The sequence below is a fragment of the Mytilus californianus genome, unplaced genomic scaffold (genome assembly GCF_021869535.1).
Source record: "Mytilus californianus isolate M0D057914Y unplaced genomic scaffold, xbMytCali1.0.p SCAF_4, whole genome shotgun sequence".
NCBI lineage: Eukaryota > Metazoa > Mollusca > Bivalvia > Mytilida > Mytilidae > Mytilus > Mytilus californianus.
In genome coordinates this window covers 91,863,106-91,935,194 of record NW_026262690.1, presented here as the reverse complement: position 1 = coordinate 91,935,194, position 72,089 = coordinate 91,863,106, and the positions used below count along the sequence as shown (strand labels likewise).

The 72,089-nt window shown below is 32.1% G+C and overlaps 1 protein-coding gene and 1 long non-coding RNA gene across 9 annotated transcripts; both read right to left on the bottom strand.

The window, feature by feature from the left end:
• Positions 1 to 12,449: 12,449 nt before the first annotated feature.
• LOC127738894 (fibrinogen-like protein A) lies at positions 12,450 to 65,817 on the bottom strand. 8 transcript variants are annotated; one of them, XM_052250374.1, is made up of 8 exons: positions 65,730 to 65,817; positions 62,356 to 62,430; positions 22,810 to 22,881; positions 16,722 to 16,781; positions 16,330 to 16,358; positions 15,248 to 15,344; positions 14,788 to 14,952; positions 12,450 to 12,728 (listed from the first exon to the last, which is right to left on the bottom strand). In XM_052250374.1, the coding sequence occupies exons 1-8, from the start codon at positions 65,758 to 65,760 to the stop codon at positions 12,475 to 12,477; spliced, it is 783 nt and encodes a 260-aa protein (XP_052106334.1). In that variant the 5' UTR covers positions 65,761 to 65,817; the 3' UTR covers positions 12,450 to 12,474. The 8 variants fall into 8 exon arrangements, with proteins under 8 accessions (XP_052106334.1, XP_052106335.1, XP_052106331.1 ...); XM_052250375.1 differs by lacking the exon at positions 22,810 to 22,881 and adding an exon at positions 19,283 to 19,354; XM_052250371.1 differs by lacking the exons at positions 16,330 to 16,358; positions 16,722 to 16,781; positions 62,356 to 62,430; positions 65,730 to 65,817 and adding exons at positions 19,856 to 19,884; positions 20,249 to 20,308; positions 22,999 to 23,073; positions 23,370 to 23,493.
• Positions 39,895 to 58,053, bottom strand: LOC127738900 (uncharacterized). The gene is made up of 4 exons (XR_008000211.1): positions 58,011 to 58,053; positions 54,487 to 54,583; positions 44,815 to 44,979; positions 39,895 to 39,916 (listed from the first exon to the last, which is right to left on the bottom strand). It is a non-coding gene; the product is annotated as an uncharacterized LOC127738900 (long non-coding RNA).
• Positions 65,818 to 72,089: the final 6,272 nt, after the last annotated feature.

Below are 72,089 nucleotides of genomic sequence, written 5' to 3'. Positions count from 1 at the left end.
GCTTACTTTTGGGTTATCGACAGGAAAAAAACACCCCACTAAAAATATTTAGGAAGGATCAATGAGTTGCAATTACTGCGAAGAGTAAATATAAGCACTTCTAAACAATTTAAATTACAAATAGGCATATATTATGAATTTATTTTGAATTCAGGGCTTTAAGTAAACCAAGCATACTGTAAACTGTGAATTTATGCTGAGTCATCATAGTTAAGGCCCAGGATTTTCTCAATCTTCATGAAATATTTATAAAACTTCATATTTGAGTTAAATTCTTTAAAATCTCTGAGATAAACCAGATTTTGTGAAATTCTGTATGTTCTATTTTTTAACCCTATATAGGTTGCAATTCTGTAAATACAGACAATGCAATTTCCCATAGGAACTCCCTTTGCGGCTAAAACTGTGACACTTTTACTATGAAGTTTCGTGAAAAATGATATTCCAGAACGGAAAGTTTATATGCACTACTATTTTATTCAAAGGTCAAAATATGGGGCTGTGCGGCATATTTTCAACATTTATATGCCCTGAACTTCTAAGAGTTTAAACTTATACTAAAATTCTATACTACCCTTACCTCCATTTTTGGACCTCCTTAGAATTAAAATTTAGCCGCTACCATGTTTTTCTATACTGGTTACATTCCCAAGTGATGTCTCTATGAGATGAAACACAGAGATCATCAATTGGAACCAGTACGTTAACAAGTTAACATACCTATGAATATTAAATATCTCCCCAAAAGAGGCGTGGTTTGAGAAACAGCTGTATTTACAAAGTGCAACCTATATAAACATTTATTCAAAAAGAAAACTCTCTAAAAACACTTTTTCTCACAACAAATACTTTTTTATCAGAATTATAGCCTTAAAGAAATCACTGCATATACTCTAAGTTTCCTTTTACAGTACATTTTATACCCCTACCCCTGTTTCAATTTTTAAAAGATTTTGAAAACAAGACTCTAATTATTGCCAGCTTACCCTATGTGCATGTTTTCTGACATGAACTGTCTAAAACCTGTGTGAAACTATTCTGATAACAAATTGAAAGCATTTTAGAATACTATAAATGTGTTGTTTAGTAGTTAAGCATTCCAACATTCAAGATTGTACAAAGTATCCAATCCTGCCTGTGTCTCCAGTCCACATCTTACTGTATGCCTATTTGTCAATGAAAGTTCACAATTTCTGCCTCAAATGGTCAGTTTAGAATTCTTGTCACAACAGTATCATCCCTAACCATATATCTAACATAAGTTAGTTAATATATGAACTAGAAGTTTAAACAAAGCCATATTTGCAAAAGTTGTATTTATGAAGATATCAGTCTGGTGCATAAATTCACTAAAAGTTTGATTGAAATGACTGCTATCATCTGATTTTTGCATAATTTTCTAGCACAGTTATTGTTGACTTTACAAAAGACCTTTAAATAAAAAAATCAGCATTTTCAAGTTAAATTATCTGTTTTATGACTCAGGGGTATGCATTTTTCTCTGTTTTTTGCCCCTGGGGCCTCATAATTCCAAAATTTTTCCCTGTTTCTAGCAATGTGGAATATTTACTACATATTTAGGATAGAACACACTATTGTAAGTTTTATTGAGGTCTTTTTGTAATTCTAGCTTGTACTTTTTTATGCCGCGGTCACAAAAAAGCACATTTAGGCGTTACAGCTTACTTTTGGGTTATCGACAGGAAAAAAACACCCCACTAAAAATATTTAGGAAGGATCAATGAGTTGCAATTACTGCGAAGAGTAAATATAAGCACTTCTAAACAATTTAAATTACAAATAGGCATATATTATGAATTTATTTTGAATTCAGGGCTTTAAGTAAACCAAGCATACTGTAAACTGTGAATTTATGCTGAGTCATCATAGTTAAGGCCCAGGATTTTCTCAATCTTCATGAAATATTTATAAAACTTCATATTTGAGTTAAATTCTTTAAAATCTCTGAGATAAACCAGATTTTGTGAAATTCTGTATGTTCTATTTTTTAACCCTATATAGGTTGCAATTCTGTAAATACAGACAATGCAATTTCCCATAGGAACTCCCTTTGCGGCTAAAACTGTGACACTTTTACTATGAAGTTTCGTGAAAAATGATATTTCAGAACGGAAAGTTTATATGCACTACTATTTTATTCAAAGGTCAAAATATGGGGCTGTGCGGCATATTTTCAACATTTATATGCCCTGAACTTCTAAGAGTTTAAACTTATACTAAAATTCTATACTACCCTTACCTCCATTTTTGGACCTCCTTAGAATTAAAATTTAGCCGCTACCATGTTTTTCTATACTGGTTACATTCCCAAGTGATGTCTCTATGAGATGAAACACAGAGATCATCAATTGGAACCAGTACGTTAACAAGTTAACATACCTATGAATATTAAATATCTCCCCAAAAGAGGCGTGGTTTGAGAAACAGCTGTATTTACAAAGTGCAACCTATATAAACATTTATTCAAAAAGAAAACTCTCTAAAAACACTTTTTCTCACAACAAATACTTTTTTATCAGAATTATAGCCTTAAAGAAATCACTGCATATACTCTAAGTTTCCTTTTACAGTACATTTTATACCCCTACCCCTGTTTCAATTTTTAAAAGATTTTGAAAACAAGACTCTAATTATTGCCAGCTTACCCTATGTGCATGTTTTCTGACATGAACTGTCTAAAACCTGTGTGAAACTATTCTGATAACAAATTGAAAGCATTTTAGAATACTATAAATGTGTTGTTTAGTAGTTAAGCATTCCAACATTCAAGATTGTACAAAGTATCCAATCCTGCCTGTGTCTCCAGTCCACATCTTACTGTATGCCTATTTGTCAATGAAAGTTCACAATTTCTGCCTCAAATGGTCAGTTTAGAATTCTTGTCACAACAGTATCATCCCTAACCATATATCTAACATAAGTTAGTTAATATATGAACTAGAAGTTTAAACAAAGCCATATTTGCAAAAGTTGTATTTATGAAGATATCAGTCTGGTGCATAAATTCACTAAAAGTTTGATTGAAATGACTGCTATCATCTGATTTTTGCATAATTTTCTAGCACAGTTATTGTTGACTTTACAAAAGACCTTTAAATAAAAAAATCAGCATTTTCAAGTTAAATTATCTGTTTTATGACTCAGGGGTATGCATTTTTCTCTGTTTTTTGCCCCTGGGGCCTCATAATTCCAAATTTTTTCCCTGTTTCTAGCAATGTGGAATATTTACTACATATTTAGGATAGAACACACTATTGTAAGTTTTATTGAGGTCTTTTTGTAATTCTAGCTTGTACTTTTTTATGCCGCGGTCACAAAAAAGCACATTTAGGCGTTACAGCTTACTTTTGGGTTATCGACAGGAAAAAAACACCCCACTAAAAATATTTAGGAAGGATCAATGAGTTGCAATTACTGCGAAGAGTAAATATAAGCACTTCTAAACAATTTAAATTACAAATAGGCATATATTATGAATTTATTTTGAATTCAGGGCTTTAAGTAAACCAAGCATACTGTAAACTGTGAATTTATGCTGAGTCATCATAGTTAAGGCCCAGGATTTTCTCAATCTTCATGAAATATTTATAAAACTTCATATTTGAGTTAAATTCTTTAAAATCTCTGAGATAAACCAGATTTTGTGAAATTCTGTATGTTCTATTTTTTAACCCTATATAGGTTGCAATTCTGTAAATACAGACAATGCAATTTCCCATAGGAACTCCCTTTGCGGCTAAAACTGTGACACTTTTACTATGAAGTTTCGTGAAAAATGATATTCCAGAACGGAAAGTTTATATGCACTACTATTTTATTCAAAGGTCAAAATATGGGGCTGTGCGGCATATTTTCAACATTTATATGCCCTGAACTTCTAAGAGTTTAAACTTATACTAAAATTCTATACTACCCTTACCTCCATTTTTGGACCTCCTTAGAATTAAAATTTAGCCGCTACCATGTTTTTCTATACTGGTTACATTCCCAAGTGATGTCTCTATGAGATGAAACACAGAGATCATCAATTGGAACCAGTACGTTAACAAGTTAACATACCTATGAATATTAAATATCTCCCCAAAAGAGGCGTGGTTTGAGAAACAGCTGTATTTACAAAGTGCAACCTATATAAACATTTATTCAAAAAGAAAACTCTCTAAAAACACTTTTTCTCACAACAAATACTTTTTTATCAGAATTATAGCCTTAAAGAAATCACTGCATATACTCTAAGTTTCCTTTTACAGTACATTTTATACCCCTACCCCTGTTTCAATTTTTAAAAGATTTTGAAAACAAGACTCTAATTATTGCCAGCTTACCCTATGTGCATGTTTTCTGACATGAACTGTCTAAAACCTGTGTGAAACTATTCTGATAACAAATTGAAAGCATTTTAGAATACTATAAATGTGTTGTTTAGTAGTTAAGCATTCCAACATTCAAGATTGTACAAAGTATCCAATCCTGCCTGTGTCTCCAGTCCACATCTTACTGTATGCCTATTTGTCAATGAAAGTTCACAATTTCTGCCTCAAATGGTCAGTTTAGAATTCTTGTCACAACAGTATCATCCCTAACCATATATCTAACATAAGTTAGTTAATATATGAACTAGAAGTTTAAACAAAGCCATATTTGCAAAAGTTGTATTTATGAAGATATCAGTCTGGTGCATAAATTCACTAAAAGTTTGATTGAAATGACTGCTATCATCTGATTTTTGCATAATTTTCTAGCACAGTTATTGTTGACTTTACAAAAGACCTTTAAATAAAAAAATCAGCATTTTCAAGTTAAATTATCTGTTTTATGACTCAGGGGTATGCATTTTTCTCTGTTTTTTGCCCCTGGGGCCTCATAATTCCAAAATTTTTCCCTGTTTCTAGCAATGTGGAATATTTACTACATATTTAGGATAGAACACACTATTGTAAGTTTTATTGAGGTCTTTTTGTAATTCTAGCTTGTACTTTTTTATGCCGCGGTCACAAAAAAGCACATTTAGGCGTTACAGCTTACTTTTGGGTTATCGACAGGAAAAAAACACCCCACTAAAAATATTTAGGAAGGATCAATGAGTTGCAATTACTGCGAAGAGTAAATATAAGCACTTCTAAACAATTTAAATTACAAATAGGCATATATTATGAATTTATTTTGAATTCAGGGCTTTAAGTAAACCAAGCATACTGTAAACTGTGAATTTATGCTGAGTCATCATAGTTAAGGCCCAGGATTTTCTCAATCTTCATGAAATATTTATAAAACTTCATATTTGAGTTAAATTCTTTAAAATCTCTGAGATAAACCAGATTTTGTGAAATTCTGTATGTTCTATTTTTTAACCCTATATAGGTTGCAATTCTGTAAATACAGACAATGCAATTTCCCATAGGAACTCCCTTTGCGGCTAAAACTGTGACACTTTTACTATGAAGTTTCGTGAAAAATGATATTTCAGAACGGAAAGTTTATATGCACTACTATTTTATTCAAAGGTCAAAATATGGGGCTGTGCGGCATATTTTCAACATTTATATGCCCTGAACTTCTAAGAGTTTAAACTTATACTAAAATTCTATACTACCCTTACCTCCATTTTTGGACCTCCTTAGAATTAAAATTTAGCCGCTACCATGTTTTTCTATACTGGTTACATTCCCAAGTGATGTCTCTATGAGATGAAACACAGAGATCATCAATTGGAACCAGTACGTTAACAAGTTAACATACCTATGAATATTAAATATCTCCCCAAAAGAGGCGTGGTTTGAGAAACAGCTGTATTTACAAAGTGCAACCTATATAAACATTTATTCAAAAAGAAAACTCTCTAAAAACACTTTTTCTCAAAACAAATACTTTTTTATCAGAATTATAGCCTTAAAGAAATCACTGCATATACTCTAAGTTTCCTTTTACAGTACATTTTATACCCCTACCCCTGTTTCAATTTTTAAAAGATTTTGAAAACAAGACTCTAATTATTGCCAGCTTACCCTATGTGCATGTTTTCTGACATGAACTGTCTAAAACCTGTGTGAAACTATTCTGATAACAAATTGAAAGCATTTTAGAATACTATAAATGTGTTGTTTAGTAGTTAAGCATTCCAACATTCAAGATTGTACAAAGTATCCAATCCTGCCTGTGTCTCCAGTCCACATCTTACTGTATGCCTATTTGTCAATGAAAGTTCACAATTTCTGCCTCAAATGGTCAGTTTAGAATTCTTGTCACAACAGTATCATCCCTAACCATATATCTAACATAAGTTAGTTAATATATGAACTAGAAGTTTAAACAAAGCCATATTTGCAAAAGTTGTATTTATGAAGATATCAGTCTGGTGCATAAATTCACTAAAAGTTTGATTGAAATGACTGCTAACATCTGATTTTTGCATAACTTTCTAGCACAGTTATTGTTTACTTTACAAAAGACCTTTAAATAAAAAAATCAGCATTTTCAAGTTAAATTATCTGTTTTATGACTCAGGGGTATGCATTTTTCTCTGTTTTTTTGCCCCTGGGGCCTCATAATTCCAAATTTTTTCCCTGTTTCTAGCAATGTGGAATATTTACTACATATTTAGGATAGAACACACTATTGTAAGTTTTATTGAGGTCTTTTTGTAATTCTAGCTTGTACTTTTTTATGCCGCGGTCACAAAAAAGCACATTTAGGCGTTACGGCTTACTTTTGGGTTATCGACAGGAAAAAAACACCCCACTAAAAATATTTAGGAAGGATCAATGAGTTGCAATTACTGCGAAGAGTAAATATAAGCACTTCTAAACAATTTAAATTACAAATAGGCATATATTATGAATTTATTTTGAATTCAGGGCTTTAAGTAAACCAAGCATACTGTAAACTGTGAATTTATGCTGAGTCATTATAGTTAAGGCCCAGGATTTTCTCAATCTTCATGAAATATTTATAAAACTTCATATTTGAGTAAAATTCTTTAAAATCTCTGAGATAAACCAGATTTTGTGAAATTCTGTATGTTCTATTTTTAACCCTATATAGGTTGCAATTCTGTAAATACAGACAATGCAATTTCCCATAGGAACTCCCTTTGCGGCTAAAACTGTGACACTTTTACTATGAAGTTTCGTGAAAAATGATATCCCAGAACGGAAAGTTTATATGCACTACTATTTTATTCAAAGGTCAAAATATAGGGCTGTGCGGCATATTTTCAACATTTATATGCCCTGAACTTCTAAGAGTTTTAACTTATACTAAAATTCTATACTACCCTTACCTCCATTTTTGGACCTCCTAAGAATTAAAATTTAGCCGCTACCATGTTTTTCTATACTGGTTACATTCCCAAGTGATGTCTCTATGAGATGAAACACAGAGATCATCAATTGGAACCAGTACGTTAACAAGTTAACATACCTATGAATATTAAATATCTCCCCAAAAGAGGCGTGGTTTGAGAAACAGCTGTATTTACAAAGTGCAACCTATACAGTATGACTTTTGCTCATAGTCAAGGACTTACGGTGACCTATTTATGATATCATCCCCGTCATTGTCAATCATACAACATCTTCTTGTTTGTATATTAACTACCGTCATTGGAAAGCATACGAATAAACACAATAAACCATTTACTCTATTTGTTTCACTCAAAAGGTTTAAATATGAATATCAAAAACTACTGGATTTGAAAGGTCAAATGATATACACAAATATTTCATCGTGTGAATCTAATAATATTGTATGTCCATTTGGTAATACTAAGTAGTGGTAAACATTTTAACTAAAGTTTAAAAGCGCACTATCATAAATAATTGACTGAGACATAAAAAGTAATATAGGAATCGAATTGACGTACATGAGGAGTAACTTAGATAAATATAGCCCCCCTTTTCTGCAGATAGAACACATCACTACAAACAGTGTTGTTTTTCGAAATTTATCCCTGTATTTCTATTGGAGATAGATCATGGATTTTTTAACTGTGTAATATCCCGAATTCTGGACTGCTTGATTTGCTAAGAATTGCTAGATTGAGTTCAAACCAGGTAAACAATTTAACATACTACTTATATAATTTTGATAACAATTATCTACAGAAAAAATACATGAAAAATAATAAAGATACAACACTATAAAATATTTTTATCTGATCTTAATAGATATCAAATATAAAGCTATCTCCATTTTCGATGACGGAAGCGTAACGATATATACAAAGAAGGAAATTATTATTATCCTTTCAGTTTTCCACCCTGTTTTTTTCAGAATTAATTCTGCGTCTAGCACAAAAGAAAAGTTCGTTCAAGGAGCAATTTTTCAAAAAACACTAGCTCAGTCTCTGCCACCTTCCTACCATGGCATTCCACGTAAAAACCACTTCCTGAGAATTTGATTTTCAGATTTCTTTTCTGAACTGGTCGGTTTCGTCAGATCCGAATTCTTGTGTGTAACTTCTTACACAAATGTTTTAACATGGTAACCGGTTATTACCTTTCTAGATATCTCCGGGATACATTTTATCAATTGGATTTATCTTGAGGACAAAGTTCTACGATAAAAATTCGTTCACTAGCAATATTCCGAAAGGATTAGCCAAAACTTATAGTAGATGAAAGATATTCGATTCAAGTTGTCAAATCAACGATGGAATCTGCAACATTCAGTACTAGATCTAATTCGTTCCAAATCCAAACTCAGACCATGCATCTGTTTAAAATCATGCACTACCACGCATGTCAAGGATGTAGACTGCTGTGTTTAGTGATAAATGGATGTTACAGGCCCTAACAAGATTGTCAAATGGGTGGTCCCCTTACTATGGGGCTTAGTAGTGGCATGCCTTATGAAGAGGGTCACATTCCCTCAAGGAGAAAAAGTAAGTAGACACAATGAATATTGTGATTGTATATTTTTCATCTATTGAAAATTTGAAATAGAATTTCTCGTAATGTTAAGAAATCATCTAATCCGCACTATCTTATTTTGGGAAGAAGAAATATTTTAATTATCTTTATCATTGGTATCCCTTTTTCAAAAGGATATAATCATGCTGTTTAAACTAAAGTCACCCAATTGGTCATGAAAGAGAATAAATCATATAGCTGAACGTTGAGTTCAAGAATAATACTGGCTCCATTGTATTCTTCATTAGAAGTTACAGTAGGAAGCTTGTATATAAGAAAAAGAAAAAAAAAAAAAGCAAAAAGAGGAACAATGTTGGTATCCAATATAAATAGGAAACAACAAGACCAAACCAACAGGACAGTTGCTATTTAAAATTTTTTACCTTACCTGGGGCCAATATCATGAAAACCTATCTTAAGTTTCATTTAAGATAAAACTTACAAACGCTTTACGAGAAAGTTACGATGGTGCTAAGAGCGTATCACCAATCCCCTCGTGGGTTACTCTTAATAATTTTACAGCTATCTTAGTATACACTTTCGACTGCGAGTTAAGATAGTACTTCCGAAGTGACCGCCTTTAATTTTTGAAGAGAATATAAGAATTCGAGGCAAAATCGATAGTAAAAGTAATCTGTGCGTTTAATAAAACGATCGAAAAATATACTTATTAAAATTCAATACTTGTTTTTATTGTTTGTTATGTTGTACTGTCACTGTCCAAGGTTAGGGGAGGTTAGCGCGTACAAACTTGTTTAATCCCGCCACATTCTATATAATCTTATATGTGCCTGTCAAAAGCTCGGTCCAGAGTCATTATTTGATTATTGAGCATTGAGTGTAATTGGGTGATTGTCGTTTTTTGCACACATGGTTGTCGTTGGTACATGTCTGTCATATATGTTTTTTCGTACCAGTAAATTGTTTCGTTATAAATTAGGCTGTTATTTTTCTCACTTGAATAGTATAATATTTTTCATGTCTATCCGATTTTTAGCCGACTATACGGTATGAGTTTTTCTCATTGTTGAAGACCCTATACGATTGCCCATATTTGCTTACATCCACTTCATTTGAATTTTGGTGAATAGTTGTCTCATTGGCAATCATACCATATCTCCTTATTTTTATATTAAAAAAAATATTTTCAAACATTGAATAAAAAAACAAAAAGGGCAGAAGGAGGTACCCAATGGTCCGAAGAAAACAAGGGTAGATTTTTCTTTCCCTATTGTTAATTTTCCCTTTTTTACGGTGATGTTCCTTTGGCACCGTCTTGCGGTGTTTATATTTTCCAACTCGTTCGCTATGTCCTTGTCTGTAGTGACGTTTTAGATTTTAATGAACGTAATCTAAGTTTTACTAGTAAATTATTAAGTCAAGGATTTCGTTACCACAAATTACTAAAAACCTTTACTAATTTTTTCCAAAGATACACAGATTCGGTTTGCGAGTTTGGCTATACCTGTAGTAAACTTTCAGACAAAATAGCATATCCTAATTTTACGGTGATGTTGTTTGAGGGTTGTAATGGGGGTACCTTCATGACGAATAACGGTAAAAAAATCTTGCCAAATGACGTTAACGGTAATTTTTAATGCATGACGATAAAATGTACATTTTCTTTATGACGATAAAAATGACTACTGACGTCTGACGGTAAAGGTCATTCCTACCCTCTTGTTTACCGAGCCTAAAAATTAAGATACGATCCGGGTAAACTTATCAGGACTTATCACTCCTTTAAAAAAAATTATTCTAAAAGGTTACCATTTCAACACTGTAATTATTATACCTTTAATATTTTTTTTGTTGGTATAAATATTGATTTTGTTATCAGTAAATTAAATTCATTGGACGTTGGATGTGTACTGACTAATATTTAAGTCTTAGAAGATGATTTTTTAATTAGTTGTTATTGGCTTTGAACTAGCTGTCAGTAACTGCGAGTACCCTCAGATCTGTACTTTCCGCTTTCGTTGTTCGGGATGTATACATACCCTGCAACGTCCGGTTTGTGTATTTGCTAGCTATTTTTCTGCTTTGTATCGATCTGATGAGTTAAGCCTTTTTCAGCTGATTTTCAGAGTGTGTTCTTGTGTTGTGCTGTAACTCCACTGTCCCAGGGTAGGGGAAGATTGAGCGCTCTCAAACATGTTTAACTCCGCCTCATTCTTTATGTGCCTGTCCCATGTCAGGAGCCTGAAGTTCAGTGGTTGACGTTGGTTCATCATGTTCATGTCTGTCCTATTTATTTTTCGTAAAATGATTTATTATAGATTAGGCCGTTGGTTTTCTCAATTTAATTGTTCACATTTTTTATGTCGATGACTTTAATAGCCGAATATATTGTATTGATTTGTTATTGCCGAAGGCCGCATGATTGCCTATAATTGCTTACACCCACTTCGTTCGAACCTTGTGAGATTAGTTGTCTCATTGGCAATCATACCACATCTTATTATTATAAGAAAAGTCAACTTTAACAAGAATGAATCGGAAACAATGTTGACAGTTATTCAGATGACATTTTCCGATTTTTTAATCACAGACAATCCTACTGTCGTCTAGGAATCCAATGGATTTGTTCGATCTCTGAATATCGTTATGGATATCCTATTTTGCTTTCTTGAACGAACAGGCAAGAACATTGCAAGCGCTATTTTATCAACTAAAAGAGAGAAAGGGTTGGTCCTAACCACTCTTAGAAATTTCTGTTAAGTTTTCAGTACAAAGACGATCTTAAGTTGATTATCGACGTTCGAGATACCCAGTCGTTAATATTAAAAGATAGAGAGCGTTCCGAGAAGTATAAAGAGTACTCCTAGGGTTGCGAGCGCAACATGAATTTTAAGGGCTGTCAATCATTCTAAGATTACTTCAAGATACACTCTTAGCAGATAATATGATCTTACGATGATCTTAAACACTAAGATTGCTTCATGATACTGGCCCCTGACTTACTGACAAGGGAAGTGGTCATTTAGGAAAGACAATTAAGATTTAGATATTACAAGCAACAGAGGCTGAATAAATCATTAACATGATGAGTAAGATTAAATTCATTTTAGTATGAGGTTTAGAACTTGATGTGTTAATATTTTTGAAAATTAAAAAAAAATATATAATAATTTGAACAATTTTTTAAAACATTGTCTGATGATACGTATTGATTGTATCCATTCATGTGTGATGTGTCGTTTTGCAATTTTACTGCTTTTTAACCGGATAACCCGTAAATCCCCTCAAGCAAAGTAAACTTTCGATTAATTTGGATATTCTTTTTATGTTCAATATGGTCATATAGCTCCAAACATTTCTATGTGTCTATAGATCCTTGGTTTTCAAATGTTTGGATTTAAGCGTTCCTGAATCAATGATGAAAGCGAATCCAGAAAAGCGCTTCTGATGCACTATATTTCATAAATCATTATATTTTCATCTACATCCTAATACCACACGTTTTTACCGATATGATGTAGAGAAATAAACAACACTAAAAATACATTATTTTGCTTGCATTTATTAATGGTAAGACTTGTAATTACACTTTTCGAATCTTCATTGTAGATTTTTTCTGAGTAAGTTCTCCAAGCGTTCGATATCTAATACCCTGTATAGAACTATTTCTACGGGTGTAATGTCCATTTAGCATGGCGCTAGTTCTTATCCAGCAGTTATTGTACCACCACCCACCTTTTAAGGAGGAATGATCAGCACAGTTCAAACTACTAACTTTGTCGTTATCTTGATCATATGTTGAGAACTTCATCCCATTAAAATAGCTCATTCCGTCACCTAAAAGAGAAAAAGAAAGCATTAAACTTCTAGGCCGTTTAAAGTATCACCTCTCAACAGCGGAAGAGACGAGATGAAGCTTCTTCTTGAATGTATGCAATATTAACCACGACATGTCATTATCCTGCTTCATTTGAACAGTACATATACTTGTTCGTGTTGCTCAGTCTTTTGTTTTCTATGTTCCGTTTTGGTTACTGTTGTTTGACTTTTGGTCGGTTTTGTTTTTTTTGTTATGGCATAATCAGTATGTTTTCGACTTTCCCTTTGGTATATTTCGCCTCTCAGTTTTGTATCAATGGACACGGCCGTAAATTGCTTATTCTTAATTTCGTTATTCGAAGTAACGTCATTTGATTTGGTTAGCCATGAGAAGCGTTTAAAGGCCGATTGTGTGAAATTTAATAATAGTAGGCGATAATGTTTCTTAATGATGTACTTAAGTGAAATTATAAAAATCAGAATTTGAAATTGATACTATAAGTCAGGAGAGAATTAGTTAAGGAACAAAATAAGCTAAAAATATTGATAGGTTATGGAACTCCTTTTTGAGATATTTGTTTAGTTTGGAATTGATTTTGATTAAAAAAAAAATAAAAAAAGCCCTGATATTTGAATTTGAATTTGAATGTTAGATAAGAGACTTTAAATGCAAAATGCCCAAAACATCAAAGTGTATTCAACTCCGCATTTTCTGTTGAATGATTTTTTGTTTAAATTTGATTCTTCGGCATAAAAGAACAGCCCAAACCAAAATTAAATTCTATTAAAGTACAGAATACTCAAGTGCCCTTTTGATTGGTTTTGAGTTTTTCTCTAATTATTGTAATAAACGCTTTAATTTTGTTCTCAATTTTATCAAATTATTCTAACGAGAAAATAAAGTACGGACAACTTTTGTACTTCTGCACTAGATATCACAATATTTTATAAATATCTAAAACATTTAAGATGTTTCAAAAACAAAGTCAGAATATACGCGTTTTTCATTTTGTCTTCATTTAAAGAAAACGTTATAAATCTGCCAAAATACTACATTAGCCTCATTAAGTATCTATGATTAAAATTGATAATGGAAATGGGGAATATATCAAAGAGACAACAACCCGACCAAAGAGCAGATAACAGCCGAAGTCCACCAATTGGTCTTCAACGCAGTGACAAAATCCTGACATGCCAGCTCCAGACCTTAATTAAACTGATTGAAAGATTATGTCTTCATCATATGAAAATCAAGCACAATCCATCCCGTTAGGGGTTTAGTATCATACCGTCATAAAAAATATGAGAAGAACATAACCCGTATCATGCCAACAACTGGTTTTAGAATAAATGTGTTTATTTCCGATGCAAAGACCCTATGAGTGAATCAATATTAATACCAACATATGCCATTCTTAATGACCTGACAACAGTATCGTAACTATATCCCTTCTGAATAAGTCTGTTAAAAGTTTTGGTTAGCTTTTGAGGTGAATGCCGACATTTTTGTGCTTTGTAAAGAATATTACCATAGAAGATTGGATGTGAAATACCTGAACGTATAAGATGTCTGCATGTTTTTTAGATATCGTACCCAAAGATTCTGATAGCAAAATTGACCAGAATTGGTCATCATATTCATTTATTACCAATTTAAACGCAATTTTATTGGGCAATGTTTTGTTTTTATAATTACACGGAAACACAGATATTCTTATAAAAATAGACCACTCTTTACCTAAAGTTATCAAAATTAATTTTAGGAGTCATCTTTACCATTGACTATTTATTTAATGCAATGATCAAGAACCCCAAAACACACATACAGCTTTAAAACTTTAAGTTTTAATGGTTTATGAACATGACTATCTCTATGACAAAATCGTTAAAACTGTAAAAATATGTTGATTGGGCATGTCCATTAAGTAGGCATCACAAAAAGTGCATTATGCATGTGAATAATCTTTCCATAACCCTTGACAAAAAAGTTTGAAATGTCAACATATGCAATGTTTTCTGGGGAAGGATAGACAGAACACTTCCTCTTTAGTACCACAACATATTTTATTATATTTACCTGCGTTTCCTGAGTATTTGCCGATGTTCAATCTGTATTTTGTAGATGCGTCGCCTATTGAGAAGTTTCTATAAACTGCATAACGGTTTTTGCCATCCCAATCCTCCACATCGATCCTAAGTTCATGATTTCCCTCTGATGTTAGTTGTGCTATATTCTTGTTGCCTGAAATGTTTCTGTGCATATTGATTAACACAACCAAACACAGCACGAATATTTTAAATAAAGGTCTGTATAATCCACAAAACAATGAAATAAATGAAAAAAAAAGTTTGATACACAAAATAGTGTCAGAATATGATGAACTCTGTGGGATATTTTTAAAAGCCTGCATTAAAATGTTTTGATTGACTTACAAAGTCTTTAAACAAGGATGTGCATTTATTGGTAAAACGTTATATTACAAACAACGATCTATCACACAGACTTTGAAATTTATATAAAATCATATCTGTCTTACCTAACCAGAACTCTCCATGTTTGTCTCCAAATCCATTTTCATAATCTTTCCAATTTCTGTGGAATTCAACACTACCATCATACCGTTTTTGAATAACCTAACACATACAACAAAAGAAAAACCGTTATTGCCCATATGAACCTACCCGATCATTTTGTTTCTGTTGTCAACATTTCTGAAATTGTAGCTGATGAATCTGAAATGTAACTAATTAATTTGAATATAATTTCCAAATTGTAGCTAAAGAATTTTAATATACATTTGTACTTTATTCACCACATATAAAACTCTCCCTTTCTAGTATAGTAAAACAACTATAAAACAGACTAAGTGATTGTAATATAACGAAGATAGACTTGGGCTCAGGAAACCACTCACAAAATATATAAGGAGTTCTGACAAACAGACAAACATTCAGTAATAGAAAAAACCACTTCTTGGAATACTTTCTACTATCTTGGTATACAACTTAAAATGGCGTCTTTTTTCAGCACAGAACTCTTTATTAATAAAGAGATAAAGCCTGATAATAGCAGTCACTTTCTTTGAATAATTCTGAATTTGATTGTCAAATCATACATTTTTCTAGTGATACCCATGATAACAGTTGAAAGATTCTTCCCATTATTGGTTCGTTTATATGTACATCAACGACTGGCTGAACTTAATTTTTCGTCATCATCAGAACATTATTACTAACAAAAGTTGACAGAACTCTTTTCTGAAAAAATGCATAATCCGTAAGATAATGAACTTAACGTTTTTTTTTTCATATTTAGGGTCTATACACAGTAACAAAATTTAATTGATTAGCACACAGCGATGATTCCGTATTACGCACTTTTAAATTTTGGCCCTTCAAATCGAGCCTTAATTCATGGTTTAATTGCCCCTGATACTACTTGAACAAATCAAATACTAATGATGATAAAACAAATTATTAATATAATAGCATAAAACATTCTTACCCTCATAACAAGGAAGGAAAGAAATAAAAAAAATAACTAAATAATTCAGCCACCACTACTTCTACTACATTTCTACTACTACTTTGACACACACACATTTTAGTCTATACTTACAGTCCATCCTCCTTCCTCATGTGGATTGCCTATATAAAACAAAGAAACTTTCTGAAAGGCTCTTCTCTAACAGTCAAATGTTTTAATTACTTTAACTTCAACTTGAAGATATTATTCGAAGATTTCAAAATATTATAGTTTTCTAGTCGTTATTAATAAAATTGGCGTTTTATTTTTATTTAAATAATTCAAATAATTTAAATTAAAAATCTCATAAATTTAGTTTTATTTCTGTTGTCATTTGAAAATGTTTAGCTTCCTTTTGGTGTCTATTAATTTTGTGAACAGTGAACAAATTCTATTTATAAATAAAATACTCTGTTTTGTAGAAGAAGAGGGCTGAAGATACCAAAGGGTATTATATTGGAAAACTGTGTGAATGGTTTACTCACATTTAATGTTACTGACTATGTTCTGTATTTTGTCAAGTTTTTCTTTGATCACATTCATGTCTACAAATTACATGAATACTCCCTGAGTAAAATAGAACAACATAATCTACCTCCAACCCCGTAAAAGTGTTTAATATTTATAGGAATTATGAACATTTGTAATTAATTATAGTTAAATGTTATTTTTTTTTATTTCCGTCGAATAATTTAAGATATTAAATTTCCGCTGAGGAAAGTTGACCAACGAAAACTACTGATACAAATATGAAATTATTAGCCACAATAACAAACAAAACAAAAAACGCCAATAACAACAAAAAGTAAAAATAAATGCAAAAAAATAGAGAAGAAACCCAAACCACAAACAAACAAAACTTTGGGTCCTGTTGATTTAATACATGTAGACATTTGATGTAGTAGCAAAATAGCTGATCTAAAAGGTATACCATCTACTTGCCACTATAAATCATGTACTGTGTTACAACCCTATATAAAGCCGACGAGGAAAGGCATTACATCGACCAACGAAAGCTATATTTTTATGTAGCCTAGGTGGTCGAGTGGTCTAGGGCGCTGGACACGGTGCAGGCGGTGTTGCCACGATGTCACAGACGTTAGGGTTCGAATCCCGCTGAAGGGAAGAACGCAAATTCTAAGATCTAACATTGTTGGGCTAAATTTGAGACGAATTATATATATTACTTATTGATGCACGCCCAAAATGTTTGGGCCGGAAACAACTTTTTTTTAAGACAGAGTATAAGAAAGGTAGAATGTGTTTGAAGGTCATGGATGCCACCACAAAACGTTTAAGAAACAAATTGTATTAGGCAACTATAAAACAAGTGAACGTGAACTTTCTTTAAAAAGAAAATCCTTTATATTATCAAAATCTTCATAAATGTACCCATATTGAATTATTGTCTTCCCAGACACTAATTCGCCTATATTTTCCCGTATGCAGTGACCTTAACTATGATACCTCTGGTTATAACTTCGGCAAACGCGCAGTGCAAGTGCGAGGGGGAAAACCGTGACGAAAGAATGTAAACAAACGTGCTCTGGAAGGTAAATAGTAATAACAGATTCTTAATTAACAAATCAATACAACAAACCATTTAACAACTGTTAAGGAAAAGTTTAATTAACAAATGAGAACGCATGGAAAATATGAAAACAAGTACCATGGCTTTTTCAATTCTCTTATTTGTCACGTTTTTCAATTGCTCTTTATTTATTGTTTATCAATGTCACGATCCGGTAAACTTCGACAACAAACTCGAAAGTTAATTAGGTTGCGATGAACAATCACTGAATGAAATATTATTTGTCGATAATACGTTATAGATTCGTAATAAAAATAAAAAATGTGCACACAAGACTTAGTTTAGTATATATGCATGGTTTGGTTCAATAATTTCGATAACATTAAAATTTCAAGAAACTCGTTTCATATGACTTTATATCCACTATGTATACCCGAATTTGACCTCTCTTTGTGTATTATAGTCCTAAGTATTGTAACATTTGCTTGCTTTGTTTAAGAGTGAATGTGAATACATTTTTTTTTCTTCTTTATTATTAACTAGGCACATACATGTCAAACTAGTTACAATGAATTACTGTATGTTTACTATATCATTATGTTCCCAATGCTTGTAGTTTAAAGGTTTGGTTGGCTTGCTTGCTTGTTTGTATAAATGTTTGCTTAAGCATTGTAATTATGATTGACATCTGCAATCAATAGATAGGCGGGGCTTCAGCTTTTATACATTATACTCCTCATTATACTCAACATCCAATGACATGTAAGTATAATGTATACAAGCTGAAGCTCCACCTATCTATTGATTGCAAAGTCAATCTTAATTACAATGCTTGAGCAAACATTTATACAAACAAAGCAAGCAAACCAACCAAACCTTTAAACTACAAGCATTGGAAAATAGCTCTAAGTGATGTATTTTTGCTGTGTTTCAGGTGTTAACATTATTTCTACATAACTTGTGAAATGAAGATATAAGTGTTTAATTTAGGATTGCAGGCTGTCAAAGTCTACAAGATTCACTTTCACATCAAGTCACGTGATAGTAGGTTATATTGTATCCGGGAAACACACTTTGACATAAGACTTAACCAGGTTCAAGTAAACATAATGAAAGACAAAGCAACTTATTCATAGGGTTGGACTGTTGTCTGAGTCCTCAAGATGTCAAACTCACACAAGGTAACATGATTGTAAACAACAGTGTATTTGATAAATAAACTTGACCAACATTTGTATAAACTTGACACTTAACCAAAGGTGTCAACCATTAAGTTTGGTTCATGTTAGTTGGTAACTGATGATCTACATACCAAGTCCTATGGATTTTTCTGTTCCTTGCGAACTTACTTCCAACATGAACTCAGATAGTATTTTATGTATATGAAATAGAATTAACATAAAAATAAACACTAATGTTTAAAGTCTAGCGCTTTCATCCTTCACGGGACATACCAATATATAAATATATTGTATAAAATGAAACACAGTGTTGATATAATTATGTAGTAAGTACCTATAGAGATATTCTGGACCTTTTCATCAATCTTCTTATAGCTGTTATGATCTTTGCTATTCACACACATACCTAAAGAATATAACATTAATTTTAGATGCAAACATTCTATAGTACAAATAAAACAACTTTTTGGGTGAACAAATATTCATTGATTAACAATACTCAGTAATAATACAATATACAAACCGTTCAGCATATTCTTAATTTCGGTGGCAAGTTTGACTGTTTTGCTGGTGTCCTTCGCAAAGTTTTTCATTGTACCTGTGTAAAAAATAGTGATATTAAAATGATGATTAGCACACAGCGATGATTCCGTATTACGCACTTTTAAATTTTGGCCCTTCAAATCGATCCTTAATTCATGGTTTAATTGCCCCTGATACTACTTGAACAAATCAAATACTAATGATGATAAAACAAATTATTAATATAATAGCATAAAACATTCTTACCCTCATAACAAGGAAGGAAAGAAATAAAAAAAATAACTAAATAATTCAGCCACCACTACTTCTACTACATTTATGTCTACTACTACTTTGACACACACACATTTTAGTCTATACTTACAGTCCATCCTCCTTCCTCATGTGGATTGCCTATATAAAACAAAGAAACTTTATGAAAGGCTCTTCTCTAACAGTCAAATGTTTTAATTACTTTAACTTCAACTTGAAGATATTATTCGAAGATTTCAAAATATTATAGTTTTCTAGTCGTTATTAATAAAATTGGCGTTTTATTTTTATTTAAATAATTCAAATAATTTAAATTAAAAATCTCATAAATTTAGTTTTATTTCTGTTGTCATTTGAAAATGTTTAGCTTCCTTTTGGTGTCTATTCAATTTTGTGAACAGTGAACAAATTCTATTTATAAATAAAATACTCTGTTTTGTAGAAGAAGAGGGCTGGAGATACCAAAGGGTATTATATTGGAAAACTGTGTGAATGGTTTACTCACATTTAATGTTACTGACTATGTTCTGTATTTTGTCAAGTTTTTCTTTGATCACATTCATGTCTACAAATTACATGAATACTCCCTGAGTAAAATAGAACAACATAATCTACCTCCAACCCCGTAAAAGTGTTTAATATTTATAGGAATTATGAACATTTGTAATTAATTATAGTTAAATGTTATTTTTTTTTATTTCCGTCGAATAATTTAAGATATTAAATTTCCGCTGAGGAAAGTTGACCAACGAAAACTACTGATACAAATATGAAATTATTAGCCACAATAACAAACAAAACAAAAAACGCCAATAACAACAAAAAGTAAAAATAAATGCAAAAAAATAGAGAAGAAACCCAAACCACAAACAAACAAAACTTTGGGTCCTGTTGATTTAATACATGTAGACATTTGATGTAGTAGCAAAATAGCTGATCTAAAAGGTATACCATCTACTTGCCACTATAAATCATGTACTGTGTTACAACCCTATATAAAGCCGACGAGGAAAGGCATTACATCGACCAACGAAAGCTATATTTTTATGTAGCCTAGGTGGTCGAGTGGTCTAGGGCGCTAGACACGGTGCAGGCGGTGTTGCCACGATGTCACAGACGTTAGGGTTCGAATCCCGCTGAAGGGAAGAACGCAAATTCTAAGATCTAACATTGTTGGGCTAAATTTGAGACGAATTATATATATTACTTATTGATGCACGCCCAAAATGTTTGGGCCGGAAACAACTTTTTTTTAAGACAGAGTATAAGAAAGGTAGAATGTGTTTGAAGGTCATGGATGCCACCACAAAACGTTTAAGAAACAAATTGTATTAGGCAACTATAAAACAAGTGAACGTGAACTTTCTTTAAAAAGAAAATCCTTTATATTATCAAAATCTTCATAAATGTACCCATATTGAATTATTGTCTTCCCAGACACTAATTCGCCTATATTTTCCCGTATGCAGTGACCTTAACTATGATACCTCTGGTTATAACTTCGGCAAACGCGCAGTGCAAGTGCGAGGGGGAAAACCGTGACGAAAGAATGTAAACAAACGTGCTCTGGAAGGTAAATAGTAATAACAGATTCTTAATTAACAAATCAATACAACAAACCATTTAACAACTGTTAAGGAAAAGTTTAATTAACAAATGAGAACGCATGGAAAATATGAAAACAAGTACCATGGCTTTTTCAATTCTCTTATTTGTCACGTTTTTCAATTGCTCTTTATTTATTGTTTATCAATGTCACGATCCGGTAAACTTCGACAACAAACTCGAAAGTTAATTAGGTTGTGATGAACAATCACTGAATGAAATATTATTTGTCGATAATACGTTATAGATTCGTAATAAAAATAAAAAATGTGCACACAAGACTTAGTTTAGTATATATGCATGGTTTGGTTCAATAATTTCGATAACATTAAAATTTCAAGAAACTCGTTTCATATGACTTTATATCCACTATGTATACCCGAATTTGACCTCTCTTTGTGTATTATAGTCCTAAGTATTGTAACATTTGCTTGCTTTGTTTAAGAGTGAATGTGAATACATTTTTTTTTCTTCATTATTATTAACTAGGCACATACATGTCAAACTAGTTACAATGAATTACTGTATGTTTACTATATCATTATGTTCCCAATGCTTGTAGTTTAAAGGTTTGGTTGGCTTGCTTGCTTGTTTGTATAAATGTTTGCTTAAGCATTGTAATTATGATTGACATCTGCAATCAATAGATAGGCGGGGCTTCAGCTTTTATACATTATACTCCTCATTATACTCAACATCCAATGACATGTAAGTATAATGTATACAAGCTGAAGCTCCACCTATCTATTGATTGCAAAGTCAATCTTAATTACAATGCTTGAGCAAACATTTATACAAACAAAGCAAGCAAACCAACCAAACCTTTAAACTACAAGCATTGGTAAATAGCTCTAAGTGATGTATTTTTGCTGTGTTTCAGGTGTTAACATTATTTCTACATAACTTGTGAAATGAAGATATAAGTGTTTAATTTAGGATTGCAGGCTGTCAAAGTCTACAAGATTCACTTTCAAATCAAGTCACGTGATAGTAGGTTATATTGTATCCGGGAAACACACTTTGACATAAGACTTAACCAGGTTCAAGTAAACATAATGAAAGACAAAGCAACTTATTCATAGGGTTGGACTGTTGTCTGAGTCCTCAAGATGTCAAACTCACACAAGGTAACATGATTGTTAACAACAGTGTATTTGATAAATAAACTTGACCAACATTTGTATAAACTTGACACTTGACCAAAGGTGTCAACCATTAAGTTTGGTTCATGTTAGTTGGTAACTGATGATCTACATACCAAGTCCTATGGATTTTTCTGTTCCTTGCGAACTTACTTCCAACATGAACTCAGATAGTATTTTATGTATATGAAATAGAATTAACATAAAAATAAACACTAATGTTTAAAGTCTAGCGCTTTCATCCTTCACGGGACATACCAATATATAAATATATTGTATAAAATGAAACACAGTGTTGATATAATTATGTAGTAAGTACCTATAGAGATATTCTGGACCTTTTCATCAATCTTCTTATAGCTGTTATGATCTTTGCTATTCACACACATACCTAAAGAATATAACAATAATTTTAGATGCAAACATTCTATAGTACAAATAAAACAACTTTTTGGGTGAACAAATATTCATTGATTAACAATACTCAGTAATAATACAGTATACAAACCGTTCAGCATATTCTTAATTTCGGTGGCAAGTTTGACTGTTTTGCTGGTGTCCTTCGCAAAGTTTTTCATTGTACCTGTGTAAAAAATAGTGATATTAAAATGTGCATGTAATATTATTGTCCCTAATTTGAATATTACTTTTCATAAGTTAGTCGGACTGGAAAAAGTTACTTTTATAATCAACATAATAAAAAAATGAATATTCAATCTGTGGTCTTTTTTTTGCTTTCACAGTTATTTTTAGTCTTAAAACTTTTAAAATACCAGAGTCAACAAAATATCATACACAAAAAAATCTGTAGCGTACGTTTTAAATTTTACAAGTGACTTCGAAAGACAGATACTACCAAGCCAATTATTTGATACAAACCAGTGGCAGTTAGACTTCCCAAGATTTTCATCTTTGCTTCAGTGTCACACCAAATGACTTTGGTGGCAAACGAACAGATAAACAATAAAAAAACATGAATTTTCATTGTTGATGCTTTGCAGAAAATGCATGAAATGTCAGAAGTGCCATACGGCGTATATAATATATAGAAAAAAATAAGCGTGATGAATTTGATTTTGGTATTATTTTCATTTTAATGTATTTTAGCTATAATTAAGACGTATATAAATAAATGTAATTGCGGTTGATAAAATCTGGAAGTAAATAAACTGACGATCGTGCAATATTAACATAAGCCTTAAAATGTTATTCAATAAAAGAAGTCAAAATATGTAAGTACATCCAGCAGTAGACGACATATAAAAGTGGAATCTAGACATAACCTTAGTATGTAAAGAAATAAAGATCCTTCGATACCATTTAAAAAAATTAGTAATCACAAATCTGCATTTTATACTCGTCCGTAAACCAGGTTGTGCGAACGTTATATGTAGATTTGATAATGTTTTTAAGTAAACAAACTTGCATGTATAAATTTCATAAGGAGTCATGAATGCATACAAGAGATGTCAGAAACATATGAAAAAATGACCTAAAAAGTAAAATAACAAAAATACCAAACTCCAAGGAAAATTCAAAACGAAAAATCCTTTAACAAATGACAAAATCGAAAGCTCAAACATATCAAATGAATGGAAAACACAGCTGTCATATTCCTGACTTTGTACAAGCATTTCCTTATGTAGAAAATGGTGGATGAAACCTGATTTTATAGCTAGTTAAACCTCTAACTTGTATGGCAGTCGTATCAATTCCCATTAATCTGGATGACTAATCTGCAAACAGTAAAAAAAAGGCTGTTTTATTGTTTATGATTTGAAATTAGAAAAACTTTATTTGTATCTGAAGGAACAAAATCGTGTTATCACCAAGCATATGCAATTAGTCTTTTTTTATTGATTTGAATACCCTTAACTCTGGACCTATTCATTTGAAAATCATAAAAATAATTCTTAAAACCTTACATTTGTTAAAAAATAAAACCTTACATTTTGGAAAATAAAATAAGACCCTACGTTTTGTAAACAATTAAAACCTTACATTTTGTAAAATAATCATTAGGATTTGGAGAAGCATACTTGAGTCTTCCTGAAACATATGACAAATTGCCTTATTTTTTAGCGATTAAACTCCTATGACTCTGGAACGACTGTTCGTAATAAAATTAAACTTGAAAAGGACTCCATGAGATGTAATGTTGTAAAATACACTATAATACATCCAATTTCTACAATTTTATATAGTTAACAAATTCGCATCCAATCTGACGCAAAAATATTTAAGAATTTTGAAACCAGAAATGTTTTTTTTCTATATCTCTTTCTAATTTGTTCTTCAAAAATTCGGACTAACCCCTTTTAAATCACAAGGTTTCATCAAGTTTATTTTGCACTTTGAAGTTTTCATATATTTTCCTTGTAATGAAAAAAAAAAAAATGAGACGAATACGTGATGGTGTATTTTTGCAAAACAGAAATTCCATAATATTGTTTTCATATGAAAATACCAGCTGTCTATATCATGTTTCAGAAATATTGATGAAACTTTTGTAAATCTTTATCAAGTGTTGAATCTATGTAAAATATATTTCAGGTAAGATTTTTTTCTAGTTTTTATTCCTCTAAACAGTTAATATGAATATGTTGATTTATTTCGGTCAATGTGATAAATATAATATGAAAAATGCTTTTATTCTTTGCATGCTAATTCCACTTAAGTTCTTAGATTCTGTTTTTCTCTATGACGTTCTTTTTGGCATCTGTCGCCTCTCTCTCTATAAAAAAAACAACACACATATGATTCTTTTGTTTTGGTGACATTATAACATCTCTTTATCTTCTTAATTATTCCGTATGTGAATATAATATATTATACGTAACAATTTTGTTATTTCAAAATACAGATAACTTAAAGGGCGGTTGGAAATGGAAATGTTTACTTTTTCATTTTAACGATAACGATAAATGGCGAATTACTGCCACTGATCTGCAGTACTGTCAAATTATTTCGTTACAACTTCCGAAATACGTCACTATATCTCATGCTAAAAAGAATAGTTCTGTTTTAGTAACGAGGTTCCGCTAAAATTACAATTGCACAATTGTAAATGAGGATAAATCTTTATACTTTCTATACGTCCGAAGAGCTTTTTTTTTGGGGGGGGGGATTTACCTTTATCAAAACACTTAAAAAATTATAAATGACAACCTACCATAGTTCCAGAGGGTATCATCTGCTCAGTAGTCAGTACTTTGGTATTGACATTATTCATAACAAACCTTTCTAAAATTGTCCGTTTATAAATTTTGAAATTATAAAGAATAAAGAAACTAAGGTTCCAACTCCCTCAGGCAAATTTGACCTTAGACGGATTTGGCTATTTTTAGGTATTTTTGGTCATATAACTCTTCAACTGTTTCGGTACTTATGCATCTTCGGCTTTCAAATATTCGGCTTTGAGCGTTCCTGATGAAGATAAATTGATTATTAAAATGTTAACGTTCTTTTGTAATCATGTTTGTTGTAAGGCGACGTTTTAACAGAGAAGTAAGATATAAAATATTCTTTGTAATACTAAGTACTTTAACCTATCTAATATTCGAAGCGGAGGACTATTATGTCATGAAATAAGATTTCGCGATAATTCACATCATGCTTATTATAATATTCAATCTTAAATACAATTTATATATATTGTTTTCATTATTTTAACTAGAATGTTGCCTTTGTCTTAGGGAATTTAATTTTTTTTCTTTTTCTTAGTGTCTTACCTGTTTTCTCTCTCCCTCGTTAACAACTACTTTTTTCTACGATTTTCAGAAGCTTCTCCAATTTCTATGACGTGTATGTTGATTTTAAACAAGTATATAACAATTTCTTAGGGCACAATGTAGAATAGCAGAAAGTGCAATCTGAAACGTCTCATTGGGAAGATAGTTGGCAAAGTCTTTAATGCATAAATCTTATTGACGAATTACAACTCCCGAAAAACAAATTCTAACCATTTATTATCACACTAACTTTAACGATAATAATGTTTGTTTTAGAATAGAAAGTTTGCATACAATGCTGCATTATCTATAATTAACAAAATTCCTTTGCCAATCTATAATGTAAAGGATTCCGTAATTGCCAAATTTTGAAAATTGAACGAACGTGAAATTTAGACATTGTTTGTCTGTTGCTAAAACATATGAACAAAAATACCAAACTCCTAGGTAAATTAAAAAAAGGGAAAGTCCATAAAACCTGATAAAATCAAACGCTCGACTATTTTAACCAAAAGAACGAATGAAAAACAATCAGCATATTCTTGTACTTGGTACAGGCACTTTCTGATGAAAACGGCGGGTTAAACCATGCTTTTATGCCCACGGGTAGTAACCTCGTCATATCGAGAAGCGTTTAGTACAGTGATTTTGTCATAGTTTGGTTAAGATGAACATGGTTGTGTTAAGTTACTTCCCCTAACGATTGCCTCAGTTCTATTCAAACGAGCAAATAAAAAGCAAATAAGATGTTTTAATTTGCATTGTTAGTCAAACGATCTACAGTGGAATTGTTGTTTTCAAGAAACTAACGCAGAATAAGCAAACTATCGAAATTGCTATGGTTTGGTTAAGTTATGACATGGTTCGGTTAAGTGTCTAGAAATTCGTCATGGTTTTGATCAAGTTTGTCATGGTTTAGATCCAAATTAATATATATGTGTTTCAGCTCAATTTTGATAGTTTGTTTAAAAACGCTTGTAATTAAACGAAGTTACACAATTTACCAACTGACTAAGAAGAAAAAAAGCCTTTTAAACCAAAATTAGATGCTGTAAAGCGTACATTAAACAATTTAACTGCCCGTGACTTGTCTTTGTATGCAAATCGTACTACTACGAGTGTCGTGTAAAAGAATTAGGAATAAATGAGCACTCATGTAATCCCACATACAAAAAACATTTTTGACAAGGATGAGATTTTGGTGGTTCATAAGTCCTTAATAGCTTCAATGAACATTGCTTTGAGCAGCAAATCGGAGGACTTACTTTGTTTGTATTGGATACCTAAGCTTCAAAAAATTCCATACAAACAGCCGTACATTGCCAGCTAATCTGCATGTTCGACGAAAGAATTGTCCATTAGATTGACAAAGATTCTTTCCGCAATGAAAGAAATACCGTGAAACTGTTTACTCGCGTAGTGGTATTAACCATATATGGATTTTAAAAAACTCTTAAAGAACTTCTGAACAAATATAAATCTCGATCTTTCTCTGAAATTAGTTTATCAAAACGTTTAATTGATCAACCCTGTGTACCACCGTCCCTATGTGTAATTGAAAAATCGTCTAAAAGGAATAATTTAAATCTACAATGCTTTTCAACATAAAAATGGTAGCGCACGGTATACATTTATTACTTTTGGATACCATACGGCATATTTTGTTAATAGTGAACAAAAAAACAAAACATGCTACACAGAGGAACAAGTGACCAGTTTGCTGGAGTTTCTTATTGACAAAATATTTGTTGAATTTGGAGGTAGACTTTGTGACCAAATTGTCGGTATTTCTATGGGAGCGAACTGTGCGGCAGTGACCTCTTCTTATCTTCATATTAGTCGGAGTTCCTTCAGACATTTGTCATAAACAAGAAGATCAAAGAAGCCAGATCATTTAATTTCACATTCGTATATATATTGTTCTTTCCATTAACAATTCAGACTTTTCTGATTGAACTCCATTAATATATCCCCCAGAACTAGAAATTAAAGGAACAACAGACACGGCTTCCTCTGCCTCATTTTTAGACTTATACCTCGAATTTGACATGAGCGGTCATCTTACTACCAGAATCTATGACAAACGACGATTTTAATTTTAAAATTATCAGTTTCTCCAACCTTAGTAGCAATATACCAACTTCTCCTGCATATGGGATATATATTTCCCAACTCATTCGATATTCAAGAGCTTGCAGATGCTACTCAGACTTTGAAAACCGTCACCAGTGTCTGAGCAGAAGGTTGACGAACCAGTGGTATGTCAAAGAACGTCTCGTCCTTTTTCCAAAAAATTCATCGGAAGACCTTGTGGGTAAATATTCCTTTTCAACTTCACAAATGATAAATGATGGTCTTTAAGTATAGATTCTAAGTACTGACGTTGTTTGTCACCTTAATGACTTGTTATGGTACTCTTGTCTTTGTAAATTATTACTTTAACTGTTTAGTCTATTTTTGGCTCAATCCATTTGACGTGCCTCGGTACTTATACATCCCATCATTGTGTTATTGTGCTATGGTAATTTTTTGTATTCTTGTCTTTCGTTTTTGCTTATGTGTTTTGTCTATATGCCTTTTTGTTTTTCTTTGTTGAAACATTTGTTTTGTTTTTATAGTGACTAAGATTATAATACAATGGTGCCTGCTGTACCCTTATTTTTTGACATTTTTACCTATTATGTCTGTTTGATTTGTTCACACATCGTCGTCAATATAATGGAATTTATGCGACTGTCATACATGTGAGAGGTTTAGCTGGCTATAAAACCAGGTTTAATCCACCATTTTCTACAGAAAAAAATGTCTGTACCAAGTCAGGAATATGACAGTTGTTATCCATTCGTTTGATGTGTTTCAGTTTTTGATTTTGCCATTTGATTAGGGACTTTCCGTTTAGAATTTTCCTCGAAGTCCCGTATTTTTGTTATTTTGCTTTTATAATTTAAATAGTCACTGCTCTTTTAAACTATCTTTTGAGATAATAATTACAAAAACAGAAAGCGCTGCTTCTGTTTCACATAGATTATTTGGGGTTATACGCCCATGCTATAGTATCCCAACTACAAAACTAACCAAACGATATCAAGAGGACACAATAAGTCCTCAACAATCCACGAAACAAAATGTTAACGCGTGTCATGGACAACAGTTAAAACTTATTTGTTTTATAAACTATTAGTAAAATTAAAAAAAAAACAAAAAAATACACACAATTTCGGAATTTAAATATATGAAAAATCACAAATTCGAATTAGAATGAAGCCGATTTAATGTCCATATTTATCAATTATTATTACGAACGAATAAAAATGATTAGTTTTTGTAATATTGTATAATACATTGGTTTTCTCTTCTTAATTTGTTTTACATATAATTTTGTCGGAGCCTTTTATAGCTTGCTAAAAAGTATGGATTTTGTTCATTGTTGAAGGCCGTACGACGACATATAGTTGCTTACATCTACGTCGTTTTGGTCTCGGGTGGATAGTTATATCATTGGCAATCAGACCTCATGTACTTAATATATAAAATACTACATTGAATGTGCGTATATTTGTCCTTTTGTATTCCAAATAAAACGATTTAAAAAAGAGTATTTCAATATATATAATGTCTGTTTATTTTGATCGTTACTCTTCCTTCATTCACGAATAGAATCACATAACTGAACCATGTTCATCATGAAATAAACCATGACACGAATGAACCAAACCATGACACCGAATATTCTGTAATCTCAAATTGTGTGCACTAGGGGCTGTTTTTCGGGAAAATTGACGGCAGTTTTATATCATAACAAAATATGTGATGTAGCAGACAGTAAGCAAACCACTTTTCTTTATGCATTACAAACGAATCACAACTTTTAAATTTTGACATACGCACGCATTACACTGTGTCAAATTAATAACTATATGATACAAATTTTGATGTACTAACATATTAGCTATAAACAAAGATACTTACAAGCTTGTATTTGTTGTCATTAGTTCCTTTAACAAACTATTCGAATGTTTATATTTTGACACTGTTTGTCATCAAAAACACTTAACACAACCATGTTCATCTTAACCAAACTATGACAAAATCACTGTACTAAACGCTTCTCGATATGACGAGGTTACTACCCGTGATGCCTATAATAGATAAACCTGACACTTGTTTGACACTTGTTTATAGTTCAGTAATATCGACACACTGGTAGGGTGAGCAATCCTAACAGACAGAATTGGTTAATGTGACAATAATTGGGACCAGCAGCCAAAACTGTTTAGTCGTACATTACAGACATACAAACACAACTTCAAAATTAAAAAAAAAACATGCAAATAAATCTGACAGACTTCAATAATTTTTTTTTGTAGTTGATGGTACATTCATTAAAATGAAAAATAATTGCATGTAAACTTCCCAATACTAATAGTCAATCCACTGTCGATACAATGTCAAATACATATTATGCATCTTAAGGATGACTTGAGGTACAACAATCTGTACTTTTTAGCTGCCGACTTATTCCGGACCATACCAAGAGTGAAAACACACCATAGCAGTGTTGTGCTTCTCTTTACACCTTGTATTCCCCATATGCTTCATTGGTGTATGTTGCGTAAAATGAGGTTTGGGTGGTTCCGATCTCCCTAATGTTCCTGTTAGGTCGATGAAATCTGGAACTGCTTCAAGTTTCCTCTGATCTGTCGCCAAAAGCTATGTTAATATTTCGTTTCCCCAAATCTGTTGTTAATTTCTGGAACATAACTTCTCTGTGCTATTCATATTGGGACACTGTATGAGCAAGTGTTGTATGTTTCACTTCCATCACATTCACACACTCATGTTCTAGACTGCCTTAGATTAGATTTGTAATAAGGTAAAGTGCTTCAGATAATCAGTGAAAATGTTTTGTTTTACAGATGGTACTTTTTTCATACAGTTGTCCTCCTTTTAGTTTTCCCTTCAATCTCCATTTCCATTTTTGTGCATGCTGTTTTTTTATGGGTCCTGTTTTACACGTCCTGCAAAGTGTTGACATTATTTTCTATCTTCTTGGGCTACTGTGTTTGCCAGAACGCCTACCTCATCATTCCTTTGAAAGCATGCGCGTCCTTTTGTCCATATCATTTAAATGTGAGCACTTAATATCTTCATATCTCGAATCACATCAATATAGTGTTTTGTTATCGAAGTCATCGAGAAAATCTGACAGAAGTATTTTTATTTCTGTGATATTATTGTAGAGCTATTCCCTTATGAATAACTCTAGCACCACGAAGATAGCTAGCAGTTCAGTTAACAACACCATACAACTTTTGCTCCGGCTTCAGATGGTCATGTGTTTCCCATTCATGATCCATCTGTTGTCTAAAAAAATAAAATAACAAAAATATCGAACTCTTATGAAAATTCAAAACGGAAAGTCCCTTATCAAATGGCAAAATCAAAAGCTCCAACACATCAAACGAATGGAAAACAAATGTTATATTCCTGACTTGGGACAGGCATTTCCTTATGCGGAAATGGTGTATTGAACCTGGTTTTATAGTTAACTTTACCTCTCACTTATATGAAAGTCGCGTAGTATACTATTATATTGACAACAATATTTGAGCAAAACAAACAGACATAATAGGTACAAATGTTGACCACATTTAATCAGGTATTCTGAAATAACCTTGTACATCATTTCTTTGGTGTTGATCATTACTTATAAAACATGTTCCAATATTTTGGTCTTGTCATTGTCATTGCTGTTTTTTCTAATCTGTATGTAAACCCTGGTTTGTAAGCTTATGACTTATTTTTGCAGCCTTGTTTAAGGCCTTAGCCATTGCTGTTATAAGAAAATAATACCATGAACAGATCGGATGAATGATATTTAACCCACTTTTCAGAGATGTTGTCGATATGGGCATGTGTTTCAAACCCATATGCCGTACATCAAATCTCTTCAATTCTCTTGTAAACGGTAGTTCGAGCTTTCTGATCATATGTCTGACCAGGAGCTCGGATCTTACCTGCTATTTTAAATACACATCAATGTGCTTGTCCTCATTTTCTTATTCTTCGTTTATTTTAACAAGGGGATAGGTTGTTGCAAGAGGAATCATATTTTATAAGCAGGAAAACTCTCCTCTTTTGAAGTTAGACTGCCCTAGTTAAACTATCCTTTACTAAGTTCAAGTCTCCCTTGAGGGCAACTTATTTAAAAAAATAATGAGATGTGGTATGATTGCCAATGAGACAACTCTCCACAAGAGACCAGAGACGTAGAAGTTAGCAACTACAGGTCAGCATTTAGCAAAAACCCATACCGCATAACAAGCTATAAAAGGGGCCCCGGAATGACAAATGTAAAACAATTCAACGAAAAAACTATCGGCCTGATTTATGAACAAAACAAACAAAAAAACGATGGTTGGATTTATGCTACTCAGTCTTTAGTTTTCTCTGTTGTGTACTGTAACTGTTGTTTCGCGTCTGGTCTTTTTTTCGTTTTTTGCCATGACGTTGTCAGTTTGTCTTCGACGTATGAGTTTAAATATTCCTTTATTATCTTCCGCCTCTCTTTTGCAAATCTGGAATTTGCATATAGGCTAAACCCGTCAAAATATTTGAAAATACATCATATTTCTTACAAATAATTTTTTTTGACGTTTTATCCTGTTAAAGTTGACCGAGGGCACCTTATTTCAACATTCTCTCGCTCAAAAAAATTCAGTTCTTTTAGTAAAGAATAAAGTAATAAATGTAGAACAAGTTATCAGTATTGGCCTTAAATAATACTTAAGTATGAAAACGCAGTAAATCAGAAGATCTTGTTATATAGCAATATGGAGAACTTTAACTAAGCGACGGTAGACTGTATGCACTTTCATTTCTCAAGTTGGTGTTGCATTGGCATTTACCCCATATCCCTCCTTTTTGTAATCCAAATGACAACCTATTTCCAGTAGCCTTAGTAACAGCTCATGTCGAAAAAAGGTAAGCCAATCAACATGAGTGTTATTAACTTACTGCATTAGAATATTTTATTACTTCCTGTCATCTTGCTTCAGTGCTGTTCATCGTTAATTGCAAAAGTACTGAACTTTCGATTCAGAAATGTCTGTGATTTTTGAATTATTATTGTAAAGTCTTGTCCGTGATTAGGTGTTGCTATTAAATCAACTCAACATTTGAAACCTGTTCTAGTGATAATAATTGATTTTAATAGTTGATGAATATGCAGCTATTTTTCTTGCATTTTAGTCCATCGGTTTAAAAGTATTAATAAATGCGAAATAAAAAATATGAGGTTTTGCAAGATGATAAAGCAAGTTCAATATTGTCAATGAAAAAGACAAAGTATTTACCTGAATATTTTTAATGGAAAGCAAGAGCACGATTTAAATTTAATTCTTTCTAGACATACTTATTCAAATAAATGTATGAATGTTGTGGATATTCGAGTATCACATTTTGAAAATAATTCAGAAATAAATAAAAGAGTACATAATACGCCTATTTCTAGAATAAGAAACAAACTTCAAGTACTTTCAAAGCGGTTTGTGTATGTACCGGCCGACAAAGCAGCCAACAGTGTGGTGGTGGTATGCCGTAAATACTACACGGACGTTCTTAAGAATGAAATTTCAAATTCTTTTACATTCAAGTCTGTGCGCTCCACAGAGAGTCATATAGTAAACACAAAAAACCAGTAGAATATCGTTTCATCTCGGCCTCTAGTAAATGTTCTACAATTAATCTTTCAGTGCTATCAAAGAACTTATCTTCAACTTTTGTAATAAAATATATGAAAATAGTGGAAATAACTAATTTTGGAATGTAAAAAACTCTTTGGATGTTTTAGATAAATTACGTGCTTTTTAACTCTTTACACTACACTTCCACACAACCTTTACAAACAAAAGTGTTCCTATTTAATTAAACGGTCGTTTGGTAAATCTGAATGCAAATATATTTGCTGCAACTCATTTAAAGCCTTCTTCTCTAATGAGAGAGATAACTATGCTAGATATGCTTACTTGAGGTGTGATGAGATGATTGAAGCTGTTAATTTTCTCCTTGATAATATTTATGTACGTTTCGGCAATAAAGTTTATCGACAGGTTGTAGGTATTCCTATGGGCACCAATTGAGCCCCTTTAATAGCAGACTTGTTCTTGTAATGTGTACTGTTATGAATTACAGTTTATGACCAAACTCAGAAAAGACCCGTCTCAATTGCATTTAATTGATTAATTCAACAACACTTATCGTTATCTTGATGATATTTTTTCGTTAAATAATCAAGAATTTTCTTAATATACTGCCGAAATTTACCCAAAGGAACTTACTTTAAATAAATCAAAGGTAAACGGTAATAACGGTCCTTTCCTAGATTTAGATATTTCAGCTTTAAACGGGAAACTCCACACTAAAATTTACGACAAAAGGGACGATTTTTCGTTCCGTATTGTTAATTTTCCTTTTTTGGATGGTGATGTTCCTTTGGCACCATCTTACGGTGTTTATATTCCACAACTCGTTCGCTATGCCCGTGTCTGTTGTGTCTTTTAGCCTTTACTAAATTCTTCCATAAATATAAAGATTTGGTTTTGAAATTTGGTTGTACCAGTAGAAAACTTATTTCAAACGGGATTGCACATCCTCATTTTTATGGAGATGTTTTTTACCGAGCCCAGAAATTTGGAAACGATCCGGGTACACTTATCTATCCTTTAAATACACTTATTCTAAAAGGTTACCAATTCAACACTTAATTAGATTTATGAATATTGTTTTTATTGGTATTAATATTGATTTTGTTATCAGTTAATAAAAATCAAACTAAATATCATTTTTATATACACATGCGCATTCATGACTCTACAATCTGCCGATGATACCTGTATCTTTTCATTGCACAAGGTCGTGTTTTTCTCTGACTGTTTATGACGTCTTTACACTAAATCCAATGGATGTTGCATGTGTACTGATTGATATTTTAGTCATAGATGCATGATTTTTTTCATTAAATGTTATTGGCTTTGAACTAGCTGTCAGTAACTGCGAGTACTCTCAGATCTGTACGTAGTGTCTTTCTATTGTGTGGATATACAAGTACCCGTCCACGTCCACTCTGTGTTTTTGTTAGATGTATTTCTATTTGTATCCATCTGACGAGTTAAGCCTTTTCCAACTGATTTTAATAGTTTGTTCTTATGTTGTACTGTTACACCACTGTCTCAGGTTAGGGGAAGGGTTTGGCGCCGACAAACTAGTTTAACCCCGCCACATTCCGTATGTGCCTGTCCCAAGTCAGGAGCCTGTAATTCAGTTGTTGTCATTTGTTGCTGTGTAACATATTCGATTTTCGTTTATTATTTTGTACATAAATTAGGTCGTTAGTTTTCTCGTTTGAATTTTTTTTACATTTGTCATTTCGGGGCCTTTTATAGCAGACTATGCGGTATGGGCTTTGCTCATTGTTGAAGGCCGTATGGTGACCTATAGTTGTTAATTTCTGTGTCATTTGGTCTCTTGTGGAGAGTTGTCTCATTCGCAATCATACCACATCTTTTTTATATTCATTGTGCGCATATGTTGTTTTAAGTAAGAAGTACTTTCGCGCTTCGTACAAAATGTGCTTTGGTCAACGCTTTCACACCCAAAATAAGTTACTAAAAGATGCATTCAATTCTTAAAAAATAAATACTGCAACTTTGCTATTTCGTGTTCAAAATGCTTTTACCGCAATAACGTTGGTTTAAAAGAGTCAATAACATATATTCTGTCTTTGTTGACATAGTTGTTTGTTTTTATAGTGATTAAGATTATAACACAATGTTGACTGCTGTTCCCCTTTGTTTGACATTTTTACCTTTTATCTCTGTTTGTTTTGTTCACACATTGTTGTCAATATAATGAAATTTTATGCGACTGTCATACAAGTGAGTGATTTAGCTAGCTATAAATCCAGGTTTAATCCACCATTCTCTACATTAGGAAATGCCTGTACCAAGTCAGGAATATGACAGTTGTTTTCCATTCGTTTGAAGTAATGGAGCTTTTGATTTTGCCATTTGTCAAGAGAATTTCAGTTTAGAATTTTCCTTGTAGTTTTTTTTTTTTTTTTTATTTTACTTTTTTCTAGTATAGAATGCAGATTAAAGGATTATGTTGTCTGATTTTTCAACTGTTAATATTTCATTTTGCAAATTTTAGGAGTTATGATAAAAAGAATGACCGCACATTGTATCAAAACATATCTTTAGTTGTAATCGACTCGAACAAGGCTAGAAATGCTAGGCTAAATCTTGCAGTTCTAAGCCTGTATAAAATAAATGCTTTATCATAAAACAAAACAAAACAGAGAAAGAAGATTCTACGAGGACATTCAAAAATCAAAAGTCCAATATAAGCAGACAACACTAGCCGAAAATAAAAATGACAAATATTAGTTGCTTCTCTATATATTGAAAGTTCACCATTGGAAAATTAAAATTAAATTTCTTGTAATGTTAAGATCTCATCTAACCATCAATGTCTTATTCTAGAAAAAAAAACTTTTTTTGAAGTTAAAAGGTAAAATAACAAAAAGTACCGAACTCCAAGGAAAATTCAAAACGGATTTACTTTATCTTTGGCATCCTTTATTTCAACAGGACATATATGCTATCTTAATAAAAGTCCAAACTTTCATTTATTCAATGAAAAATCATCCATTTTATAGCTGAAATTTGAGTTAAAAAATAATGCTAACCTTGTTTCATTCTTCACTAGAATTAGCAGTAGAACACCTGTTTCCACGAATATAAGGAAACAAAACAGCAAGATTAGGGACATAGTGGGTATCCAATATAAATGGGAAACAACACGATCCAATTAACTAACCGACACAAAGGTCGCTATTCCAATATTTTTCCTTACCAAACTTACTTACAATTTTCTAAAAATAATACCTGATGTATCTATTGCGTTCAGTCATATGTGATGTGTCTTGTTGCAAATTTACAGTTTTTCAACCAAGTATCTCTTTCAGGCAAAGATGACCTTTCATTTATTATGCTGTTCTTTGTATGTCATTTGTGGTCACATAGCTCCTAACGTTTCTATGTATTTATACATCCTTGACTTTCAAATGTTTGGGTTTGAGCGATCCTGATGCAGGTAAACACCGAAAAGCTTTTTTCGGCCGCACGGAATTTATAAATTGTTATATTTTTACCAACTACCTAATATTACACGTATTACCAATATTATGAAAATAATGATTAATAGAAAAAAAAATATTCTGTTTTATTGATAGCTATACTTGTAATTACACTTTCCGAATCTTCATAGTTGATTTTTTCTGAAAAATTTTCCAAGCGTGCGATAAATAATACCCTGGTTAGTATTATGTCTATGGGTGTAATGCCCATTCAGCATCGCGCCAGTTTCTAACTTCCAACAGCTATTGAACCACCATCCACCTTTAAATCGTATGTAAGCAGCACAGTTTAGACCATTTTTGTCGCTATCTTGATCATAGGTTGAGAATTGTATCCCATTATAGGTTGCACTTTGTAAATACAGCTGTTTCTCAAACCACGCCTCTTTTGGGGAGATATTTAATATTCATAGGTACGTTAATTTGTTAACGTACTGGTTCCCATTGATGATCTCTGTGTTTCATCTCATAGAGACATCACTTGGGAATGTAACCAGTATTGAAAATCATGGTAGCGGCTAAATTTTAATTCTTAGAAGGTCCAAAAATGGAGGTAAGGGTAGTATAAAATGTTAGTATAAGTTTAAACTCTTAGAAGTTCAGGGCATATAAATGTTGAAAATATGCCGCACAGCCCTATATTTTGACCTTTGAATAAAATAGTAGTGCATATAAACTTTCCGTTCTGGGATATTATTTTTCACGAAACTTCATAGTAAAAGTGTCACATTTTAAGCCGCAAAGGGAGTTCCTATGGGAAATTGCATTGTCAGTATTTACAGAATTGCAACCTATATAGGGTTAAAAAATAGAACCTACAGAATTTCACAAAATCTGGTTTATCTCAGAGATTTTAAAGAATTTAACTCAAATATGAAGTTTTATAAATATTTCATGAAGATTGAGAAAATCCTGGGCCTTAACTATGATGACTCAGCATAAATTCACAGTTTACAGTGTGCATGGTTTACTTAAAGCCCTGAATTCAAAATAAATTAATAATATATGCCTATTTGTAATTTAAATTGTTTAGAAGTGCTTATATTTACTCTTCACAGTAATTGCAACTCATTGATCCTTCGTAAATATTTTTGGTGGGGTGTTTTTGTCCTGTCGATAACCCAAAAGTAAGCCGTAACGCCTAAATGTGCTTTTTTGTGACTGCGTCATAAAAAAGTTCAAGCTAGAATTACAAAAAGACCTCAATAAAACTAACAATAGTGTGTTCTATCCTAAATATGTAGTAAATATTCCACATTGCTAGAAACAGGGAAAACAATTAGGAAATGTGAGGCCCCAGGGGCAAAAAACAGAGAAAAATGCCTACCCCTGAGTCATAAAACAGATAATTTAACTTGTAAATGCTGTGATTTTTTTATTTTAAAGGTCTTTTGTGAAGTAAACAATAACTGTGCTAGGAAGTTATGCAAAAATCAGATGTAAGCAGTCATTTCAATCAAACTTTTAGTGAATTTATGCACCAGACTGATATCTTCATAAATACAACTTTTGCAAATATGGCTTTGTTTAAACACTTCTAGTTCATATATTAACTAACTTATGTTAGATATATGGTTAGGGCTGATACTGTTGTGACAAGAATTTTAAACTGACCATTTGATGCAGAAATTGTGAACTTTCATTGACAAATAGGCATACAGTAAGATGTGGACTGGAAACACAGGCAGGATTGGATACTTTGTATAATCTTGAATGTTGGAATGCTTAACTACTAAACAATACATTTATAGTATTCTAAAATGCTTTCAATTTGTTATCAGAATAGTTTCAAACAGGTTTTGGACAGTTCATGTGAGATAACATGCACATAGGGTAAGCTGGCAATAATTAGAGTCTTGTTTTCAAAATCTTTAAAAAATTGAAACAGGGGTAGGGGTATAAAATCTACTATAAAAGGAAACTTAGAGTATATGCAGTGATTTCTTTAAGGCTATAATTCTGATAAATAAGTATTGTTGTGAGAAAAAGTGTTTTTAGAGAGTTTTCTATTTGAATAAATGTGTGTATAGGTTGCACTTTGTAAATACAGCTGTTTCTCAAACCACGCCTCTTTTGGGGAGATATTTAATATTCATAGGTATGTTAATTTGTTAACGTACTGGTTCCCATTGATGATCTCTGTGTTTCATCTCATAGAGACATCACTTGGGAATGTAACCAGTATTGAAAATCATGGTAGCGGCTAAATTTTAATTCTTAGAAGGTCCAAAAATGGAGGTAAGGGTAGTATAGAATTTTAGTATAAGTTTAAACTCTTAGAAGTTCAGGGCATATAAATGTTGAAAATATGCCGCACAGCCCTATATTTTGACCTTTGAATAAAATAGTAGTGCATATAAACTTTCCGTTCTGGGATATTATTTTTCACGAAACTTCATAGTAAAAGTGTCACATTTTTAGCCGCAAAGGGAGTTCCTATGGGAAATTGCATTGTCAGTATTTACAGAATTGCAACCTATAATAGCTCATTCCGTCACCTGAATAAAAAAATATATACTTGATTAGCTTCTTTTAACGATCAACCGTTTTTTACAGTCATATAAAACTGTAAGATTGATTGATTGATTGTTGGTGTTTTAACGCCACTTTTAAGCGCCACTTTTGGGCTATTTCGTGGCGGCCAGTTTTTATTGGTGGAGGAAGTTGGAGGAAGCCGGAGTGCCCGGAGAAAACCACCGACCTTCGATAGGAAAACTGACAATCCTAGTCAATTAAGATTGGAGTCGAGTGCACCCGCACGAGCGGGGTTCGAACTCACAACCTCAGTGTTGACTGGCTAGTGATTACAGTAGTAGAACTACTTAGACCACTTGGCCAAAACTGTAAGAATATAATCTATAAATAAGTTCAACATTTTATGTGTTTATTATGTATGGAGAACCCTAAGGACTGACTATCTGTAATTGAATTATCAGAATCTTTAATGTTGTCCGTAGAAGTGTTTACAGACAAAATTAACATTTTTGCAATTATTATAGATTGAAGGATGTGCGAAGAAGGGGCGACTGGGGGGTTTAAAAATGAAACGATAATAAGTTTTTTCATACTTTGCCAAAGTGTAGTTGATATCGTGCTATTTTGAAAAACATAATTAGAAGTATTGGTTACCTAGCCTTTCTTCAATATATATGTAAATTTGATGTACATTCTTTTGTATTACTTAACTAACCAAGTAATCCTCCTGGTATCTTAAAGGTTTGAAATTTTGAATCGATGCGCACAGTTTTGTTTTCGTCAAAAAAGATGTTACATGTACAATCAGATCTAGATAAAATCGTAAAAACATCTTCATTTCATTGAAAGGTCTCACAAATAGATTACATTTCTGCATTCAATTTGCCAATTTGAATAAATATCGAGTCCGATCATTCAGATCCCCGTCGACCTTATATAAAAAAAAAAAAACCAAAAAAAAAACCACATGTTTAATAGCAACTCGTTTGTTCATATAATTAGCAGTGAAAATGTATCAATTTGAGAGTAGAATGTTAAGCACTTAAAATTTCATACCTTAACAGTTATCTTAAAAAATATCCTCCGAACTTGTAACTGCATTTGAGAAATTTCATTTACATATGACGAATTCTCTTTGTTTACGAACTAATTATTTTTCAAGAAGTATTGAAAATGTATCCGGTTGATTTATTTACTAAAACATGCCTTTGGATTTCTAAAAGATAATACAATAGAATTGATGGCCAAAGTATTCAATAATCTATCAAATATTTCTTTCCGAAATTAAAAATATATATTTAATTGTGCAGAATGTTGTTAAGAGGGTTTCATTGATTCAAAGTTAGATTTGTCATAAGTGCTTTGAGATTTATGCCAATTTCTTCAGTAGAAAGTCCTTATCATTAATTATAAGTGCACATTTCTAAATCATTACTTTAAGTCATAGAATAAAAAATTTCTAAAATTGTTAGTTCAAAACATTATTTCACATACTGTGTAATGCATACTCAAACCTATGTTGAAAATCAGCACTTTAGAAGTTACAAAACATACGACATAACAGTATCTTGTTTTTTACCAAGGTATTAATTATGCATTTTAGATAATTGCAACACTCCTGCATTATTTAAATATAAATCCACACGGGTGCCACATGTGGAGCAGGATCTGTTTACCCTTCCGGAGCACCTGAGATCACCCCCAATTTTTGGTGGAGTTCGTGTTTCTCAGTCTTTAGTTTTCTATGTTGTGTTTTGTGTGTTTTTGTTTGTCTGTTTGTCTGTTTGTCTTTTTCTTTTTTAAGCCATGGCGTTGTCAGTTTATTTTCTACTTATAAGCTTGAATGTCCCTTTCATATCTTTCGCCACTCATTTAAAACATTCTACTGGAAGTACTCATGTTTCCTATGACCATTAAAAGATAAAATTATTCTATGTTAATATTGACGTAACCTCGGATACATAAGGGAAGCAGTACTATATAAATATTGAGATAGAATGGCGTGCTTTGTTAAAAATGCACTTTCATGAACTATGTACAATATTATATACGCAGGAATTATAAAGCATAATAAATACCTATTTAGTACATGCACTAATTAAGGAAATTTAACAATAATCTAATCAATAATTAAAAAAAACACCTTTTGAATATAAATGCTTACAAAGTCAATCCAGATTAAACAAATGTTATATTTTTGTTATCGTCAAGAGAACACCTTTACAAAGATGTAATGATTAGAAGTCACTAATTAACCATCCACTAAGGATGCAGATGTTTTCTTATTAAGAAATAGTTGTTGTCAAATATTTCAGGGACACAACATGTGTTAAGCTTTATATGTTTATGACGTCATAGTGCTAGAAGTTCAGCAATAAAATGGCCAGATTAGATTATCGTTCTAATTTATGATTCAAATTAACATGATTTTGAAAAGACAGAAGCAATTAACTTATTGAGTCAAAGTAATGGCTCTCGTCATATAAAAAGTCCTTCTTTCCAACATTTATTTGTGCCGTATTCAAGCATATATTTTAATATTTAACTATGAATTTAAGTAATGATTCAATTATTTATAAAACTAGACCCTCTTTGTGTATTAAATAAAGGGAATAATAGCACAAGCTGAGTAGTTCCTGACATATGGAATAATGAAATTGTGTAACTGTTAGACATTACTTAACATTGGATTTGAGCAGTACAAAAAAAATAGGATACAAAGGCAAGATAAAACCAAACATTATATCACCGAGCGAACAAGCACTTCTCTATAAAGTTTCACCACTTCTCTTTATCAGTTTCAAAAAGAGAATTCACTTCTCCCTATGATTCTCAAGTTGTGTAAATCAATTGTGGATAGTTTCTTTTCTTCTGAATATGCTAAATGTAGTCTCCTGTCGGTTGTAATTCTTTTACATGAGGATGTTAACTAGTAGTCACACAAAATTAAATGGCGGCAATTGCCTTTGCAGCGCTGTCGCTTTGATTATTATATAACACGAACTTAACACAAATATGGTATTCAATATGTAGGTAAAACAGGACGTGATTTTTTCAAACGAAAACAAAAATATTTATACCGTGTTCGCTGACTTATACATTAAAAAATTTGATTAAGCAGCATTGAGGAAACAAAACACAATCAAATTTCTAAAATTCCGACCACTCGAAACCATCTTGAAACAACCAGGACAATCACATAAACAATTTAAAGATTCCCCAAAATTTTGCAAACTATCTTGGATTAAACGACGAAAAACATCATATCCCTCGGTCTAAATTACAATATCATGGGACAAGGAATTAAATCTAAAATTTCCTTTATTGATATCATGACTATTCTAGATATATGACGCCATAATCATTACAAACGTTTCAATCGCTTTAAACGATTTAAACATCGTACTAATTTAACTTTTGTTGATCTCTTATAAATATTATAAAACAATGGTAGACATCAATTATTATGCAAACTATATCATAATACAATTAGTTAATTACATAATATTCATAATGAGTGTGAAACAATGTCGTTTTATTTTGATATAGATTTTAAAAACTTATCTAGTATTTAAATGACTCTACTGTTGAAAGCTTTATACCTCCACATTTTGATAACGTAGAGCTAAGAATACTTTATAATAAAGAACATCGAAGTTTAATTTCTAATTATACGTCAGATACATCAGACGTCTGTATAGAAAATCCTCCTCCTTCAAAATGAGCCTGTGAAACATCGAAGTTAAAATAAGATCCCTATATGGAGATGTAGTTACAAGTAACTCAAACATCGTTCAACATCGAGAGGTTATACACTTTCTATAAAGGGACCAAAAATATTATCCTCCATCGAAGATTAATTGGAAAAAAAGTGTCATCAGATCATTAAAGATGCTCTTTCGTCTATTTCTAAGACTTGTGTAAGCGGTAGAGGTCTGACAAACAGTCACTTGATTCTTATTTGAATAAATGTCTGAATATTGTAGATATTATTTCGAAAATAATTAAGAAATTAATAAAAAGTTTAGTAATACGCCCATTTCTATGATTAAACAAACGCATGAACTCACAAAACGTTTTGTGTTTGTCTTGGCCGACAAAGTAGCCAACAACGTGGTAGTTGTATGACATAAATACTACCTGGAATTTCTTAAGAAGGTTAATATGAAGTATTCAAGGCCGTGCACTCTTCAGAGAGTCATATAGCAAACAAGCATGTCACGAATACAACTTAGCTTAGCTTCTAAACGTTTGAAGTCCCTACTATGAATTGGCTACCTAACCGACACAAAAAGCCGTTTGTTACGGTTTCCAGCAAGTGTTCTACAATTCATCTGTTTACGCTGTTAACTTATTCTATATAGATACTAACTGGAATTGTGATGAGGTGATTTAGACAGTAAAGTTTGTCGTTAACAACATACATGTACGTTTCCATGTAATAGCTGTTCTTATGGGCACCAACTGTGCCCCTTTAATAGCAGATTTGTTCCTGTTTTGTTATGAATCATACAGGTAGTTAATGGCCAAGCTCAGGAAAGATACATGTTCACTTCTTAAATTCCATTTGAACGGTAAATTAAATGACATTTACCATTACATGATTATATTTTTGCTTTCAATAATCAAGAATTCTCTAATCATGTTGCAGGAAGTTACCCTTGTAATGTTAACTGTCATTAAATTTACCGATAAAATGGAATTTAGATGTTTCTTTTCTGAGTTTGGCCATAAACTGTGAAAATAAGTTTCTTTATCTAACCCTGGGACCAAGTTAGCAAACCATCGTTCATGTAAATTAACGTTCTATCAACATTGACCGAACGAAAAGATTGAAATGTCAACATATGCATCTTTTTCATGGACGAAGAAGACAATGGCACTACCTCTTTTCCGCCCCAAACTATTTTATAATATTTACCTGCGTTTCCTGAGAAATCACTGATACTTAATCGGTATTTTGTAGATGCGTCGCCTATTGAGAAGCTTCTATAAACTGCATAACGCTTGTTTCCATCCCAGTCCTCCACATCGATCCTAAGTTCATGATTTCCCTCTGATGTCAGTTGCGCTATATTCTTGTTGCCTAAATGTATGTGTGTATATTGATGAAGACAATCAAACACATCACAAATATTTTTGGCTTTTAAACATATTTTATTCATTAAGATATGAAAAGGATTGAGCAACAGGCACAGCCTACAAAAGCTCTCTCCAAGTTACATGTACAAGGTATAAATCAAATATTATCAACTGTATTTAAAGTAGTTTAATATAGTGGAAAATGCATCCTACTGATGAGGACACACAAGCAAATATATATTTAATGTGTTAATTACTAAATGTATAGTATATTTAAGTATGTAGGCAATTAATCATCTTTTATTCAAGTACCTTGAGACATGTAAATATCCTTTATAAGTCATGAGATATATATATATATCCTGTTAGTCAAATGCGTTTTGTTAAAATATACTTTTTCACTCTTTTGGTCTTTTGGAAAATGTTGTTTGTGCTGTATTTAGACCCCTCTAACAAGAAATTTGTTTTGCATGCACACGTATAAAAATTGCGGTTTTTATCCAACGCAATCATAGGTTTGAACGTTGTTTTCAATTTAGACTTGTTTATATTTTTTCGTTTGGGCTTGTATTATATTTGCCTTCGGGTTTATATGATCCGTTCATCCTATTTTGACTCCTTAAAATTCAAGAGTCTATCCTAAATTGAGGTAAATTGTATGGCTTTCCAAATACCGTTTCGATTCCTAACATCACTGAAGAGACATTAATTGTCGAAATCCGGATATGGTGTACAAAAACCTTTGCACCTTTTGTTTGCGGTATAACATCTTTTCCGCAAGTTTATTGTTTTCTGTTTAGTATTAAATTTATATTTAAGATCCATTTATTACATCGGTGATCCGTTTATTTGGCAATCGCCAATGGCAGTCAGCAGGGTTTAAGAACATTTGTTGTTCGACCTGTTAGTCAAATGCGTTTTGTTAAAATATACTTTTTCACTCTTTTGGTCTTTTGGAAAATGTTGTTTGTGCTGTATTTAGACCCCTCTAACAAGAAATTTGTTTTGCATGCACACGTATAAAAATTACGGTTTTTATCCAACGCAATCATAGGTTTGAACGTTGTTTTCAATTTAGACTTGTTTATATTTTTTCGTTTGGGCTTGTATTATATTTGCCTTCGGGTTTATATGATCCGTTCATCCTATTTTGACTCCTTAAAATTCAAGAGTCTATCCTAAATTGAGGTAAATTGTATGGCTTTCCAAATACCGTTTCGATTCCTAACATCACTGAAGAGATATTAATTGTCAAAATCCGGATATGGTTTACAAAAACCTTTGCACCTTTTGTTTGCGGTATAACATCTTTTCCGCAAGTTTATTGTTTTCTGTTTAGTATTAAATATATATTTAAGATCCATTTATTACATCGGTGATCTGTTTATTTGGCAATCGCCAAAGGCAGTCAGCAGGGTTTAAGAACATTTGTTGTTCGACCTGTTAGTCAAATGCGTTTTGTTAAAATATACTTTTTCACTCCTTTGGTCTTTTGGAAAATGTTGTTTGTGCTGTATTTAGACCCCTCTAACAAGAAATTTGTTTTGCATGCACACGTATAAAAATTGCGGTTTTTATCCAACGCAATCATAGGTTTGAACGTTGTTTTCAATTTAGACTTGTTTATATTTTTTCGTTTGGGCTTGTATTATATTTGCCTTCGGGTTTATATGATCCGTTCATCCTGTTTTGACTCCTTAAAATTCAAGAGTCTATCCTAAATTGAGGTAAATAGTATGGCTTTCCAAATACCGTTTCGATTCCTAACATCACTGAAGAGACATTAATTGTCGAAATCCGGATATGGTGTACAAAAACCTTTGCACCTTTCGTTTGCGGTATAACATCTTTTCCGCAAGTTTATTGTTTTCTGTTTAGTATTAAATTTATATTTAAGATCCATTTATTACATCGGTGATCCGTTTATTTGGCAATCGCCAATGGCAGTCAGCAGGGTTTAAGAACATTTGTTGTTCGACCTGTTAGTCAAATGCGTTTTGTTAAAATATACTTTTTCACTCCTTTGGTCTTTTGGAAAATGTTGTTTGTGCTGTATTTAGACCCCTCTAACAAGAAATTTGTTTTGCATGCACACGTATAAAAATTGCGGTTTTTATCCAACGCAATCATAGGTTTGAACGTTGTTTTCAATTTAGACTTGTTTATATTTTTTCGTTTGGGCTTGTATTATATTTGCCTTCGGGTTTATATGATCCGTTCATCCTATTTTGACTCCTTAAAATTCAAGAGTCTATCCTAAATTGAGGTAAATTGTATGGCTTTCCAAATACCGTTTCGATTCCTAACATCACTGAAGAGACATTAATTGTCGAAATCCGGATATGGTGTACAAAAACCTTTGCACCTTTTGTTTGCGGTATAACATCTTTTCCGCAAGTTTATTGTTTTCTGTTTAGTATTAAATTTATATTTAAGATCCATTTATTACCTCGGTGATCCGTTTATTTGGCAATCGCCAATGGCAGTCAGCAGGGTTTAAGAACATTTGTTGTTCGACCTGTTAGTCAAATGCGTTTTGTTAAAATATACTTTTTCACTCTTTTGGTCTTTTGGAAAATGTTGTTTGTGCTGTATTTAGACCCCTCTAACAAGAAATATGTTTTGCATGCACACGTATAAAAATTGCGGTTTTTATCCAACGCAATCATAGGTTTGAACGTTGTTTTCAATTTAGACTTGTTTATATTTTTTCGTTTGGGCTTGTATTATATTTGCCTTCGGGTTTATATGATCCGTTCATCCTATTTTGACTCTTTAAAATTCAAGAGCCTATCCTAAATTGAGGTAAATTGTATGGCTTTCCAAATACCGTTTCGATTCCTAACATCACTGAAGAGACATTAATTGTCGAAATCCGGATATGGTGTACAAAAACCTTTGCACCTTTTGTTTGCGGTATAACATCTTTTCCGCAAGTTTATTGTTTTCTGTTTAGTATTAAATTTATATTTAAGATCCATTTATTACATCGGTGATCCGTTTATTTGGCAATCGCCAATGGCAGTCAGCAGGGTTTAAGAACATTTGTTGTTCTACCTGTTAGTCAAATGCGTTTTGTTAAAATATACTTTTTCACTCTTTTGGTCTTTTGGAAAATGTTGTTTTTGCTGTATTTAGACCCCTCTAACAAGAAATTTGTTTTGCATGCACACGTATAAAAATTGCGGTTTTTATCCAACGCAATCATAGGTTTGAACGTTGTTTTCAATTTAGACTTGTTTATATTTTTTCGTTTGGGCTTGTATTATATTTGCCTTCGGGTTTATATGATCCGTTCATCCTATTTTGACTCCTTAAAATTCAAGAGTCCATCCTAAATTGAGGTAAATTGTATGGCTTTCCAAATACCGTTTCGATTCCTAACATCACTGAAGAGACATTAATTGTCGAAATCCGGATATGGTGTACAAAATCCTTTGCACCTTTTGTTTGCGGTATAACATCTTTTCCGCAAGTTTATTGTTTTCTGTTTAGTATTAAATTTATATTTAAGATCCATTTATTACATCGGTGATCCGTTTATTTGGCAATCGCCAATGGCAGTCAGCAGGGTTTAAGAACATTTGTTGTTCGACCTGTTAGTCAAATGCGTTTTGTTAAAATATACTTTTCCACTCTTTTGGTCTTTTGGAAAATGTTGTTTGTGCTGTATTTAGACCCCTCTAACAAGAAATTTGTTTTGCATGCACACGTATAAAAATTGCGGTTTTTATCCAATGCAATCATAGGTTTGAACGTTGTTTTCAATTTAGACTTGTTTATATTTTTTCGTTTGGGCTTGTATTATATTTGCCTTCGGGTTTATATGATCCGTTCATCCTATTTTGACTCCTTAAAATTCAAGAGTCTATCCTAAATTGAGGTAAATTGTATGGCTTTCCAAATACCGTTTCGATTCCTAACATCACTGAAGAGACATTAATTGTCAAAATCCGGATATGGTTTACAAAAACCTTTGCACCTTTTGTTTGCGATATTACATCTTTTCCGCAAGTTTATTGTTTTCTGTTTAGTATTAAATATATATTTAAGATCCATTTATTACATCGGTGATCCGTTTATTTGGCAATCGCCAATGGCAGTCAGCAGGGTTTAAGAACATTTGTTGTTCGACCTGTTAGTCAAATGCGTTTTGTTAAAATATACTTTTTCACTCCTTTGGTCTTTTGGAAAATGTTGTTTGTGCTGTATTTAGACCCCTCTAACAAGAAATTTGTTTTGCATGCACACGTATAAAAATTGCGGTTTTTATCCAACTCAATCATAGGTTTGAACGTTGTTTTCAATTTAGACTTGTATATATTTTTTCGTTTGGGCTTGTATTATATTTGCCTTCGGGTTTATATGATCCGTTCATCCTATTTTGACTCCTTAAAATTCAAGAGTCTATCCTAAATTGAGGTAAATTGTATGGCTTTCCAAATACCGTTTCGATTCCTAACATCACTGAAGAGACATTAATTGTCAAAATCCGGATATGGTTTACAAAAACCTTTGCACCTTTTGTTTGCGATATTACATCTTTTCCGCAAGTTTATTGTTTTCTGTTTAGTATTAAATTTATATTTAAGATCCATTTATTACATCGGTGATCCGTTTATTTGGCAATCGCCAATGGCAGTCAGCAGGGTTTAAGAACATTTGTTGTTCGACCTGTTAGTCAAATGCGTTTTGTTAAAATATACTTTTTCACTCTTTTGGTCTTTTTGAAAATGTTGTTTGTGCTGTATTTAGACCCCTCTAACAAGAAATTTGTTTTGCATGCACACGTATAAAAATTGCGGTTTTTAATCAACGCAATCATAGGTTTGAACGTTGTTTTCAATTTAGACTTGTATATATTTTTTCGTTTGGGCTTGTATTATATTTGCCTTCGGGTTTATATGATCCGTTCATCCTATTTTGACTCCTTAAAATTCAAGAGTCTATCCTAAATTGAGGTAAATTGTATGGCTTTCCAAATACCGTTTCGATTCCTAACATCACTGAAGAGACATTAATTGTCGAAATCCGGATATGGTGTACAAAAACCTTTGCACCTTTTGTTTGCGGTATAACATCTTTTCCGCAAGTTTATTGTTTTCTGTTTAGTATTAAATTTATATTTAAGATCCATTTATTACATCGGTGATCCGTTTATTTGGCAATCGCCAATGGCAGTCAGCAGGGTTTAAGAACATTTGTTGTTCGACCTGTTAGTCAAATGCGTTTTGTTAAAATATACTTTTTCACTCTTTTGGTCTTTTGGAAAATGTTGTTTGTGCTGTATTTAGACCCCTCTAACAAGAAATTTGTTTTGCATGCACACGTATAAAAATTGCAGTTTTTATCCAACGCAATCATAGGTTTGAACGTTGTTTTCAATTTAGACTTGTTTATATTTTTTCGTTTGGGCTTGTATTATATTTGCCTTCGGGTTTATATGATCCGTTCATCCTATTTTGACTCCTTAAAATTCAAGAGTCTATCCTAAATTGAGGTAAATTGTATGGCTTTCCAAATACCGTTTCGATTCCTAACATCACTGAAGAGACATTAATTGTCGAAATCCGGATATGGTGTACAAAAACCTTTGCACCTTTTGTTTGCGGTATAACATCTTTTCCGCAAGTTTATTGTTTTCTGTTTAGTATTAAATTTATATTTAAGATCCATTTATTACATCGGTGATCCGTTTATTTGGCAATCGCCAATGGCAGTCAGCAGGGTTTAAGAACATTTGTTGTTCGACCTGTTAGTCAAATGCGTTTTGTTAAAATATACTTTTTCACTCTTTTGGTCTTTTGGAAAATGTTGTTTGTGCTGTATTTAGACCCCTCTAACAAGAAATTTGTTTTGCATGCACACGTATAAAAATTGCGGTTTTTATCCAACGCAATCATAGGTTTGAACGTTGTTTTCAATTTAGACTTGTTTATATTTTTTCGTTTGGGCTTGTATTATATTTGCCTTCGGGTTTATATGATCCGTTCATCCTATTTTGACTCCTTAAAATTCAAGAGTCTATCCTAAATTGGGGTAAATTGTATGGCTTTCCAAATACCGTTTCGATTCCTAACATCACTGAAGAGACATTAATTGTCAAAATCCGGATATGGTTTACAAAAACCTTTGCACCTTTTGTTTGCGATATTACATCTTTTCCGCAAGTTTATTGTTTTCTGTTCAGTATTAAATTTATATTTAAGATCCATTTATTACATCGGTGATCCGTTTATTTGGCAATCGCCAATGGCAGTCAGCAGGGTTTAAGAACATTTGTTGTTCGACCTGTTAGTCAAATGCGTTTTGTTAAAATATACTTTTTCACTCTTTTGGTCTTTTGGAAAATGTTGTTTGTGCTGTATTTAGACCCCTCTAACAAGAAATTTGTTTTGCATGCACACGTATAAAAATTGCAGTTTTTATCCAACGCAATCATAGGTTTGAACGTTGTTTTCAATTTAGACTTGTTTATATTTTTGCGTTTGGGCTTGTATTATATTTGCCTTCGGGTTTATATGATCCGTTCATTCTATTTTGACTCCTTAAAATTCAAGAGTCTATTCTCAATTGAGGTAAATAGTATGGCTTTCCAAATACCGTTTCGATTCCTAACATCACTGAAGAGACATTAATTGTCGAAATCCGGATATGGTGTACAAAAACCTTTGCACCTTTTGTTTGCGGTATAACATCTTTTCCGCAAGTTTATTGTTTTCTGTTTAGTATTAAATTTATATTTAAGATCCATTTATTACATCGGTGATCCGTTTATTTGGGAATCGCCAATGGCAGTCAGCAGGGTTTAAGAACATTTGTTGTTCGACCTGTTAGTCAAATGCGTTTTGTTAAAATATACTTTTCCACTCTTTTGGTCTTTTTGAAAATGTTGTTTGTGCTGTATTTAGACCCCTCTAACAAGAAATTTGTTTTGCATGCACACGTATAAAAATTGCGGTTTTTATCCAACGCAATCAAAGGTTTGAACGTTGTTTTCAATTTAGACTTGTTTATATTTTTTCGTTTGGGCTTGTATTATATTTGCCTTCGGGTTTATATGATCCGTTCATCCTATTTTGACTCCTTAAAATTCAAGAGTCTATCCTAAATTGAGGTAAATTGTATGGCTTTCCAAATACCGTTTCGATTCCTAACATCACTGAAGAGACATTAATTGTCGAAATCCGGATATGGTGTACAAAAACCTTTGCACCTTTTGTTTGCGGTATAAAATCTTTTCCGCAAGTTTATTGTTTTCTGTTTAGTATTAAATTTATATTTAAGATCCATTTATTACATCGGTGATCCGTTTATTTGGCAATCGCCAATGGCAGTCAGCAGGGTTTAAGAACATTTGTTGTTCGACCTGTTAGTCAAATGCGTTTTGTTAAAATATACTTTTCCACTCTTTTGGTCTTTGGGAAAATGTTGTTTGTGCTGTATTTAGACCCCTCTAACAAGATATTTGTTTTGCATGCACACGTATAAAAATTGCGGTTTTTATCCAACGCAATCATAGGTTTGAACGTTGTTTTCAATTTAGACTTGTTTATATTTTTTCGTTTGGGCTTGTATTATATTTGCCTTCGGGTTTATATGATCCGTTCATCCTATTTTGACTCCTTAAAATTCAAGAGTCTATCCTAAATTGAGGTAAATTGTATGGCTTTCCAAATACCGTTTCGATTCCTAACATCACTGAAGAGACATTAATTGTCGAAATCCGGATATGGTGTACAAAAACCTTTGCACCTTTTGTTTGCGGTATAACATCTTTTCCGCAAGTTTATTGTTTTCTGTTTAGTATTAAATTTATATTTAAGATCCATTTATTACATCGGTGATCCGTTTATTTGGCAATCGCCAATGGCAGTCAGCAGGGTTTAAGAACATTTGTTGTTCGACCTGTTAGTCAAATGCGTTTTGTTAAAATATACTTTTTCACTCTTTTGGTCTTTTGGAAAATGTTGTTTGTGCTGTATTTAGACCCCTCTAACAAGAAATTTGTTTTGCATGCACACGTATAAAAATTGCGGTTTTTATCCAACGCAATCATAGATTTGAACGTTGTTTTCAATTTAGACTTGTATATATATATATATATATATATAAGGTTTGGAAGAGACACTAAGCTTATCAAATGAATCAATGTTGAAAAAAAAACCAAAAAGAAACGAAAAGAAACATAAACACTAAATAAAACAAAATTTCAAAAATAAATTTCAAACAATACGGTTAGTGTCACTGATATACTTCTGAACAGATTTAAATATATTAATATTAATATCGTACGAAAATAATCTGTTTACAAAAAGTAATATATCAAAATTTATGTCAACATTATCAATAATTGAATAAATGGAATCAAGTAAGATCTGTCTTATATCATTGTTCTTAGGGCAAATAAAAAAAAGCTGGTTATCCTCAACAGGATTATTACAGTTTGAACAAATAGTGTTCTCTGATAAGAATTAATCAAACAAATGAGATTTTTAAGTTGCAAGCATTGTTTCTAAGTCAGCAATGACTAACTAATATTATGTTTCCTTATCCCATAGTTGAAAGGTTCAAATATTTCATCAGTCCTATAAAATTTGTCTAGTCCACCCTAAATATACATAAACTTGGGGTTTTTTGTATACTTAGAGAAAAACCATTCCAAAGTGTTATGATGGAAAATATGAAACTATATAAGTAAAAGCTAGTTCTAGAAAGTGGGGGATGAAATGTATTATTTTCATTCCTCAAAGTATAAGGGGCTTGTCTGGGAAAATATGGCTGGACTAACTCATATAAGTATGCAGGGGTCATCCCATTTAATATTTTATAAAACAGTTGAAGCTAATGTTTATTTCGTCTATTCTCCAGAGTTTCTAATCCTAATTCAATATACAGTTTTTGTCTTGAGGAATTACGACGTAGTCCGGTAATAATTCTAGCAGCTTCTCTTTGAATATTTTTCAAGAAGCTAGGACTCGTGCTGAGAGCAATTGCCCCAAACAACATCACCATACTCCAATAAAAGCATAGTAAATACGTATAAGTGAATTTCTGTTTTTTCTCCGTTTTAGTTTGTAACCCGGTTTGTTTTCGCTTAATCGATTTATGACTATTGAACAGCGATATACTACTGTTGCCTTTATTTAATGAATGTTTAACTTGTCGAAGCACATATAAACGACAGCATTCTTTTTTTATAAATATTAAAAATATGTGTGTTCCATGAAGCTGATGACCGAAATGTTATCACGAATATTTTAACTAAAGGTCAGTATTATCCACAAACTAAAGGAATGAAAGAACACAATATGTTTGATACACAGAATTTTTTCAGAATATGATGAACTCTGTGTATTATGTTTTACAGCCTGCATTAAAATGTTATGACTGGCTTACAAGTTCTTTAAAACAAGGATGTGCATTTACTGGTAAAACGCTGTATTACGAACATTTTAATCTAAATCAGAAAAAAAATGAAATTGATATATTAAGATCATATTTGTCTTACCTAACCAAAACTCCTCATGTATGTTTCCAAATCCGTTTTCATAATCATTCCAATTTCTGTGGAATTCAACACTACCATCATACCGTTTTTGAATAACCTAACACATAAAAATAGAAATACCGTATTGCCCATATGAACCAATTCGATTGTGTTTCTGTTGTCAATGTAGCTAATGATTTTGAATATTATTTCTGAAATGTAGCTAATGAATTTGAATACAGTTTCTGAAATAGAACTAATGAATTTAAAAATAATTTTTGAAAATTAGCTTATGAATTTCAGTATACTTCATATACCAAGTATAAAATGTTAACATTCTAGTATAACAAAAAAATGAAACAGACCACGTGATTGTAATGTTAAGGAGGTAGACTTAGGCTCAGGAACCCACACTTTAAATCTATAATGAGTAAGTTATAGTCAATTTAATCTATACTTTTCAAGGATTCATAACACACAGAATTAACCAAAGTATATGCTACTTAGAATCTTAGAATATAGAATATATATGACTGATACAATTATACCAGTAATTTTTAAGAATTTTGCTCCGTTAACTTTGTCTACCTGCTTAAGTCACTTATTAATCACTATGCTGTATTCAGCATGATATTGGTGTGTTTTATTAAATATTGGTGAATACAAGTTTGCATTTTTGCATGCAGTTTTGTACTCACAAAGAGGCTCAGTTTTAGTGCTGGAAATATAATTACGCTGTCACGTTCGGTCTTAATGTGCAGTTTAATATAGTATGAAAAAAGGCTGTGATATGATTACCAAAGAGACAAATATTCAGTATAAGACTAGAAGAATAAAAATGACCACATGTGTTTAAATACACTATGCTTTCCGATCGTATAACTCCTACTTATGACATCGATTTGTCAGCGCAGAACTTATTACATTAACAATCGAGATGGCGGTCGGCAACCAATACAAATTTGTTTAACCACTCATTTATTTCGATAGCTAATAATAATTCCTTAATTTGGCAATCGAGTCATACATTTTTTCAATTGCGACCCATGATAATAGTTTGGCCAGATTTTTGCTGTAATTGGTCTGTATATATGGGCATCAATGTCTTCCTGAACTCTTTTTTTTATAATAATCTGAACCTTAATGTTAGCTTGAGTTGAAAAATTATATATCAGTTAGATAATAACCTTTACAGTTTTATGAGTATTTGGGGTCTACACGGTAACAAAAGTAATAAAAGTGATACATTAGTTTCACACGAGGTGTCTTAATGTTGGCCATCTAAATGGATTCAAAGTTCATGGTTTAAGTTCGCCGAATCTACTTGTGAAAAACAATACTAATGATGATAACAAAATATTTAATACATACTGTATAATAGCGTAAATAATTTTCACCTTCACAACAAGAAAAGAAATAATGAAACAAATAAATACTACTACTACCACTACTATAAAATAATTTCGAAAAGTTGTCTACACGAAAACTTATACCTACAACGATACATACACTGACTAAACAAATAGAGAGACCGTAGCAGAATGTCATGAGGAGGTAAAACATATAAATTCTGTAATTGGTTTTATATAATTTTTTATTTGTAATCTGAGCTAGAAACACCAAGTGCTCTCATTGGTTTTGATTTTTTTTATTGGTGAATTTGTGAATTCTATCTATTTTTTGTTCTACTTGTTGATTACCTAAGGGTGACAGGGAGAGTGCCGCGCTCTCTACATGTTAAGAAACATTACAACAACTCTTTGAGGTGTCCGTAGGTGGCCTGTTGGAAGGCAAAATTCCTTTTCCTATCCATATAACCTCATTTTCCAGTGCCAGTCAAAATTCCCCCTCCATTCATCCGGGACAGTCTCTATTACAGGACCTACTTATTGTATTTATTGTATTTATTTGTTATTGTCTGAACATGCATGAAATATTTCCCACTGGACGTTGAGCAAACATCAATCAATCAAGCAATCAATCTTATTGTCGAATCAACTTTTGTTTTCTATGTGATGGCAACACTTATGTCACTGCATCCATGTTTGCAGCCTCTTTTGGTGCTAGCGTTGGTTTAGGAGAGAGTATAGTTAACCTCCGGTGGCGAATGTGGATTGACAGAGTCGTCGTCTGCTGCTGCGTCGTCATCTTCACTCTCGTCATTGGAAAGATTAGAGACGACTTCGTCTCGTTTCTCGTCTTTATTTTAATTGTTGTCATCCCTTTATGTGATACATGCTATAATCAATATGGTTTCCTAGGACACCAGAACCAGACCTAACATGTTTTGCTAATGCAACTATAATAGGTAAGGAATAGGATTTTCCGATGACATTTTTTTTGTTAGCAGACAAAATTTATTCAAATCGATATCCTATATAATATAATGACTCCATACAAACGAATTTGCGAATTGAAGCGCTAAAAAGTATTCGGGACACTATGGAGACATCCAATGAACAAATCATCTGCCCTTACTGATATTTCTACAGGCTTATAGTTTATTGTCGACATCAGTTGTTCTCCTAAATTAGGAAATAGGAATATCCAAAAAATCGTGCATTTAAATCATTAACTACATAGAGGCAGTTCAAATAATCATGCTATAAAGCTAACTTTCAACTAGTTGAATATAGATTTAAAAATACTATTCTTAATAAACCTAACAAAGCTATGTGACAAACTTGGTCCTCCAGGGAAGACAGGTTGGATTTTAGAACTGCAAGTGGAATAAAAAAAATAAAATAACGATAATCCAACAAGTTAATGAGATTGACAATTAACAGGCCACATGAGTGTGTTTGTGATAGGGGGTAGTGGTCGAAATACGCTTGAGATAAAAAAAAACAACCCAAGAATGTGTCCATAGTACACGGATGTCCCACTCGAACTATCATTTTCTATGTTCAGTGGACCGTGAAATTGGGGTAAAAACTTTAATTTGGCATTAAAATTACAAAGATCATATCATAGGAAACATGTGTACTAAGTTTCAAGTTGATTGGACTTCAACTTCATCAAAAACTTCCTTGACCAAAAACTTTAACCTGAAGCGGGACAGACGGACGGACGGACGGATGAACGGACGGACGAACGAACGAACGGACACACAGACCGAAAAACCTAATGCCCCTCTACTATCGTCGGAGGAGCATAAAGTTATACTTCAGTTAGTAAAACATAAAACTCAAAGACTTATAACAAAATATCTAGTTTCCGTTGAACATGTATTTAGTGATCTTAAATACTACAAAAAAAAAGTCATGGGAACACCTAGGAGGCATTTATGTATAGAAGCCTATAATGCTTTAGAATTTTGAGATAGCCCCGTATTTTTCCAGTTTTATTCTTGTTTGTATTCGGAGTCCGGTCGGTGTCATACAGTTATTGTGAATCTCTATTACCACCATTACTACTACTTAAACTACTAATATCAATAATGAAATAAAGCAATAATGACAACAATGAATAGAAAAAGGAAAAAGTAGCAACATGGTTTCAAACGATTTTTCTTTTACACCTACAAGCCATTCTAATATACTTACAGTCCATCCTCCTTCCTCACATTGCACAGACACATTTCTGTAACCATCAAGGGTAAACTGTTTCTAATACAGGGACTCTGTTTGTGATATCTTTACATTCTTTTTGCAAAATTCCATGGCTATTGTCTTGATAAAACATATAGACATTTAGAATTAATTTTATACCTTTGAACTCTTTCTAACAGAATTCTTTATGTGCAACATTTTTGTCAGAATTTCGATTACCTTTTTCGTGGAAATGGATTTACTTGAAGAAATTCACACATTTTTCAAAACAGGCGATATTTTATTTTTTTGATTCAGGATTTACAATAATTCATTGGTATTTCCACAGTGATAGATTAATTTGAATTTGGTGATTACAGTCTTTATTTCAACAACATATCATTTTATGAATAGCTGAAGCTACTTTTTGGATCGTACGCGTCCTTTTTATGATGAAAAGTTCTCCTTTTTACAAAATGCCAAATTTTCTACTTACATTTTATATCACTAACAATACCCAGTATTTTGTCAAGTTTTTCTTTGATCGAATCCATTTCTAAATAATTAAATAAACATGTACTATAAGAGTAAAACAAAAAAATAAACTGACTGAATCGAAATATAAATTGCTATTTACCCATATGTTCAATATTTTAAAATGCATAAATTAGAATGAAGATTTGTTATCCGTTAAGTAAGAGATAATTAATAACTGTATTTTTTTTAGTCTGCGAGCATTTAATTTCTAGGTGACAATGTTTACCTTCGAATCAATACTAACAAAACAAGAAAAAAAAAAGGAACAGAAAAATAGATTTGTTGTAGTTTTTTTAGTATAAAATAATACACCAAAAGAACTAATAAAACTAAATATACTTTAAGGAATTCGGATTTCATTTAAACATTTTAATGTAAATATACATATTTCATATGAATATATCTTTTACTGTGTGCACTACTCTCAGTGTTGATAAGTTTATGTATTTAATACCTGAAGTGACCTTCTGCGTCTCTTTTTCCATCTTCTCACAGCTATTTTGGCCATCGCTATACAAACACATACCTATTATCAACAAAAAACCCAAAAGATTAAGATTTAAAACTTACGTAATATACAGGAAAACAGACTTTTTACATAAACTAATATTTTATTAATAACATTGTTTTAATAAAAAAAGAAATAAAGGAACCGTTTAGAATATTCTAAGGTGTTCCTTTCCACATTTAAATTTTTAAAGCAAATTAGACCTTTCTAGTATAGTTTTCCAATCACGAAACTGACCGCTTGTTCCTAATTTTACGGAGGTAGTCATATGCTTTGTTAATCAATATTGAGCTGGATATAAATATGTATTGATTCTTTTTAAGCATTTGTAGGACACAAAATTGAAGTATGTTGCTCATAGATCTTCTGATACCAGTGTAGTAGTCTGATCTGTAACCTTAAAATTGAGAATGGAAACGGGGAATGTGTCAAAGAGACAACAACCCGACCACAGAACAGAAAACAGCTCAAGGCCACCAATGGATCTTCAACACAACGAGAAAATCTCGCACCCGGAACATATGTATAAATGAACCAAAAGTTAAAAAAATATACAAAACTAACAAAGGCCAAAGGTTCCTGACTTGGGACAGGCGCAAAAATGCGACGGGGTTAAACATGTTTTGTAAGATCTCAACCCTCCCCCTATACATCTAGCCAATGTAGATTAAACAAACACAAATCAAAACGCACAGTAAAACTGACCATTTTGTGATATTCTGAATTTGTGTGGGTTTGCATGGCAGATGATGCATGCATACCCGGGGTGATTACTCTTTTTGAAGTTCATGAGATTAATTTATTTTAAGTTTGTTGCATTGATTTTTCTCATCGATTTACAAGATTTGAACATTGGTAAACTACTTTCGCCTTAATCTGTGCGTTATGTTCTTTTACCTATGTTCAACCCCTATGCCATGTACTGTCATATGTGTGAATCTGCTAAGTAAATATTGCTAAAAACTGGTTTGCATTTCGTATGAAGTAGTGTACCCATCAAGATCCCCATCAGAAAAAATGATAATTTAGGCTGTAGCAATCAGTTTTAATGGGGATTTGAGGGGGAATAAGACACTTTCAAAATAAGGAGATGAATAATTATAACAAAGCAGACAACACGCATAATTTACAAAGAAATAAATGATTAGATTTAAATAAAAATTAAGTGTACAGGAGAACAGACGTTTTGCCAAACCTAAAAAACATCAAGTAGTAATTAGTTATATGATTAAATGGAAAGGAATTACACAAACCGTTTAGCATGTCCTTAATTCCAGTGGCAAGCTTGACTGCTTTGATGGAGTCTTCAGTAAGGTTTTCCATCGTACCTGTGGGGAAAAGAAGTTGCGATTATAACATTTGTAGTTGACTATGTTGTATTTTATTTTTAATCCTAGTTTGATGCTCTAAGATAACTAGATAAAAGACCATCCAAATTTTAATCTCGACCAATTGTTTAACAAAACGTTAATAATAAAAAAAAACACATACAAAAAAGGAAAATTACTTATCTCTTAAATAACGGAGTTATAGTTAACAAAAATGAACAATAAAAGTTACAAACAATATCTTATTATTAAACAATGTTTTTAAAACATTTCTCATTTCTCTTGAAAATCTTATGCTAGCGATTTTGTTATCTATTTCTTGTACTCTGGTATTGCAGTTTTCAAAGTTTTGAAAAGGGACTAAAGGTTAAAAAATACATTTAAAATTTTAAAGCATATTTGTAAAACGCCTTCTTTTTAGTACAGTGCTGCAGCAGTTGAAACCAACCTCTTCTTCGAAATTTTACAATTGAAGATAATGGTTAAGAGATATATGTAATGTAAATAACATAAGATATCTCATTAAATCTATAGTGCCAGAAAAGCCAGTGTTATCATGTTTTTATAGCATTCATGTGAAAATGAACATGGCCACGAAGGCCTGAGATTGGCCCTAAAAATCAATCTTTGTAATACTACATGTGAAAACCTATATTTGGGATCCTTAATATGCAAATATGAATAAACTGGACACTTTTGTTGATTGCTGCTTGTTTTAACAATGTTGACAGCTTCAAAAGTATGATATTTTACTATTTTTTGGCCAATTTACATATTTATACGCATTTGTAAGGTATATTTCCATCAGCAAAAAAAACATTGGTAGCACCCTTTGATCACAATAAAAAATCATTATAAAAATATGTATATAGGTCATATACACACCCTAAAAAAAAAATCATGGTGGTCCTTGCATGTAGCAAAATTTGTTTCATACAAAAAGTATTAAAATTTAGGCAAAAATCTGTCAAAATTACGATTTTCTTCATTAAGGTGCACACTTGTGCTATCATAATGACATCACAATTATTCTAATGCTTCATAGCTGATTGTTTTGTATTTGTCAGATATTTTTCGATATCTTGTCATCAAATTATTATTTGTATTACTAAGATTGAATTTTACAGAATTTTAGGGCCAATATGGGCCCTTCGTGAACCTAGTCTTTTACCGATTGTTGTGTATTTCCGAATGTAATATTTTACTGAGTGTAAATTCGCATTGCGGATGATGCATGCATAGAGGGAGACGCTGACTCTGTTGGAGTTCAAGCGATTCCCTCAGTTTCTGTTTGTTACCTTGATTGTCTCTTCCTGATCAATTTTGCTAGATTTGAACATCGGTAAACTACTGTCACCTTGATTAAAGTTACTGTTACTTCTATGTTACAAATCAGCACAATTGTTATGCCCAAACTAGGGGCATTCTGTTTTTCGGTCTGTTTGTCTGTTCGTTCGTCCGTCCGTTCGTTCGTCCGTTCGTCCGTTCGTCCGTTCGTTCGTCCGTCCGTCCATCCGTCCATCCGTCTGTCCTGCTTCAGGTTAAAGTTTTTGGTCAAGGTAGTTTTTGATGAAGTTGAAACCTAGTACACATGTTCCCTATGATATGATATTTCTAATGTTATTGCCCAATTAGAATTTTGACCCCAATTCACGGTCCACTGAACATAGAAAATGATAGTGCGAGTAGGGCATCCGTGTACTATGGACACATTCTTTTTGTATATGATTCATATACCAGCACAGTTATTTATGTGTTTTATAAAATATTGTTGTATACTCGCCAAGACCCCTGTTTTTCTTTGAAAAAAAAACTGTAGTATAACTGCTACATTCGGTATAAAATTGTGGCGGGGTAGTGGTAAGACAATTTAGTAATACGCAAATGTAGTTTAGATTTAAAACTTTTGAATTAAACAAGAAAACATACGTTTTGCATAAACTTATAATGTTTAATGCGAAATGTAATCAATAAGATATATACAAACCGTTCAGCATATTCTTAATTTCGGTGGCAAGCTTGACTGTTTTTCTGGAGTCTTCAGTTATGTTTTCCATTGTACCTGTCGATGATGGAAATATGTAAGACCAAATTGCAAAATATAAATATCGATGTCTGACAAAATAACGTCTTATAAACATCTGAAAGATGTTTGGTCGGTATATAATAACTTCTTATTCAACAGAGACAATCAAAGATGATCTGCCATTGAAACAAAAATATCCAAATAACGGAAATATTAAGATACGTCAACTACTGCTGAGGTTCCTGACTTATGGATGGTCGCTACTATTGTTTTTGAACTTTTGTCAGATATACGGAAATCCTGTGATTTTATCAATGTAATGCCAATAAATATTTTTCCCGCTAACCGCTGCTTTTCTTTTTTATAATTTTATTACATATAGTTTTAAAAGCAATATTTGAAAATCTGATAAAATCCAGGTTATTTTTGGTAGTTTTTGAAAGAAAAAAGGTGCCAATGTTAAATGTATGAAAAATCAAGAGAAAATAATTTTCGCCAATTTTTCAAAGGCTTATATCTCGAAAACTAACGTGGGTAAACTATTTTAATCCTTCCATTTATAATCTGGATCAGCAGATAGACGAAGCGACAATCGAACATCACAAATAAAAACCAGTAAACCACTTAACTCTAAAAAAATAAAATGTGTAATAAGACACAAATATATCGTATTTGAGAATATAATAAAAAAAAAGCTAAACCCAAAATAAAGTACTGCTACAATTTTATGTTTTTCTGTAGTGAGCTCTGATATTATAATTTTATTTTAGAGTTTAAAATTAAAGGCTCTAAATAGTCTGTATCGCTCACCTTGATTTATGTGACTTAGCTTTAATTCATGACTAAGGTCCCTTTTTGTTGATCTTGTCTTGGCGATTATTTTTACTATTTACAGTTTTTCTTTATTTACTATAGCTCTAGTCAAAAATGCAAACAAATTATAAAAATCATCATTTAGTGACAATAGCCTCTATAAGGATTCGACTGACGATTTCAGACATATAGACAAATTTTAAGATCTTGTCCTTTTGATCTCTTTTCGCTTTTTTAGTGTCTCTATTATGGTTTTCAAGATAATAAGCAAACACGCAAAATATGTCATTTAGGGGCAATTATTCATTTAAGCAGTCTACCAACAATTTCCGCCATGTACACTAGATCTTCAAGTTGTCTTGCTACATTGTAATCACCTATTAAAGTTCTCAAGATAATAAGCAAAAACGCAAATATTTGGTATGAATCGTCATTCATAAGCAATAACCCATAGAAGGAGTGGATCTACGATTTCGGGAATTTGACTTTTATGTAGATTTATCTTGTCTTGCTCATCAATTTTGTTATAAAAAAAAAGTTATCTATTTATTATAGTTTTCAAGATAAAAGGAAAAAATACAAAAAAGGTAAAAATCGTCCTTAAAGGACAACAACTCTTTTTATTCCTCTCTCGCACAATCTGCAGACACCAGCGGCCGCCTATTTTCATCCCGCAAAAGCAGAGGGAGAAAACTTTTTTTCTCTCGCACAATGTGCGGACACCCAGTAATCATCTGACAGTTTTCGTATCTAAGACAGTAGGTAGATTTCAACATTCTGAACATTTCTGCACTGTCAATTTTTTTTTCTCCAGCGGTTTTCAAGATAAATCACAAAACTGGCATTTTAATCATTTGTTCTATTTGTTGCCACCTCCGCTAAGTTGTTTGGCAGGCTGGATCATCGGTTATATCTTTTAAACTAGAAACCCCAATGATGATTGTGGCCCAATTTTGTTATATTTGGACCAGCAGTTTCAGAGGAGAAGATTATTTTAAAGGCAACGGACGACGGACGACGACGAACACAAACTGATAAGAATATCTCACTTGGCTCTTTAAGCTTGGTGAGCTAAAAATACTTAACATTTTAAAAAGCATTGTTTTTAGTAATTCGGGCAAAGGTCGTCCATCTACGTCTATAATGAAAAACTGTTATTATAAGACCAAACATCAATAATAATTAAAATCGTGCTTTATATAAACACTGTCCCAATATAAAAATAAGGTGATGTGGAATGATTGCCAATTAAACAACTATCCACCAAAGTTCAAATGAAGTGGATGTTAGCAATTATAGGCAACCATACGGCCTTCAACAATGAAAAAACCCATACCGTATAGTCGGCTATAAAAGGCCCCTTCATGAAAAATATGAAACAATACAATTGAGAAAACTAACGGCATAATTAATAACAAAACAATTTACGAAAAACAAACATGACCGACATGAACCAACTACAACCACTGAACTACAGGCTCCTGACTTGGGAGAGGCACATTAAGCATGTGGCGGGGTAAACATGTTTGTGAGCGTTCAATCCTCACCCTAACTTGGGACAGTGGTGTAACAGCACAACATAAGAACAAATCATAAAAATCAGTTGAAAAAGGCTTAACTCATCAATTCAGTACCAAGCAGAAAAAAAAAACATCAAACAAAATCACAGACCATACGTGGCAGGGTATTTATCCACCCTCATTTCTTACAACAAAAAAGACACTAAGTACAGATCTGAGAGTACTTGCAGTTACTGACAGCTAGTTCAAAGCATAACTAATAAAAAGAATCATGTATCTAAGACTTAACTAACAATCAGTACACATCCAGCTTTCAATGGATTTAGTGTATTTTTATGATATTAAATAGCTTTTATTCTTCAATCGATTCAAATATTAAAAAATAAATTCTCACTTTTAATTAAAGTATCCATAAACGATTCATGAATATTATTGGAATTTCTTAAAAAATCAATAAAATCTTTACATTTTACATCTTCTATTAAAATTTGTTGAACGGTATAATTGCAATTGGTAGATATATATTCCGGTTCCGGATTATTTAAAAGAAATATTCGTATACTTCTCTAGTGTGTCTGATTCGGCCCTCCAAGATAAAACGCTGTTTTTTTCTCTCTATTTGCTAAATTATTCAAAGTTTTCCAAGGTCCGGGTTCCTTTACAATTAATTTTCAAAACATTTTTGAAATTATATTCTCTTAAATAAAATCCTTGTTTAATATATCATAACAAAAAAAAACCTAGTTCATGCCAGGCATTTTAAATTTCCTGGCCATGGTCTACAACTTTATTTCGCCTTGCATGACTTGATTCCCACATAAAAACAATTTCATTATTATGAATATTCGTATTCTTGATATCTCATTAAAAATATAATATCAATAGATTTTTGAGTTTCGAACTTTTTAAAAAGTGAGTCAGAACATATAATAAATTTGGCAACTAGAAATGAAAGATATGCCCAAATAAAAGAAAGTTGTATATATCTGAAAATACACGTACCTGTGGCAGTTATGCTTCCTTGGATTCGCATCCTTACTTCATTGTCACACAAAATTATTTTTGTTGCAAAGGCATAGATTAACAATAAAAAGACATGTATATTCATCATGGATACTTTGCACAAAATGCATGAATTATAACTTTGGTTCAATTTATACCCAGACGCATTTATGAATAATGCGTCTTGGTTAGAAAGTTAACTTTTTGTTGGGATAATTGAGTATAATGACTTTATAATCTGTTAACTTATATATTGCTATCAAGATGTTATGTTGAAATTAAATATTTTACATTGTTGCAAGCATTGATACAAGGCTATTCATTTACCGTAGTTTTTTAATCTAGAATGATCGCTTCTCAAATCGGTCGCTGAAATGGAGTCACCTTATTAAATTATAAATTGTTCGGTATGGTCAATTTCATTTAGTTTATACTGGCTAATTGAATGATAAATGCACACAAATAAAATTGGCTTACTAAATATTTTCGTTTTTACTTTGCAATTTTTGTCTAGCTTAAAGAGAATCCCATCCCCCTCATGGACGTCTTCTTTGTGTGACTGATTGACGAAATCGTTAAGCTATACATTAGTTGAGCTTTAAATGTGGTTTTGTTCGAGAATTAATTTGATATACCAAACTGATTAAAGTACATATTCTGTGTTCAAGCTTTGCTTACAAGGATCTGACAACAGTCCGTTTTACTTTCTGTTCTGGTATTTATTTCATCAACCAATGAAATTTCAGCCTTCTAATTTTTGAAGGAGTGTTTTTATCCGACAAAACCAAAAGTTCCCGAAGGTCTTTAAAACAGAACGTAGAACGAAGCGTTTTCAGATGCTTGTAAGCATAGCTTGGACTCAGGATCTGTATTTTAATCAGATTGATAATTTATAAATATGGTGTCTTTTTTTTTGTAAAAAGACTTACGGGATAGCACATCCTAAGTTTTACGGAGAGCCGAGCCCGGACATGTATATACGATCCTGGTAAACTTATCGATCCTTGAAACAAATTTATTCTAAAAGGTTACCATTTCAACACTATAATGATATCTTTGAATATTGTTTTTATTGGTTTTAATATTGATTTTGTTATCAGTAAATTAAAATCAAACTAAATATTATTTTTATATATTGAAAATTTGCAAACTCCAGTATCTCAAGGCTAAATTTAACATTCACACAATAATCCATCAGAATACTTTGAAGCAATTTAGGACTCCTAAAGATGTTATGAACTATGGTTTTTACAGGTTAACTAGTGCAGATGATGAACTCATACCATAGCTTACACGGACACGAGTTAAGTTAAATTTAGACTTTGTAATATGTAAACATACATATTGATATCAACCTTTAGGAACGTCTTTATCTTTGAACTTTCTGTTCAGATACGAGTTGCAAATCGTACTCTTTGATTTAGGTGCATGTTTTCAAGGGGTAATTCATATTCCTGGGAAAATTCTCTAACAGTTACATGATTTAATTTATCAGTGTTTTGTAGTTCGACCTCTATGGAGCTTAGTAACTCCGTGTATATGTGTATAAAAGTAAAAAATAACACGGGCAGAATTTTACTTACCACACCCATACGGTGATCCGTCAAATAATAGATTGTACCAAATAAGTACACGTGGGCGTTGCACAATCCTAAAACGTGGAAATTCTGCGTTTCTTTCTCATTAGATTCTCAGATTCATGTTGCCGTGCAGAGAATCACTAGATAACCTACTGCATCCACAAATACGGGATCCAATTTTGATTATAAAACGTGCTTTCTATCTGAAATTTGAATATTAATTATAAGAGCTATTTCGTTGGCTTTTAAACATATTAAACAACGGTTTAGAGGTTTAAATGATTGCACGAGGTGTTTGTTTTTAATATTTATTTGTATATTTTAAAATGCAAACATGTTCTCATGTAAATAATACGTATGCAAGGATCAAATAATGCCTCCAAATCATCCAGTGTCCTATCATCAGAAGTACTGAATTGGACATGTACATGGTAACATTAAAAGGAAAGACTGTGTACTCTCCCCCCCCCCCCTCCTCCTTACTTCTATCCCCCCCCCCCTCCTTACTTCTATTCATTACTCGTTGTTTTTATTCTTATTTTAGCGATAACTGCATTAGTCTTTTTAGGGCTTTCTATCTTGTGTACCATTTTCTTTTATGTCTAAAGAGTGCATTTTTTCATTCCTTTTGATAATTGAATTTTACCTGTGTATAATAGTTCGGGAAGTCGAAATGTAGAAAAGTGCGAAATATATTTATAGTGTTTATTTATGACGACAAAGTATATATTATCATTCACGGTAGCGAGTAGTTTTTGAAATAATATTGGATTTCCTTGCGGACCAAACCACCAATGCAAATATTACTACTAACAGTATTATTACTACTGGATAAAATAGGCCAAACAATTATTTTTCTAAATATTCAGCTAATTTTAATCAATATCAATATAAAAGGACAATACCTCAAATAAGGAATGGTCTGAAAATCTAGATGAAATTACAGTGGATCTCAAGGATATTTTTATTCTCTCAAAGTTCCCCTGTCTATTATATTTTTCAAGTAATAAGCAAAAATTTGCAATTTACCTCTATACACGGTTTTCAGTCATGTCTAGATATCTTATAAAGTATATAAGATATCTAATAAAAACTACTTATATATTATATGAGATATCTTATAAACTAAATGAGATATCTCATAAAGTAAATAAGATATCTTATAAATATTTTTATATAAAATATCTTATATACTTTATAAGATATCTCATATATTTTATAAGATATCTTATATAATATATAAGATATCTTATATAATGTAGTTTTTTTAGATATCGTATATACTTTATATATAGAATAAATAGTAAAACGGCTTGCCATACATTCATATTAAGTTTGGCTCAACTTGGGTCACGAGTTTGAGTGGTGAAAATCTTTTAAAAATATGCAAATAGAAGCACAAATAAACGTAAGTTTCAAATTACGGGAAACAATGACATTTCGTTGTTTCATTTCTATGGTCTGTGAAGAGGTCTTATATTTCACTCCTTTTATTATATACCGTAACTTAAAGATATTGATCTTACTCATAAAATACGAGACTAAGTATTCTTAATGGTTTAATGGAATATTTCTAGTGTAACTACACAAAAGACGTAAGCTGTATAATTCTATCAGAATGCATGCTGAAACTTGTGTTTTATGAATGGAAACCAACTTCTATGATTGTATTTGGCTCCTCAAACCCTTTTGCCGGTCCCATAATGACCTTCTCGGGTGTTAGAATATTGTTGTCGATAGCAAACAAAACATTTCTACACGCTATTCAAAAATATCATCGACCAAACTGTTCTGAACTCTATGGAATTGATATATCATGAGGAATTTTTACTACCCATTTTTGAATTAATCTAGAGTTTTTGAATAAATCAAAGATTAAACATGGATAAAAAAAAAATAGTTCAAACATTTCTAATAATTTGAAAACAAATCGAGAAAGATACTAAGGTGGCAGTGAAATCAAAGCAGGCAATACAATGATTAAAAAATATTAAATACAAATATTCAAACAACAGTTAAAAAGATGCACAGAAAACTTAAAAAAAAAAAAAAAATACCTATATGAAAAATTAAGGTAAACTTAGGTGTTCCAAAAGGGTAAGCTGCGCATTCTCAAACAGTGACACCAAACTCATCAAAGTAAATATTTCGCTGAACTAGTATACATTATTGTTTAGGGGCTAGCTGGAGCCCGCATCGGGTGCGGGATTTTCTCGCTGCGTTGAAGATCCATTGGTGGCCTTGGGCTGTTTTCTGCTCTTTAGTCTCTTTGACACATTCCCCGTTTCCGTTCTCAATTCTAGCTGTTGATATGTCGCATTTTTTTATTAGTCAAAGTTGAACAATGAAATGGTGACAGATTGTCTCAACGACAAACGGAACATATATATATATATATATATAAAACGTCTGAATAATAGTCAACGATTTTTCCCACGAGGGCGCTGGATCGTTACGAGTAACGATACATGTACACAATAAATAAATTATATAAACGCCTAAAAAGTGTACACAACAACACCAATAACAAAAAAAGGAACTATAAATGTAATTATTTATAAATATTTCGGATAACAGATATCCTTCATCAGTAAATATGATTGTGATGTTGAATGAATCATATATCAGTCTACTTAAATTAAACTATAACAATCTTGAAATTTATACAATAAAAAAGTCAAACCGAACATCAGGTAAGACGCTTGCACAATTCTAAATATGTGTTAAACACGACATAGGTTATATGACTAATTACAGCAGAGAGTTCAAATATATGCTTTAAATAAAAATAATAATGTGCGATATGAACTAGCACAATTCTAAAGCTTTAACGGTGACGACAGTTATGATGTTACAAGAACGATTGCGTCAATAAGAATTCCAAATAAACAGCACTGGACGATCTAAATTTGTAAATATATCGATGTAACAAAATGGATCTAAATTTTAATCTAATACCAAATATATATATATATACAAGTCTAAATTGAAAACAACGTTCAAACCTATGATTGCGTTGGATAAAAACCGCAATTTTTATACGTGTGCATGCAAACAAATTTCTTGGTAGGTCTAAATACAGCACTAACAACATTTTCCAAAAGACCAAAAAGTGAAAAAGTATATTTTAACAAAACGCATTTGACTTGCAGGTCGAACAACGGATGTTCTTAAACCCTGCTGACTGCCATGGCGATTGCCAAATAAACGGATCACAGATGTAACAAAATGGATCTAAATTTTAATCTAATACCAAATAGAAAACAAAAAACTTGCGGAATAGATGGTATACCGCAAACATGAGGTGCAAAAATTTGTACACCATATCCGGATTTCGACAATTAATGTCTCTTCAGTGATGTTAGGAATCGAAACGGTATTTGGAAGGCCATATAATTTACCTCAATTTGGGATTGACTCTTGAATTTTGAAGATATAAACCCGAAGGCAAATATAATACAAGCCCAAACGAAAAAATATAAACAAGTCTAAATTGAAAACAACGTTCAAACCTATGATTGCGTTGGATAAAAACCACAATTTTTATACGTGTGCATGCGAAACAAATGTCTTGGTAGAGGGGTCTAAATACAGCACAAACAACATTTTCCAAAAGACCAAAAAAGTGAAAAAGTATATTTTAACAAAACGCATTTGACTAACAGGTCGAACAACGGATGTTCTTAAACCCTGCTGACTGCCATGGCGATTGCCAAATAAACGGATCACCAGATGTAACGAAATGGATCTTATAATAATTTATTACCAAACAGAAAACAATAAACTTGCGGAAAAGATGGTATACCGCAAACATGAGGTGCAAAAATTTGTACACCATATCCGGATTTCGACAATTAATGTCTCTTCAGTGATGTTAGGAATCGAAACGGTATTTGGAAGGCCATATAATTTACCTCAATTTAGGATAGACTCTTGAATTTTGAAAGAGTCGAAATAGGATGAACGGATCATATAAACCCGAATATATATATATATATATATACAACTCGTCTAAACATCAGCCCAACAATGTTAGATCTGTAAAATTTGCTTTCGCAATATATATATATACATATACATAAAACAATAAGATGTGGAGACAACTATCCGCCAGAATCCAAAATGATAGATGTTAGCAACTACAGGTCACCGTACGGCCCTCAACAATGAGCAAAACCCACACCGCATCACAAGCTATAAAAGGTCCCGACATGACAAAATGTAAAACAATTCAAAGGATAAATCCATGGGCCAGATTTATGAACAAAACAATAAACAAAAAACCTAGTTCCTTGGTTGTCTCTGTGACAAAGATTTATTGTGAAGGTCAACCAAGTCATGAAGACATCCGTAAAATATATGATATGAATAACTTAACTATCAATAATTCTTAGTTCAGTAGTTTCCGTATCAGCAAAAACCTTCCATCAAGGAAGTCCTGAAAGGAAAAACAAACTTACTGTATCTTTGTTATCCCCTCATTTCAATAGGATAAATGGGATCAATAAAGTCACGAAACAATTTTGAATAACTCATTGAAAGGCCAGCACTTTCTTAGCGGGACATGAAGTTTAGGGATAACGCAAGTCTCTTTTCATTCTTCTTGAATCTTCCGGTATGAAGTTTGTCTCTACGAATAAAGAAACTAGTCGACGAGAAGAGTTTAGTTGGTTTGTCAAAGGAATGGAAAATAATTCACCAATTCACCGTAATTTCAAGACTTATCTTCTAAAAAGTACACCTAACTCGACGTACATGTAAAACAAATTACCTTTGAAGA

What these genes read in the sequence shown, in the direction of transcription:
- LOC127738894 (XM_052250371.1), bottom strand. Translation starts at nt 23,475, where the DNA reads ATGAAAATTCATGTTTTTTTATTGTTTATCTGTTCGTTTGCCACCAAA. An exon ending in AATTAAGAATATGCTGAACG is followed by an intron (nt 22,882 to 22,998) that starts GTTTGTATACTG and finishes TATATTCTTTAG; the next exon opens with GTATGTGTGTGAATAGCAAA. An exon ending in CAAATACTCAGGAAACGCAG is followed by an intron (nt 12,729 to 14,787) that starts GTAAATATAATA and finishes TTTCTCTTTTAG; the next exon opens with GTGACGGAATGAGCTATTTT.